The sequence below is a fragment of the Myodes glareolus genome, chromosome 8 (genome assembly GCF_982192425.1).
Source record: "Myodes glareolus chromosome 8, mMyoGla1.1, whole genome shotgun sequence".
Taxonomy (NCBI): Eukaryota; Metazoa; Chordata; class Mammalia; order Rodentia; family Cricetidae; genus Myodes; species Myodes glareolus.
Genome location: NC_142033.1, coordinates 15,349,485 through 15,421,573, shown reverse-complemented (window position 1 = coordinate 15,421,573; position 72,089 = coordinate 15,349,485). Strand labels below are relative to the sequence as shown.

Genomic DNA, 72,089 nt, shown 5'->3' with positions numbered 1-72,089 from the left:
GAAGGAAGGGTCTTATATTACAATAATGTTTGGCAGTAATTGAGAAAAAAATTACCTTAGCTTAAACAATGATGTGAGCTTATTTCTTTTTCATGTGGGTGTCACAGAGATTGAAACACAGTAAACCTAAGACTTGGTGCTCAAAGAATTTGCAATCAAGAAAAGCAAGCAGTGGCGGATCATGTGGAAAGGAACAAAGCTTTGCTGCTAGTGGAGAAGATAGTTATAATTGGTAGAAATCTAAGAACACTCTTGAAGAACTGGCACTGCCTTAAGCTTTGAAAGTAAAGAAAACTTCAGCAGATGGCAAAGGATTTAAGGAATTTGTGAGGTACAAAGAGAATAAAAGAACTTTCCCCTAAGTAAACACAAAAGAAAGCAAAGGGCCATGAGTGTTAGGCCAGTCTCCCCTATGAGGTGGGGGTGGGGTATGGACCTGGGAAGGCCTTCTCTTTGTTTGCCCAGTATCCATTCTGCCTTCCTTCCATGGTAGTGGGATTTCTAGCTAAGTTCACATCCACTCAAATCAAAACCTGTGTTTCCCAGCCTGCCTAAGAGCTAGGTGGGCTGCCAGGCCCAATTCTGAGTGATGCAGTATAAACAGATGGACCGCACGAAACTGCTCCTGTGAACTGTTAAGAAACCAGCTAACACTCCGAGCCTGGCCATTCCGTGTCTTTCTTTCCTCCATGCTGAAATGTGTGTGCATTGGTTATGTCTTAAGCAGACAGATTGGAACACGAGATGCCATTAGACATGATGGTTCCAAAATCTTGTCATTTCCATAGGACCATCCGATGGATCTTCCAATTGACTTTTCAGTTGGCAACGGCAGTGTGGGGAGACAATGCTATACCTATTTTTGGAGTCAGTGGTGAGAATGTGAACATGTGACCCAATAAAGTCACAACTCTTCAACAATGCTAACATTAGAAAGAGACGACACAAACCTCCAAGCGAACATTGACTCTAGATTAACTCACATTCTTGTCTATGTTTGTTAAATACGTAACGGAAGCAGATACTTGATCACAGTAGAATCCTGTTCCATTCCTTTCCCCTAACCTTAAGCTTCAAAAACCCATCAGTTTTCCTCTATAAAAGCCCCTCCCATTAATATTTTGGAGAATGGGAATGGATGTTTGGCCTGGATGTATGTCTGTGCACCACTTGTGTGTCTGGGGCCTGCAGAGGCCAGAAGAGGGCATCAAGTCTTCTAGAACTGTAGTTACAAATGGTTGTGAGCAACCACACAGACCCTCTGCAAGACCAGCCAGTGCCCTTAGCTGCTGAGCCCCCTCTTCAGTTCCACTCCCATAAACCTTTGCCCTCACACCATTTTTCCTTTAACTCCCTTGGAGGTCCCAGACACACACCAATATGTGATGTGGGATTCCCCTTTGTATGTTGTGAATACCATTGGCTAATGAATAAAGCTGCTTTGACCTATAGCAGGGCAGAATGGAGTAAGGCGGGAACTCCAAGCAGATAGAGGAGGAAAGAAGGCAGAGTCAGGGAGATGCCATGCAACCACCAGAGGGGAAAGACACCCGCCCGTGCACTGGTACCAGTAAACCACGAACCTCGTGGTAAAATATAAAATAATAAAAATGGGTTAATTTAAGATGTAAGTGCTATCTAGAAATATGCTTAAGCTACTGGCCAAACAATATTGCAATTAATACAGTTTTGTGTGATTATTTCAAGACTGGGTGGCCAGGAAATGAGCAAGCAGCCTCCGCCAACATTTTGGCAGGGTTACCCACTACTATTGAGCTCTGGACCGGAGGTTTTCTCTTCTATAAAGCATTCAAACATGCAATAGATCCAGTTTATTCCACAATACACCTCCTTATCTCTGTGAAGTATAACTAGATAAAGCTGGCTCTGGCTTTCTATTCTAGTCAGGTCCACCATGGATTGTGTGATGTCAGTCCGCCTCGAAGAGAGTGATCTTTATTTAGTCAAATGACTCAAATGCTAATCTCTTCTTGAAACACTTTCATAAGCATACCTAGAAATAATATTGTGTTAGCTATCTGAGCATCCCTTAGCATAGCAAACATATAAAGTTAGCAGACATCAAAGGCAATAGCGGAATTATTCAAGAAACGATAAAAATGCACGCATGAGATAATATCGCTTGCCTGTCCCCATCATTCGCCCTTTTCCTTCCTAGCAATGTTTCTTTTGTTTGGTATCGGGGAGGCAATGCACTCAAGGAACTTCACTTTCTACTCTAGCCTTAGGAGATGAAACATAATAACCAGAGCAAGCCAAGTGCAGTCCGCTTGCTCTCCCAGCCATGGCGGGGAGAGGAGCATAAGGGACCTTTGAGTTCAAAAAAGTGAAAGAGGAATTCAGTAGGGACCTGTGAGGGTGGGTTTCCTCCAGGATGGCAGTAATAATAATAAAGGTAGTACCCTCCTTTCTGTTCAAATTCAAGCATAAAAAGACATGAGGCTTAGGGCTCTGTTGCTGTTGTGTGACCATGAAATAAAAGACGAAAGAATCAGAGGAGTTAACCCAGAAGCCAGAGATTGACTAACTATACTGTTAAATGAGCCCACCTGGAAACCCGTTCCCAGCCACATCAAACCTTTCATTTCTCAGAGTGAAAGCATCTCACTGACCATCTTATGTGGTGTTCTCAGAACTTCATACAAATAATGCCATTAAATGTTATAAGCAAAATCTACACTTCTATTTCGGTATATAGTTATATAGTTATAAAATCAGATACAACGAAATTGGCAGTGGCGGTTTACATGATTCAAATTCTCAGAGCTCTGAAAGCTAATTCTTTGTCTGTTCCTTTGTTTTGTTTTCAACAAGGTTTTCCTGTGTAGGCAAACTCAGATTTCAGTTCTTCCTGCCTCTTTGTCCCTTTCGGGCTCGGGTTACAGTCACAACGTGCCGTGCCGTGCCATGCCCAGTGGCTGAAGCCAAGTTTTCACAAGACTTAGCAAATCCAAGTCACTTTACAGTAAATGTTGAGAGGAAGTCAAAGCCATCTCATTTACATTTTATTCTTAGATTGTCAGAGCCCATTGACTCTCCAGGCAGAGGTGACCCCCGTATGCTGTGCCCACACTCCTGAGGTATGGCTCATGGATGGGTCATTTTATACCTACCACAAAGTTGCTTGAGACAGACCGAAGAGCCAAGGAGTGGATCTGAAAATCCACACGGGGTGCAAGGATGTAGACAAATCTCAACTTCTGACTTGGGAAACCCGAGGATGAGAAATCAGTGCTAATGAATCCAAACTGCTTTTTCACAGCTAAAGGAGGGTTTAAGTGTCGTGGGTCACAGTATATGTCCATAGGCTGTCTTCCTCATGGCCACATCACACTGGCACGTCGCATACCCAGCTGTGAGATGCACTTGCCCTGATGGGCCACAGATGCGTTTTAAAATGCCATTTGTATATTACTTCTCTCAGGCCTGCAAAGGACGTAATGAGATAATGTGGTGGAAACTCTCTGCAAGCTGTGAAGTGCTGTTTTATGGCAACTTAAGTGATTTTTTTTATGCTAAAATGAACAAAGGTTTTAGAACAACACAGTCGTCATCTCAGAAAGGCGAGCGCTAAGATAATGGGAGTCCCACTTAAAGGTGCATCTGTGCTAATGACTTCCGCCATTTGTGGAGGGTGAATTCTGCCAAAAAAAAAAAATCAACCATTTGAATGAACCCCACCTTCCTCTTCTCCTGTTTCAAGAAGAACTAAATAGCATGCACTTCCAATCATGGATGACTAAAACCAGGTACCCGCAGGTCACCTGTGATCCCGTGACCTGAGGGCTGATCCCAGGGCTCCGGTTTCAGTATACCAAACACAATATCTGTCCCCAGAGGACAGTTCACAGATCTCCACAGTTGAACTGAGCAAGATTCTGTCTTTACTCAAAATCTAATCCACAGAGCAGCTACACCGGACATTGCTGAGAGCTGACTGAACATGCATACCTTCCGACCTAGGAAATGGTCAGAATCTGTGCCCTCCTGATCCAAATGCTGGGTGTTCACTCTGCAGGGGAAGTGCTGCCGTCTAGCAAAATGTTGTATCTGGGCTGGAAATGGTAGTGCGGGCCTTTCATCCCAGCACTGGGGAGGCAGGCAGAGGCAGGCAGAGCTCTCCGTTCCAGGCCTGCCAGGACTACGTAGTGAGACCCTGACTCAAAAATCAAACAAACGAGAAAGAATGTCCTATCTGCTGCGGCTGTGTCCTGTGTTCTCTTCCCATGCCTGCCTTGCTGTACACCATTACCCAACAGCATGTACACATGGTTGCTTGCTGGGCTGGCCAAAGGCTAAAGTGTTGAGATGTGCTCACTGAGAGGTTAGCTTGGCATCTGAATATCATAGTTCTCTTAAAGTAGGAAAATTCTGAAGCACATTGCACACAATCTTCTAGAGGATTCCCAGCGACTTGGCTCCAGCTACTCAAAGTTAAAACTTACATGGGCCTTCTGATCTGCTGCCTCGTTTCCCATGTCCTCAACACTGCTTCCTGAATCACGTCCCAAATGAACAACGGCTCGCTGACCTTGCCTCAAGATCTGGTCTTGGAAGAATGTCAACGCTCACCGTTCTCTGTCACTTTTGATAGACAAGGCTCTGTCCTCAGCCCTGGATAGACTGCACTGCCCTAGCAGAACAAAGCAGTCAGGCAGCTTGATCAAGAGAAGGATGTTGACTCATTTCTAGACACTGAAGTTTTAAGATCAACATGCCAACACGATCTCTCCTGGCTTGAGGTGGCTGTCTTCCCAGTGTGTGCTCACATGACAGGCAAAGCGCTGAACGCCTCACTCCTCCTCTTAATCAAGAAGGCCTGCGAAACTTGGGCCAGAGAACCCTTCATTTTAAAAGATAAATAAGCCAAAATACCAAGTAGCTAAGTAAATTTCCTTCAGGACAACCAACATGGTTGTGTGGATCAGAGCAAAGAGGAGATTCAGCCACCTGGCTTTCAACACTGGCTGTACCGCGAAGCTCCCTGGGACTGCCCTCAGCGGATACGGGCGTTAGGCAGGTGCTCCCTGGGGCTGCCTGACTATAATGCTCTGTCTGGATGGAAGAACAGAGCCTTGCACGCAAGCCTTCCGACTCCAACTCCATGGTCACTGTCTGCACACCAAACTGCAGCTCCTACCCACCCTTGAGAGCTTTCATGGCAACGGCTACTCCCCAAAACCGGAGTTCCTCGCTCTTTTGTTTCTCAAACCTAAATCGCTTTGATTACAACCAATTCATGGTAATTCACACTGATGAAAGAGCATCGCTATAAATAATTCAGAACCTCGCTAATAATCCTCACAGCTGTAAGACACTCCTGCCAGAGGACGCATCCCAGGAGGCCACCCAGGCTCGGTAGGTGGTGGGCCGGGCTCCAGTGTGCGCAGACGGATCCCCAGTACAGAAAACTGCCTGTCGCCAGCTCCAGACTTGGATCAGAAAGGATGACAATTTTAGATGCTCCTGTGATGTGGGGGAAAGGCCACTTTTAGTACATGTGGCCAGGAGGCCAGCATGGCAACTGCGGGTCTTCAAAAGCTGACGTGCACAGGAGGTGCTTGCTGTAGGGGTTCTGCTCGCTGGGCACCTAGCATTGCTTTGTCCCGGGACTTCTGCTGGCAGCTCCCCTGCCCTCACCGTTCTTTCCTGGCCTTCAATGCTGCTATGAGAACCTGGTGCAGGGGTTGGAGGCACTGAGGAGAGGGAAGTGGTTAAAAAATGCATTGTATGCATCTATAAAATTCCCAACGAATTAATTTAAAATATTATATACTTTTAAGGAAAGGTGCTAGCGGTCCCATGAAACTCCAGCCGGCTGTTGAATGTCACCACTTTGGTATTTTCCAGAGAAGATGGGTTGAGTATCCCCAAACATACTTTCTCCCTCTTTGCTCTCCTGTCCCCTCTTGTTAAAAGTACGGTCTAGTGTAAAGGTATCTCAGGACACCTAACTGGATTTCCCTCCAGGATCAGAGACATGCTTTTCCCGTTCCTTGCTCTGGATCCTAGTTCAGTCAAACCCATCTTTGGGCCTCCTTGACCCACATCACCACAACCAACCCCCAAAGTTTTAGACCAAAACCTTGTCCCCAGGGATGTAGTTAGGCATCGGGTTAATGAAGCCACTAGAGATTTGTGCAATAATGTGACCTGGAGCCTATCCCTAACACTTGGGAATAACCTAGGAACTAAAGAGGGACTAGAACATGAAAACCAGTGGCTCTCAACTTTCCTAATGTTGTGACCCTTTAATATAGTTCCTCATCTTGTGCTGATCCCAACCATAAAATTATTTCATAATGGTAATTTTGCCACTGTTTTAAAACATAATGTAAACATCTGATATGCAACTCCAAAGGGTTTGAGACCCACAGGCTGAGAACCACTGGTATAAACCAAGACTGGTTCATTAATGCCTCTGATGTGGTGACACCCGCTCTCACTAGCCCGGACTACAGAGTGTCTTGTGAGGGTTAATCCTGATTGTCAACTCGACAGAACTTAGAGTCACTTTGGAGACAAACCTCAGGGGGTTTCTTCAAGGGTTTCCAGAGAGGCTTAGCTGAGAAGGAAGACCCAACTGCCCTGGATGTGGGTGTCATCTTTCCAGGGACAGGGGTCCTGTGCTGAAAACCAGGTACAAGATTTAACCGAAAGAGGTGCAAAGAAAACTGAGTGTTCAGCCTAAACAGCTGTCCTCTGCCACAGCCAGAGCTCAGAGCCCAGTGTGGACAGGAAGCTCTAAGGCATAGAAGACTCAGTGCAAAAACACGACAGAGACCAGTACCAATGGGCTCTTATTCCTGAGGACCCATATTCCCTCAGAATATTAGAAATACCTTGGGAACACTGACTAAAGTCTAAAAGCCAGTGTTGATGGCCTTTATCATCATCATGATTTGTACTTAAATAAATGTATCATTATCTTCATTATATCTAGAAAAAGTACCCTTAGACTTCATTATATGCTTATGAAATCTGCACAATTAAATTTTAAGACATTTAAATTTTAAAACATAAGAAGCGGAAGAGAAGGGTGACTTGGGCTATGGAAAAGGTCAAGAGCCACCATCTGCTGCAAAAGTGAAGCTTCCTTGCTTGGGCCAAGAGTGAAACTTAACTGTGGGTATAAAAATAAATTTTTTTAAGATTATTTGGCACATATGAATGCTTTTCCTGCTCATATGTCTGTGTACTACATGCATGCCTGGGGCCCACAGAGATAAAAAAGGGGTTGGATCCCCTGCGACTAGAGTTACGGTGGTTGTAGCCACCAAGTAGGTGCCGGAACTCACCTTAGTGCTCTGCAAGAGCGGCAGTGCTCTGAACCTCTGAGCCAAGGCTCCAGCCCAAGTCTAAATATTTAGAATGCAGAGAGTAAGTGATCATGGTGCACCGTCCCATCTGTTAACATCCACGGTGAAGCTTCTGTGCCTAGGGCTCCGGGACCGTCGCAGAAGAGGGCACGGCAGGATTACTGTGCAAGATGACCAGGATATCTGCGGTGAAAGTGTCTTTCATATAGGACAGGGAAGCTTCCCCAGGAAATCTCAGTGACACAGCTGCCTGAACAAGGTCTGCATGATGACAACCTCAGCTCTCATGACAGCACAGGTGGGGAAAGTCACAAGGTCCTTTCCTATGTGAAGAACTATGGACAACTAAGAGGCTGAGAAAAGAGAATCAATCTTTTCTAGGGACAAGCCCCCTGATAGGTTACACGTTATCCAATCCCAAGTGTTTAGTCCCAAACACATGGACATAAAAAAACACTACATGGGCTCAGTAGGGTGTCTGTCTGTCTGTCTGTCTGTGACTGTGTGTGTGTGTGTGTATGTGTGTCTGCGTCTATGTCTATGTGCGTCTGTGTATGTCTGTCTGTCTGTATCCATGTGTGTGTGTCTATGTCTGTATCTGCATATGTGTGAGTGTGTGTCTGTCTCTATCTGTGCGTGTGTATGTCTGTGGGTGTCTGTGTATGTCTGTCTGTGTGTGTATCTGTGTCTGTCTATCTGTATCCGTGTGTATATGTGTGTGTGCATGTGTGTGTACCTTTGTGCAAGTTGCTGACATGTTACAGAGCATAGAATATATAAGATGTGTAGCAAACAGGAAATATGCAATTCCCTGGACCTATTAGTACTTTCCTTAAACAAATAATTAAGCCATATCTCCCAACATAAAATAAGATGAAACTTTATAATTGTGAATATAAACATTTAGTATAAATCAAAAAGATGAGCCTATTTACTTTTCTATTCTCCATTTTTTTTCCTTCATTGATAAAATGATCTGATTTGTCTTAAAATAAGAACCCAGAAATTCCAACTTGGTCTGTGTATGTGTAATGTGTGAACCCGCTAAGCTCTCTACAAATAACGTAGCAGGAGAAATTATGTGAGACTCCTCTGAAGGCGTGGCTTCGTTTCCACAACATTAAACTGCTGAAGAACTGGGCCTGCTCGCAGCTTGGAGCAGCTACTGTCAGTGTCGCAAAGCTCCTGCGTAATGCTGACAATAGTGTAATTTTCTGTTGAGGTTTAGTTCTCATAATGTAGTGCGGAGCAGAGATCGGGCTACGTTAAGAAATCTGAAGCTATGGACGTCTAAATAGGCAAAAAAAAAAAAAATCCACTTTTATCACTGAGCCCGAAAGCAAATTCCTCTGAATTGGCATTTTATGCTGAATTTTCCTGACCAATAATCTTATGGAAGAACATAGTTTAAACAAAAATATTTAAAAAAAAAGGAAAGAAGCCAGATATGATTAAAAAGAGAGAGAGAGAGAGAGAGAGAGAGAGAGAGAGAGAGAGAGAGAGAGAGAGAACTGCATAATTCTGCTAAGAAACTTTATCACATGATAACATCTGCAGGGTAGAGTCAGCCACCTGGTGTCTGGAGGTTACCTCCAGAGAAACCAGTTTTTGAGCCCCTCTATAGGGCTGAACTCTGCCAAGAAGACCCCTTTCTAAAGAAAAGACACTTGTCCATCTGTCAAGTCTCATGACTTCCATGAGTGAGTTCTGAGTATAAAAACCATGCTAAATGACTATCTTCCCATTAAAAAACAACCCAAAGCACATGCTACTTAAGGAGAAATGATTAGCATGTGAAGAAATAGCGTAGTGGGCATGAGCCATGCTCCGCTCTTGCAGAGACCTGGGTTCAGTTCCCGGCATCCACATGGTGGCTCAGAACCATCTGTAGCTCCTGTTCCAAATGATCCAGCATTCTCTTCTGATCTCCTTCAGCACCAGGCACATATGTGGGGTGTGTGTGTGTGTGTGTGTGTGTGTGTGTGCCTATGCAAACAAAGCACTATACACATAAAATAAAATAAGCAATTTCTTTAATGGGAAAAGGCAATGCTGATGATCTGGGGAGGAAATGACAGGATGATTGTAAAATTCAAGACCATTCCTTTTGGCATGGACATCAAAGTGCTGGTCATTTCCTGTTCTTTCTTTAAACACATACATGGCAAGTGGGTCATACATGAACCTTAGGGATAAAAAGGAAGAGGGTCCTTGCCCTCCAGGACCTCAGTATCTATTGCTATCTAAATACGAACAAAAAATAAAAACAAAAAACAAAAAAAAACCCTACAAAACTATCTGCAAATGAGATCAGAATTCAAGAATACTGCAGAAAGAACAAAACTGTCAAGCAACCTTAAGTGACTGTTAGACCCAAAAATGTACATTCCTAGTGTACAACATTATGCTTTGACATGTTGTACACTAAATGTTGTACATCTAAAGCAGGCTAACTAGCATGTGCATTACTTCATATATGTGTGGTGAGCCATTTCCAAGTAAACAATGTGCTATTATTAACTATGGTCACCATGAAGTATGGTAATCTGTTGACTGTATACCTCCTGCCTAGCTGAAACTCACATCCGTGGACCACCATCTCCCCATCTCCTTGCCACAGGAAAATCGTGTTCTATTGTTTCTGCAGTTCGGCTTTTGAAACTTCCACACCTAAGTGAGACCACACAGCATTTGTCTTTCTGTATCTGGCATGTTTCGCCTCACACAATGTCCTAACTCATTTGACACATACAATGCTGAAATGAGAGGCACATATAGCGGGGGAGACAGGCACAGGCCTACAGTCCCGGCTACAGGGAAGGCTGGGGCGAAAGGCTCACAAGCTGGATGTTAGCCTGGGCAACCTATCTCAAAATGAAAAGACAAAAATTCAATGATAAGGTGCTTGTCCACCACGCAGTAGGCTCTAGTGACCCAAGCCCCAGTTCTAGGGAGGCAGAGACGGGTGCTTACATAAGCAAAACCCAAGATGGCTTTCTTGGAACAACAGAATCTGGGACAATGCTAAATTAAACCATCAATGTATTGCTTTACAGACTGTGGTGTGACGGTAGAGTCAGAATTTCTCTAATTACTAGAGAGGAAAAAAGCTGAGCAAAGTATTCGATTATTTCTATTGCAGTCTGCTTACTCAATTTACATAAACCAACTTCTTAGTTGGGTCCAAGGAGAATATTTAAGCAGAACCCTGCTAATCATGTTTTATCTCCACAGAACTCTGAATGGGAACCGGCTGCTACAGTGGCCAAGGGTCTGTTCTGTGGAGTCGTTTTCCTTGATGCTCTTGGAGAAACACTTTGGGTAACAAGTCTGAAAAAAGAAACTGGGTTTTTAGACTAGGAAGACCCAGGAAAGTAGAAAGAGTGTCCTCCAGGTTCCGAAGCCCTGGTGACACTCCCACCTGACTCCACTGTACCCTCTCCCTGACTAGAGACAGCCTCGCACCATTCATCCCCTTCCAGGGTGGATAGCTTATAGTTAATCATTCCTGACTATACCACATCCACCTGGCAAGACTGACCTGCTACTCACCCCTCAAATGCCACTGGCATTTCTAAGAAGCTCCAGAATGTTTTCAGAGCCCCAACCTACACAGGCCACACCAACCCCGATCCATCCTCCTTGCTCACAGCATCGTCTTTTTAAATTTTCTGTAGTCAACATCATTTGACAATATTAAAATGGAGATGGAGGGTGGAAACGGGATTTTAGAGTTACACTCCAGAACATCTCCCAGTGCACAGCACATGAAAACCCGGTGTGCATTTTTATTCCTGCAGTCCATTGTAAATCAAACTGCTCATACTTCAAGTGCATGGTTACAACATTTGGCTAGAAGTGATTGAATTGGCCAGTCTAGCTCTGCTGCTGCATCCTTCCTATGTGACACTGGATAGATTAACCTCCCTTTGCTTCAGAAAGTTGCTCTGAGTAGTATATGATACGTGATCTGCAAATCCTTTAACGTAGTACCTAGCACCTACAAACGCATCCGTAAACACCAACCACAGACTGTATCTCAAAACACAGGGGTTTTGAGCACCAGGGAATGCTTGCGAAATGGTGGCCCTCAATCAAATACTTGCAAGAAAGCAACAAATGAATAAAAATCTCACTACGGCTGCTTAGGATTTCCAGGTTGTGTAGTCACTAAGCGCTGGTATGGGACTCACCCTCAGTTCTGCTGTGTACCAGCTGTACAATACTAGAACATTTATTTCATCACCGAAGCATCGGTGCCATCACCTGGAAAGTGAGAATGTAGTGGTATTGATCTTACGTGACGAGGAAGAGGATCTAATAATTTCTAGACGACAAACACTTAGAAGAGGAACCAGGAGTGGGGATAAGTGGCGGTCACCATCTTATGACATCATTGCTGCTGGAACTGTGGTCGTCACTGTTTCCCTGCCAGCTGTGTAGTTCACACTGCTCTCACCATCTCACTGAATACCTGCTGGGTTTTAGTGGACCCAGATCCATCTGCGGGCCATCCAATTATAAACATCTCTATTTGAATTATAAAGCAGGGGCAAAAACAATTACAACACACTGGTTAAAAACATCCAGTTGGCACACATCACAATCCGGGTCACAAGTCTAACTACTGAGAAGCCACACCAGGTGACTGGGGACTGAACAATAAATAAGTGAATAACCAGATATTATCCGTCAGTCCTCCGCTCCCGCTACCCTCTTCTTTGTTCTCCTTGATGACTCACAAGTTAGAAGGCAGGAATTAAAAGCCATGGACACATTGCTGACATGCTACCGGGTCTGGTTTGTAACCATGAGATACGATCACTGCTGTCAAACCATTCATTTGGGTTTCAAATGTGGAGAACATTGATAAAAAGCTTCCAGCTTCCCTTGAAATCTGCCCTCTGAAAGCCTCAAAAGAGTTAGGGGGCCCACAGTGGTGGCTTCTTACCCCGGAGTGGCATCAGCAGCTCTCTGGCTCCCTGGAAGCCCACAGGTGTGATTGTCCCCTTGGTATTTGCTGTCGGCCTCCTCAGCGACTAAGGGGACACCTAGAATGATTTCTGTCTTCCTAACTTATCCTCTGTTTTCCTCTGAAATTTGATCTTGACTCCTTGAGCTCGCTGATGCTTCCAAGAGCTGTGGGGAGGTAAATGCTGGGAAGACTTTGAAATTCTGTTTCATTTCAACATAGTAACAACCATGAAAGCTGTAAGTCATTGCCCAGTCTCAGTGACAAACCAGGGAACCTTTTTATACGACAACTTGTTTTCATGAGTCCTGTCTCAAGGATTCAACCTAAAATACCTTAGAACAAAAGCCCAACCCCTTTTTAATAATAAAATTGCCTCTACCTAGTGTACCATAATTGAGAAACTGTGGGGGCTACTGGAGGGTGGGAAGGCTAGGACCACATCCACACTCAGTTCAACATCAGTGCCATCACCAGCAAGAACTGTCACATCTTAGCATGATCATTGTCCTTCACGGGAGCACAGACCGGCTCTGAAAAAGTCTACAGGGTCAAGATAAGATCACGTCTAAGGCGGGTCCGTTTGATTTCAGAGTGAAACAAACATGTGACAGAGAAATTCCCAGCAGTGGTTTTGAAAATCCTGCGTCACAGGAAAAGCGTTTGTTTCTACCTAATTTAGCAAACCTCATTGACAAATTGCCCGGGATTCCCTTTCCCCCTGGAAAAAGCCTGGGAATTGGGGCCCTTCTCTAGGGAGCTGGGTCGAAGGCTGATACAATGGACGTCTCCTCTCACACTGGGCCGCTTTTGCTAATGAGATATAAACAGGTAGATAAAGTAGCTGAGATCAGAAATGGGTGTTCGTCGAGGCTTTGGGCTCTGTGTTTCCACAGCAACGTCATACCTGGAGAAAAGCAGCATTGTGATAAAGCCCAGCACGTCTGTCTCCATAACAACAGGATCATGGCAAGCTGGCTGAGATTCCTCCTCAATCTTCCTCAGCAGCAGTGACCATGGTAACAATGCCACACACCTTCACTTTCCAAATAGATAAATGTCCACCTTCGGGCTCCTATGATAAATGTCTTAGGGCAGGCTCCCAAAGGAAACCAGATAGGAGAGGGTAATAGCACACGAAATGAGAAAGTCAGGTGGTGGGGCCATCCTACACAGTCCTGCAAGGACAGCGTCAGCTTAGTGTAGTGGAAGAAATCACATGTCTAAGCTGCTGCTACCCAGAGTTGTCCATCACGTCACAGAAGAACAAAGTTCCACATACTTTTATTGGGTTTTTTTTTTTTTTTTTTTTTTTTTACCTTTGGTGGTGTTAAAATTCCAGGAGCTGGAAAAATTAGAGAAAGGCTGCAAGGACTGGCTTGCAAAGTGAAAATTAAAACCAGAGAGTGCGCAGACACAGTGCGAGGGTGTTCAAGGCAGGGATGGTAGTAAAGGGTGGCACCACCATCCGCTGTGTCAGAAGCCAGAGGGCTATGCAGAGGCGGATGCTGCGGCTTTAAATGCCAGGATCAGCTGACGGCTGCTGATCACCCACGTCTGTTCAGCACACGAATGGGAGTCACAGAGGCGTAAGGCAGCACAGCACGTTAACTATGTACAGTGGGCTAAGACTTGGGTGACCCAGCAAGGAATGCATATCTGTGCAATAAAAAAGGAACTCGGAGCTATATGACTCCCGAAAACAAACTCGGTGAGGATCATGTGATGTGACATTGTCTCGACTACTTTTCTATTGCACAACATGTCTAAGGGGATTTTCTTCCAAATATACAAGATAAATTTGACCCTTCAAAGTTAATGTAATCTACATATTAATGAACTAAAACAAAGGAAAAAATACATGATTATATCAATTAATGTATTTGTTAGCTACTTTTGTCATTGCCATAACAAACTAGTCAGCAAAAGCAGTTTAAGGGAGGAAGGGCTTTTCTTGGCCCCTGGTTTGAGGTTACCATCTATGGTGGAGAAGGGAAGAAAGCAAAATCATGGTCATATTGTGTGCACAGTCAGGAAGCAGAGACACGAATGCTGGTTCCCGGCTAACATTCTCTTTGTTATCCATCACAAGACTATAACCCACTGAATGGTGCCACCCACATTCAGGATAGGTTGTCCCACCTCAATCTAGAAACTATCTCACAGACATGCCAAAGTGTGTCTCCTAGGTGATTCCAAACCCTGCCAAGGTAGCAATCAATATTAACCATCACAGTGCATAGAAATCATTTGACAAAATTCAACATGCACTCATTATTTTAAAAAAAGAGAGAGAGAAACCCCTCTCTATTTAACAAAGATCGTTTGTAAATGTTCCTACGGCTTACCTTGTACTTGATGGTGACAGGTGTAGCATGGGTAATAAAAACAGAGACAGATATTGGGGTTCAAGCTGAAAATCAGAAAAGCTACTGGTTCTTACCACTACCTCAGACCGAAATGGATGATACTGCCTCCACAAATCACAAACTCAGACTGAGACTGAGCTGAGACCTGTCTATCTCCTCCCATCTTACAATCCTTTCTAGTGCTGGGATTAAAGGTATGTATCACCACCACCCAGCCTTTATGGCTAACTCATGTGGCTGCTGGGATTAAAGGTGTTTGCCAACACTGCCTGATCTGTATGGCTGACTTGTGTGGTGGCTTTGCATTCTGATCTTCAGAGAAGCTTTATTTATTGAAACACAAATACTATTGATGTGGGATTCCCCTCTGTATGTTGTGAATATGTTTTATTACCATTGGTTAATAAAGAAGCTGTTTCTCCCTACAGTGAGGAAGAATAGAACAAGGTGGGAATTCCAAGCAGAGATGGAGGAGAAAGGCAGACAGGCAGAGTCAAGGAGATGCCATGTAGCCATGAAGGAGACAGATGCCAAAGCATTGACAGGGATTTCTGTCCCACCTCCATTTAGTACCAAATAAACACACAGAGGCCTACATTAATTATAAACTGATTGGCCTATTAGCTCAAGCTTATTAACTCTTGTAACTTATATTAGCCCATAATTCTTGTCTGTATTAGCCACGAGGCTTGGTACCTTTTTCGGCAAGGCAGTCACATCTAGGTTCCTCTCTGTCTGGATGACTGCAGACTGACTCTTTCCTCTTCCCAGAATTCTCCTCTTCTCATTTCCACACCTTTACGTTCTACCTGATCTCCCCGCCTATACTTCCTGCCTGGCTACTGACCAATCAGCATTTTATTAAACCAGTACAAGAAACAAACTTTACAGGGTAAAGCCATTGTCCCACAGCAGTCGGGAACCTTACTGGTAAACCATGAGCCTCATGGTAAAATATAAAATAATAGAAATAGGTTCTTCCTCGGCACTACCTGCGAGGTGGCTGCCATCTCCTTTGTGGCATCATGGCTGCCCTCCGATCTCTGGTGAAGCCCAAGATCGTGAAAAAGAGGATCAAAAAGTTCATCTTGCACCAGTCAGATCGATATGTCAAGATTAAGCGAAACTGGCGGAAACCCAGAGGTATTGACAATAGGGTGCAGAGAAGATCCAAGGGCCAGATTCTGATGCCCAACATTGGTTACAGGAGCAACAAGAAAACCAAGCACATGCTGCCTAGCGGCTTCCAGAATTTTCTGGTCCACAACGTCAAGGAGCTGGAGGTGCTGCTGATGTGCAGCAAGTCTTACTGTGCTGAGATGGCTCACAATGTTTCCTCCAAGAACCGAAAAGCCATCGAAGAAAGAGCAGCACAGCTGGCCTTCAGAGTCACCAATCCCAACGCCAGGCTACGCAGTGAAGAGAATGAGTAGATGGCTTGCAAGCGTGTTTTATTTGTGTTTAAATAAAACCACAAAAACTGCCACAAAAAAAGAAATAGGTTAATTTAATATATAAGAGTTAGTTAATAAGAAGTCTGAGCTAATAGACCAAGCAGTGTTTTAATTAATATAGTTTCTGTGTGATTATTTTGGTGGGCAGGAATGAACAAGCAGCCTCTGCCTACATACTATAGATGGTCTAAATGCATTCCTGAAAAGTCAAGAATAAGATTGGTATGTCCATTCATCATTTCATTTAACATGCTATTTACTTATGCAGAAAGGTCAAGGAATCCAAAACAAACAAAAAGCAGAATGCAATTGCATTAGTAGTTTGTCAAGGTCATAGAATACAAGATAAGTACACAAAAGAAATTGTATTTCTACAGATGATCAATGAACAATCACTCAAAAAATATTTAGGTATAACTCAAACAAAAATGTTTATATCCTTAAATTTACGTATTAAATTCCTAACCCACATGCAATTAGGTTTATATGAGATCATTATGGAGCATTCAAAATGCAATTAGTGTACTCATAAGGACTGAAGAAGATACTAGAGTTCTGTCCCTCCTGTGTAAGGATGTAAAAAGATTCAGCAAATCAGGAACCAAATTGGCAAGTACTTTCATCTTGGACATCACAGTCTCCAAACTATAGGATTCACTGTTTGTCACTTACACCACACGATCTGTGTTATTTTGTTGTTATATGACAAAGATAGACTTAAATGCTAAAAACAGTGCCACAAAGAAAGATAATAAGTGTAGAGTTATATCATGTTATGGAGTTGGAAGAGCTAAAGACAAAAATGTGAACTCTTCCCAAATTAATACCTAATTCCTGTCGAAATCCTTGCAAGATTTTTATAGGTGTAAACAAGATGACTGTTAATTTTATATGTGTACAGGAGAAGTGGGTGCAGTAATACAGCTTTGAAAAATAAGAAAGTGGGAAGAACCACCCTACAGGATTTTTAGACTTAGTAGGTTATTACTACCATCAAGACTATGTTGTCCCATCAAGGGGCAGAGTTAGTAGGTCATTACCATCATCAACAGTATGTCGTCCTGTCAAGGGGCAGACACACAAATGGACAGATGAGAGCGCAGAGCCAGTAGACATTTCTAGACAGTCTTATAAAGGTCCAAAGCAGTTTTACAGAGGAAAGGCAGCCTTGCCACAAATGATACTGGAAGAATTGAACACTTTCAGCCCAAGTCTTGTGTTTTCTATAAGCTGTGGCCTTAAAACCTAAAAACTTTTTAGGAAAAATGCAAGAGAAAAGCCTTGGAAATCAAGGGGGAAAAAGTTAATGCTTTCAGTCAAAAACACAACTCATAAAAATAAGTCTTAATGAATTGTAGTACACCAAAATTACAACCTTCGCCTTTAGATTTATTAATAATAAGAGCATAAAATGGGAGATAGAGAGATGACTCCTTGGTTAAGAGCACTGTTTGCTCTTCCAGAAGACCCAGGTTTAATTCCCAATACCCACATGGTGGCTCACAACTGCCAGTAAGTACAGTCCCAAGGGATCTTACACCTTCTTTTATCCACCATGGGCACTGCACACGCATGGTGCACAGACATACATTCAGGCAAAATCATACATATAAAATATTTTTCTTTTTTTCTTTTTAGTTTTTTGAGACAGAATTTCTCTGTATAATAGCCTTACTTGTCCTGGAACTAACTCTGTAGACCAGGCTGGCCTCAGACTTACAGAGATCTGCCTCCCTTGTTCCCAAGTGCTGAAATTAAAGGGGTGCACCACCACTACATGGCTAAAATACATTTTCTTAAGAATTTTAAAGAAAATGACAAACTGAGAGAAATTATTTACAAACAACATACCTGAAAAAGGACTATACACTTAGCACTCATAACTTATGAATAAATAGCTCAATTATGACATGGACAAAAGATGCAACCACATTTCAACAAATAATGTTTACAGACATAAATAAATAAATGTAATGAAGTCTGAGATCTAGCCATAAGGAAAATACAAAGGCCTATCAGAATGGCTAAAATAAAAAACAGCAGAGCCAACTATGATGGTACACACCTTCAACTCCAGCACTTAGGAGACGGCTTGCTCTGCATAGCCAGCTCCAGCATAGCCAGGACTATAGAAGAAGACCTTGTCAAAAAAAAAAGTGAAAACATGAAATAAACTGTCAAAAATAAGCCCGAAATAACAGTAATTACAACAAACTTTATTTAAACTCTTAGTTTGGATATTACTAAGCTATGTTTAAAAAGAAGACTTCTAACATGAAATTTGTGAGCTTTCCCTCAAACCAACCAGTCCTCTCACCCTCTTTGTATGTCAGCTGGGAAATCCCACAAGCTATTTCCATTTTAACAGTCATTGCCAGGTGTTAGCAGTGAACCCACAGTTCTAAATGTTCACCCATTATTTCCTTCACATACTAGGAGCAAGTACTGGGTCTCAGGCTAGTCACGCTTAGTTCAGCTTAGATTCAAGCATGGGAGCCCATGTGGAAGATAATGCCAGCACCTGGGAGGCTGAAGCAGGAAGGTCACAGGCCAGACTGGAAATCAGGAAGATCCTGTTTCAAAAGAAGGGAGGGAAGGACACAGGGAGGGCAGGGAGAGAGAGGCAGAGGGACAGAGGAAAGAGAATCAGGAATTTCTACATTCCCCTCCCCGCCCTCTCATCCTCCACCACCACCACCCACAGCCTCCCCACAGTCCCGGCAGTATCAGAAATCTATAGACAGCTTACAGAGAGCGAGAACAGAGTTGACTTGCTACTTATTTGTTATAAAGGCCACAGAAAGAACAGCCAAAGGGAAGCCGCACTGCGCAAACTGTGGGGAAGAAGAGGGAGCAGAGAATCTGTGCGGTCCCCAGTCCCTCCCAACCCTCCCGACACCTTGACATTCAACCAGCATGCCCTCCTAGCTTTGCCATTTAGAAGTTTTCATGGAAATTTCATTACTTAACTACGCTTGATTAAATCCGCAGCATTGGTTATTAATTCAATATCCAGCGCATTTTCCTTCACGATTGTTTATAATCTTTTGTAAGAAGCAAAGATAAGTAGAAGATAGAGAGATGAGAGATAGATAGATAGATAGATAGATAGGTAGATGATAGAAAGTAGATGATAGTAGATATATAGATGATAGATAGATAGATGAATAGACACACAGACAGAGAATAAATGTTCAGCGTTTACGCAGAACGCACCTCAACAATCCCACTCCTAAGCACACACACTGACAGCAGGCTGGCTCTGCTCTGGGTTATCCAGCTTTGCGTAGCACAGCAGCTTTCAAGCTGTGCCTAGCCTTAAGTTATTTCATTTTACAAAGCAACAGTTTTGACTTGCGTTACTCCATTTTGACTCTAAGTGACAAGAAAGAACGGCTCCTTAACTGCCCCATCAGCACACCAGGAGACACAAACTCATGGTTTATTCATAAGCATAATTAATGACACCTGCGAATGCATCAAATCATAAAAAAAACACCAGACACAGGACTTATCAATCACACGGATACAACCCCTCGCCTGGGAGATGTGACAAGCACGGCTACCTGATACTCGCTCGCTCATCACACGCCTTGGATGGGAACACTGCCAGTGAGGGACCGCTGCCTCTGTCCCCAAGCTTCAGATCAACCACGGATCCTCCTGCCCTGACAATCAGCTTCAAACTGACACCCGAAATGCCTGTCCCCCTGCCCTGCAGTGGACAACTTCATTTTCGGACAGTGCTGCTGTGTCTCTGTGTCATACTTCTTAGCTGTCCTCCAGACTTTCCCTTGTGCCACGATTCCACAGCATGCATACGTGGGTATGACATGTGATCTGAGAGCTACCATTAGCAGTTAGAATAAAACATCCAAAGGTCAAGTGTATCAGCAGACATGGCAGCAGTTGATAAATGACTACTAACTAAACTGATGTATGGATCTATTATGTTGGTCAATAGATTCTGACATTATGGAAAGACAATAACCTGCCATTTGTTCCTGACATTGCATCCACACATGTATGACAGAAACCCTTGCTGGGACCACTAGCTTGGCATGCTAATATATGTCACATATTCGTGACAGCACTGTTTGGAAGAGCAAAAAATCCTAACAGTTGGGATAGAATAATGTCTTCAGACTGAATAACAGTTTGTCTCAGGGAAAAGAAATAGTTACCATGGCATGGATGAATCTGTCAAATGTTAGTAAGAAAAACAAGTCCTAGAATTTTATTCTTTGTAAAGTTAAAAAACAGATAATACTGTATTTTTCTGTCATATATGTATACAAATATGTATGTATATGAATATGCAGCATCCATATTTACCAAATATTCTTACTGTGTGTTTATATGGATATATTGTATGGATACATACACTATCTATTTGATATATACATATATCATATATACTTAGTACAAAATATAAAGGTATATTTGGCAAAATTATTTTTAAAGAAAACAATGAAAAACACAAAAACTAGGCAAAATTTTTCCCAAGCAGGGAAGCAGGTGATGGCAGAGACACAGCTGCCGCCATCTTTGTTCTCACGTTGAGCCAGGAGTTAAATGCAAAAGAAAATCTGTGGTGGATGAAAAAGAGATAAACTTGCTAAAAATGAGCCAGAAACACCCAAATATGTCTAATTTGATACTCATGTTTCTAAAAGATTGCAGAAGTTGCTAAAACATAGCGGTTCTACATGCTGAGTGATGGACAGCAGGCCAAGAGGACTCATGATCATGAACAATATGCATTTAATAACAGACTTTAAAATACAGAGAATAGCTGACAGACAACAGAAGGAAATTAATCCGGCTCCTTGGAAATTGTTAAACTCATATTTTTATCTCTGTCCTTCCATGAGGCGCCATATACCAGGCATGAGTCCTGTTAGCAACAATTTATCTCTCACACGTGTGGAACCCAGAACCCAAGACCAAGGTGGTGGTACATTTGGTGTCTGGTGAGACTCCACAACTCCTCATAAACTGCATTGGCTCATGATGACCTCATTTCATAGGAAAGCCTCTTTTATAAGAACACGAATGACATTGATGGAGGCCCCACACCATGACGTAATCACCCTGAAAAAGCCTCACATATTACTACAGTCATATTGAGAATTAGATTTCAATATATGAGTTGGGGAGAAGGAGACACAAACACTCATACCAACTGATAGCCTAAGTAAGAGGGGAAAGAAACAGAATATTTAATCTCCAATCAAGAGGTACATAAATTCAAGCCAATAATACACCCACAAGAATAGCCATCCTCTAAGGGGAAAGAGACAGGGAAGGAGAGTGAAGGGGAAGGAGAAGAAGAGATAGAGAAAGAGAGAAGATCACTAATACTACATGATATCCTTGATTCTACAAGGGTAGTAGCCAACATGCTGCAAAGCCAGAAGAAACTAAGACTCACGCTATTAAACACAGAGGCACAAACTACATAACACATCCCTAACTGTGAGTTCGGGCTTTCTCAGGAATGATTTCTTTTTCTCAAGTGTTTTATCTTCCAACTTTGTGAAACAAGAGGTATTGGCGGTTCTGGGAATAGACTCGGCAGTGTGAGAAGCAAATTCCCACTTCCTCTGAAGCTTCCAGAAAAGCACAGCTTTTCTGTGGGATCAAACTGGCCTGACAGCATTAATCTGGCAAAGATTTGTAAGACACCTAGACTTCAGAGACATCCTAGGGCAATAGTTCCTCACCTCTAAGAAGCTATAATGCTGATTGGTCTTCATTAATGTGCTACCCTGGAGATGTTTATCTGCTTCTTACAGACACAAACATTGGTTGCCTTTCTTTGTTACGCCAGAAAAAAAAAACTTGTTGGCACTTAACATGACTGGCAAAATCAAGTATAATTGTGTTGGCGAGAAAGCTTTGTCTTATTTAAATAAATGAATAACACCTGGGCTAAGTAGACAATCACGACAAAACAACAGTCTCCTGGGCACTCAACAGTGGAAGCCCTATATGTTAAAATTTGTGGACTCCATTTAAATAGCACGTAGAGGGAAAGCTCTGTATCTGAATATATTGAAGCATGACCAAGAAATAAATTATTTCTCCTCTTCATCATCCTTCCGTTCTTTGTCCCTCCTCCTTCCTTCCCCAAACAAAACTCAGTCCTAACTGTATTGGATGAACTCAAGCAAACCAGGCATCCTCGCCCCAGGAGAGACTGAGCCCCGATGGTCCACAGGATACGTGGAGTCCGTGAAAGCTAAGGAGGCAGCCATGCAGGAGAGGAGCCCAGCTCAGCCAAGCAGAATGACGGGAAGTCTGCCACCACCATCAAGCCGAAGGGAGTCGGGTGGGAGCAAGGGAGGAAGGCCCCTCATGGACCAGCAGCCTGGCAGGAGGTCAGAGCTGAAGTACCGGGAGGATAACCGCCCCCTGCGAGGGCGTGGAGGCCAGGAATTAGAAATCAGCTGCACATAGGATGAAACAAAGAGTGCCCGGGAAGTCTTAAAATTTCTACCAACTCATAAAAAGAGCTAAAATGTTTAAGGACTCGCTTATTTGTGTGCTCACTCATTTATTTATTTTGTGGTGCAGGGAAGCACACTCGGAGCCTTGCACATGAACAAACTTCTCGCTTACAAATATTGCCTTTCTTGCTCTTTGTTCTGATCATCTTTTATGTCCCTTATAAAATTTTATTATTTTCTTCAAATAATTCTTGTGCTTTCCTTTCAAAACATATTTCTAAGTATTGTGTGCATGCTCCCATTGATATAAATGCTATGTTTTTTACTCATTACTTATTACTTATGTTTAAAAGTTACTTTTAGATAGGGACTCACACTGTAGCCCAGACTGGCCTTAAATTTACAGCAGTTCCCCTGCCTCAGCATCCCAAATCCTAGAACTTAAACATGTTACCAGTTATCTAAACAAATCTTCTCATTAATTTTTATGTTTTATTTACAAATGCCTTGTACTTCCTGAATATGATGTCATTTCATCAGTTTTCCTACCAGTGATACCAATTATCACTGTTTTAATATTTATTTTACTTTAATTATGTGTGGGGGTTTTTGCACATGAGTGCAGTTCATTCAGAGGACAGAGGTGTCAGATTCTCCTGCACCTGGAGTTATGGGTGGTTGGGAGCCCCAAGACATGAGCGCTAAGAACTTAATTCAGGTCCTCTAGTGGAGCGGGAAGCACTTAACCACTAAGCCATCTCTTCAGCCCCCAGTTATTATTTTTATGGTCTCTGTACCAGGAATTTTCAATAATTGATAAAATGATAACACAGCTTTGAATAGTTCTCTATTTTAATAGGAAAATATTTCCCAACTTGATTTTAGGGTAATGTTTACTGTCAGGTGCCAGCGAATGGCTGCGGTATGCTTTAATTTGGTAATGGAATGCGAAGCAGCAAGCCGTACAAGCTAACAACGACGTAGGGTTGTCGGGAAACGTCAGTCCTCAGGCACTGAGTTAATGAACTTGCCCTTCGGTTTGAACATCACATAGTGTTCTGCTAGCTAAGCAACTAGAACCATAAATCTTCCTATCGCAAGATCTAGGGGTATCCTTGGAATACTTTGTACTGCAGAAGAATTCACTTGTTTTAAAAAACTTGGGCTAAGCCTGGAGCAATGGCTCAGCTGCTAAAGGTTAGGCTCACAACCAAAAATAAAAAAATTTGGGCTAGGTAGGCAGTTTGCTCTTCAAGCTGTTTAGAACATTGAGAGTATTCACCATACAGATGGAGAGTCATAGGCCGTTCCAATTGGGGGTACCGTGAAATGAGTCACTTACAAACAATAGGAATATACTCTATACAACTTTAGATGGCTAAAAGGTCACATTAGGGTGCTGACCTTTGACCGAGAAAGGACCCACTTCCTGGTTCTCAGACAACTTAAAACCTTACTGTGTCTTCTCATGCAGAAGGAATATGGGAGCTCTTTAGGGTCTTTTTTATAAGGGCACTGGTACTGTTCATGAGCACTGCTCCCATGATTATCAAAGTCACCACAAAAGCTCTCCTGCTACCTACTACCTTGGACATTAGGAGTCTAACATACGAACTCAGTAGAATATAAATACTCAATCTGTAACAATAAAAAAAAAGATTTAATGTAACAGAAAAAATAATAGTTGTAAACAATGAACAATAAAGAACTCTGTCCTATTCCTAGCTTATTTATGGTTGAATTGGGCACCAATACTGACTTTCATCAAATATTCTTCTATACCTATTAAAATGATATGATTTGCTAATCCAATAAAGTATTTATGGATTTCTTGCCACTAGTTCATTTTCATGTGTCTAAAATAAAAATATATTTGATAAAGCATTACTATTGATTTAGTGCAAATTTATTTTTTACTAATATTTTTTAAGTTTTTTCTCCTATATTGACAAATAAGGCTTGCTTAAAATCCTTCTCTTCCTCAAATCTAGGTAACAATAGAGGTGGCATTGCAGGCATGGACAAATCATCCAGGACATCCCTGAAACGAGAGGATATTCTATAGATCCCCCAAAACCAGACCTCAAGGAGTCCTCCTGCTTGGTGACCTCTCTCTCCTCTGTGCATTTTCTCTCCTCCCTCCTGGAGGAAGGGAGCTGCTGCCTTCACTGACCCAGCACTACTATAAATGTCCTCACGTCTGTACCATGTTGTTGGAAGCATTTCTGTAAGTCGCCAGCCCAGAAGTGGAACCGCGGCACAGAGGTGTGTCTCTCTGGAGGTGCCGCTCATGCACCCGGCCCTTCCTCCCCAATTCCTGTCATTGTGACACGTTTTGTCTGTTTTGCTTCATTTATGACAGGGGTTAAGTTGTTAGCCCAGGCTAGCCTAGAACTTCTGATTATCCTGCCTCAGCCTCCTGAGTGCTGACTATAAGTCTGTGCCACTAACATTGTGAAACCTTTTCTTAAAGAGTTTTACTTTATGTGTGTGAGGTTTTTGACTATAAGTATATATGTGCACCACATGTTTACAGTGCTCACGGAGGTCAGAAGAGGACATTGGATCACTTAGAACTAGAGTTACAGATGGCTGTGAACTGTTGTATGGGTCCTCTGCAAAGGCAGCCAGTATGTTTAACTTCTGAGCCATCTCGCCAGCCACAGAGACATAAATAAGACTCAAAACCCATTCATTATATGTTTCAACTTTATTTTTCTAGGGCTTCAATTGTTTTTTTTTTTCTAAAATGAGCTCTGAGTTCTTCAAGTAACCTGCCTTTTACAGTGCTAATAAAAATACTTAAGATTATTGTCTTAGGGTTTCTATTGCTATGAAGAGACACCGTGGCCATGGCAACTCTTATAAAGAAAAATATTTATTTGAGGTGGCAGCTTACAGTTTCAGAGGTTTAGCCCATTATCATCATGGCAGGGAGCACGGTGGCTGGGAGTGTGACAGCATGCGGGCAGACATGGGTTTGGAAAAGGAGCTGAGAATTCAGCGTCTTGATCCAAAGGCAACAGGAAGTGGTCTGATATACTGGTCCTGGCTTGAGCATATATGAGCCCTCAAAGCCCACCTCCACAGTGACACACTTCCTCCAACATGGCCATACCTACTCCGAGAAAGCCATACCCCCCAAGAGTGCCATTCCCTATGAGTTTATGGGGGCAATTACATTCACACTGCCACAGTTATACATTTTTATTTGGGCATGAATAACTTTTGCAAAATACATTGATTTTTGGCATAAATCATTCTCTTATTGCTTCCTAGAGATTACCCAGGCATATAACATGTATTATAAAGTGATAAAGAAATTTCAGGTCACTGTCCTATCTTTCTATTCTTATTAAATTTTAATCCTAGAATATGACCTGCAGTATCTCTAGCATTTAAATCTTAAGATTTTCTTTGAGATCAAGAACATCAGGTTTTATAAATTATCCAACTATAAATGAAAAAGAATACTTCCAATTCAAAATGTGTATGTTTCTGTAAATGCCAATTACATTGACAGCATTTAAAGTAGCATTTGGCTCTCCTGGTGCTCACTTAATTTGCTCACTACATCTGTTTAGTTAAACAAGACAGTGAAGTCTCCCACTGCTATATATCTTGATCAAGTTTCCCTTGGCTGGAAGAGGAATTACAGTTTTCAGTAGTGGCTGGAGATGACTAACCAAGGCCTGAAGGGAGGTCAATTATGCAGTTATTTTGGAAAAGAACAGGCATGTTGAGGAACTATAGACTATCCAGAATATTCCAGAAACCAGGAGGAGGCCAAGGTAGATGGGGGGTCTAAGAGAGAAATGGGCCGTTCGAGCAATGCAATCAAAGCGTAGAGGACCTAGTGGTGAGCCAGTGAGAAACCAGCTTAACTCCAGATGTGCTCCCTCTGATAGCCAGCATCCCAGAGCCACATCAGCCTCTCCGGGAGGTCTCTGCAAGCTCATCAGACCTTTTGACTTGAGAAAAAGATACAAATGCCCCTGCCACTCCTCTTTGAGTGACATTGGAATTCAAAATACAGCTTTCTCCTCAAAAGTTCTCCACTCTGGACCCTTCAGATACTAATCATAAATGAGTTTGCAAAGCACTGAACCTGTAAGTCCTGATCTACACCTCGCAGAGTTTAGTACCTATCTTGTTTCATCCCAAACTTCCATTATAAAACCTGTAATGATCAACTTTGATTGCCAGCTTAGACTTAGAAATGCCTACAGGATTCATCACCCACCCTGTGTGCCTACAGGGGCCCACTTCAAATGACAACTAGCTCACAGAGATAGCACCTGAGGGGAAAGACCCACTGTAAATACAGACAGTATTGTTCCCCAGCCTAGGGACCCAGAAGGAACAAAAACAGCAGGGGAAACTTGCCTGCGGTCTCTACCTGCCCCTCTCTGCTTCCTGGATGGCATGAGCTGGGCAGTGTTCCTGTGCCGCCATGTTTCTTCCTAGTCATAGGCTCAAAAGCAGCAGAGCCCTCTGTCTGGGGCAGAAATCATTCAAACAATGAACAAAAATAAATTTCCCCCCAATTGTTTCTTTAGGGTACGGGTTACAGCAATGGAGATGCACCATAATAGCCTATGAAAATACAAGTCGAGGACTTGAAAAATGGCATCAAACACAAGCTCCCTTGCCTTGCATCAATCCATGCTTGTGTAATGATATTTTCAAATTAATGAGTGCTTGCTATGAAGTCGGTAAATAATTAGTATTAATTATCATGTTTGATAATTGGTATTAATTTGGGGAGGAAGAGAGAGCAGCAGAACAGGCTATTATAATCACCCCACTTTATCCATGAGGAAGATACATCTTTCCAGTCAACTCTCAGCTAGCGTCAAAGCCGTATCTTGGAACCCAAGTCCATAAATCCTCCAAATTAGGTTTCCCTACCACTATTATTTGAATAAGAACATATTACAGCTAGCTGAGGTGGTAAGTCAGCATGGCTCTGTTTATGCATGGCCAGGTTTGTTATAAATGTAATGACCTTCCCAAGTTCTCAGAAGCTGAAGAATTGCCAGACAATTCTTTGGTAGACCCTGGGTCTACCAAAAGTTTTTACAAATTTTACCAGGATGTAGGTGAAGGAAGAAAAGGAAGGAAGAAGGGACAGAGGAAGAGAGGGAGAGGTGGAAGGGAGAGAGGGAGGGAAGGAAGGAGGTAGGAAGGGAGTGAGGGAGGGAGGGACAGAGGGAGGGAGGGAGAGAGAGAGGCTGGCTAATGTAAGGAGGTAAACCAAAGGTTCCTGGTGAGAGGTTTATTGTTAGACCAGCTTCTCAGCAGTTTTCTCTTCTGTCCATGTATCTAAAGACCCCCTGAGAGTCTGATGGTTTCCCATGACTTCTCAGGAAAGCAAAATCTATTACTCCAGCTCCGTGTCTTCTGTTACATGGAGTGTTTAACAGTGAAGTGAGACACGGAGCCCTCCCAGATGGAGTCAGCAACTCCATCCCAGATGTAAACACAACTCTTCTGGATCAGCCTACATCCTGTGCATCACGACTGTGCACTGCTCAGGCAGATGGGGAAACAAAGCGACCTTTTCTCTACTACCCACTGGCAGTCACTCTCAGTCAGGGTCACAGCGCCCCTTAGTTGGTGCCTATGTCTCACTTCTCTGCAGTCTGCCTTCTGTAGTGAGGGGCTGCAGGGCAGGCCTGCTTTTCGCCTCACCCGGCTCCTGCATGGCTAGCTTAGCCCCAGAAATAATTACACATAAGTTGTATTCATTTAAGCACTGCCTGGCCCATTATCTCTAGAGAGTTAGTTACTGACTAACTCTCATATCTTGATATTAACCCATTTCTAATAATCTGTAGCACCACGAGGTGGTGGCTTACCTGAAAAGATTCAGTATGTCTGACCTGGTTGCTGGCTCCATGGTGTCTGCCTTCTAGCCCTCTTCCCAGCATTCTGTTCTGTTTACTCCGCCTACCTAATTTTCTGTCCTATCAAGGGGCCAAGGCAGTCTCTTTATTGACCAATGAAAATAACACAATAGACAGATAACCCTCCTCCATCATTTCCCCTTTTTCTGTTTAAACAAAAAAGAAAGGCTTTCATTTTAACATAGTAAAATTACACATAACAAAACAGTTATCAAGCAAGAATTACAGTCATAATATTTATAACTAAATCTTTATCATAATAATGGAAAACTATAACTACGACTATCCATTCTTTAACTCCATCAAAGACTCCAGAAGGATATATTACCTAAGTAAACAAGAAGTAAGCAACTTCCAAAACTCTAGAAATGACAGAGACATCTCGCTGCCTGGACAGTCATCCAAAGTTCCTCTGTATCGTTGGGGCATCCATTTTTGGCCTTCAGGCCCATAATATCCAGCAGACATTTCCATGAAGCTGGAACTTTTAAAGGCAGTTCAGTCACTATCTGCTGTGTCCTGCAGAATGTCTCACAGACTCTTTCAGGAATCAGGAACCCCGAAAGATCATCTCATCTTTAGGCAAGTTCAGCAGTCCTCTCTCTGCAGGTTCTCTGTGTCCAGTTTATATAACAGCCCAGGCAAGAGCAGTTTCTTGCCCAAATGGCTAACCAACTCCATAAGGAGCCTCTTCGATGCCCATCTTCCTCTTGAAGTAGATTGGTACTGCCAGGAGCAGACGTGTCTCATTGTCATGAAAATTCCTAAGTTATTAAAACATTAAATGCCATGTTCTGTAGTCTTTGAAAGATATGAATGTCTATCTGAAATATATCTACGCACTTCTAGAAAATCAGACTAACATTACTACAAGCTTTACTATTATCGATGATTATCCATTAACAACCTATATTTTCTAATTATACATTACATTTTTAAAATGAACTACACAATCACAATACATCAGTCAAGATCAGAAATATATATACATATAACAAAATTGACCTTAAAATCCATACCAATGAAATTACTCATATCTATATCATATCCCCCTTTAAATGTAAAAGAACATTTATAAACAATATTTGGGAATATGGACGTAGTTATTTCTCTCCAAACTTCTTCCTGCTGTATAGGGGCGCAGTTAATCAGGTCTTTCATGGTATAACCTGTCTGCCAGGTTCATCTCAGTCGGCAGTTGAGTGAAGAAATTTTTTGAGGGTGTTTACAGAAACCTTTCAGGAGGGCGTGGTCTATCATACCATATTGGGATAGAAGCAATCAACAGGGTCTCATCCTCTGTGAAAACAAAAGAAGAACCTCCTTTCCAAAGCATCATATTCTTAGACCCAAATTCTGAAGTCAAGGTATTTTCAAAATATCTATCTTGGATTAGTTCAGCAGCATTTATAAACAAAAGTCTTTTAGCAGCTGTTGCTCCCTCCTCAGCATTTAAACAATTTAAAGAGAGCATAATAACATACAGTATCAAGATTCTCTGTATATTTTCCATCTTTATGTGGCTTTACTTTAACCTCTATTTCTTTTATTTTTACTTTTAACTTTTCGCTTTTTGAGACAGGTTCTCTGTATATCTTTGTCCTGGAATAACTCTGTAGACCAGGCTGTCCTTGAACTCACAGAGATCTGTCTGTCTCTGCCTCCCCAGTGCTGGGATTAAAGGCGTGTGCTACCACACCTTGAACTCAGAGATCCTTTTGTCTCTGCCTCCCAGGCATTGGGATTAAAGGTGTGTGCAACCACACCTTGAAGTCACAGAGGTCAATCTACCTCTACCGCCCAAGTGTTGGGATTAAAGGTGTGTACCACCACACCCAACTACTTTCTTTCTTCCTTTTTTACCCTAAGAACTTTAACCTTTAGCATGCATATATTTTTAACACATAGTAAAGCATTTAGAGGTTTCCTTTGTCTTTGAATCTCTCTTTACTGTATATCTTTCTGACTACATGAGTCTTTTTGGAGAGGATTAAAGCCGCAGCTTTGACGGCCCATTCCTTAGCTTTCCAGCCTTGGTGGAGGTACTGGCTGTAGCCATTTTTGTTGCCACAACTCTATGGCATTTCAAGGTCCCTGACAGCAATCAAACTGCAACATTCTGCTCACAAACCACACTCAGTTGGACTGCCTGCCTGAAACAGTCAGAGTTTTCCCTGGCAGGACAGCCCAGAAAGCCGGCATTTTAAAATGGCAGGTTTTTTTGTTTTTTTTTTTTTTTTTTGCTACAACTGACAACCGAAAAGCATGTGTTCAGCTTTTCATCAACACTATTTAAGTGTTTTGTGGCAGGACCTCTTAATGAGCTACAAAGTTTTGTAGCTAAAGCTGAGTCAGGAAGCCTCTCTTAAATGAGAACATTGCTTGCCTCTAGCAAGCAGAGCAGACCTGAGAAATTGCTGCCACCAAGAAAACATGCTTCACTCTATTCTTTCCCAAACTTTTCAAGTTTTCTGTGGATTCAGTTATCCACGTTGGCGCCATCTGTAGTGAGGGGCTGCAGGGCAGGCCTGCTTTTCGCCTCACCTGGCTCCCGCATGGCTAGCTTAACCCCAGAAATAATTACACATAAGTTGTATTCATTTAAGCACTGCCTGGCCCATTATCTCTAGAGAGTTAGTTACTGACTAACTCTCATATCTTGATATTAACCCATTTCTAATAATCTGTAGCACCACGAGGTGGTGGCTTACCTGAAAAGATTCAGTATGTCTGACCTGGTGGCTGGCTCCATGGCGTCTGCCTCATAGCCCTCTTCCCAGCATTCTGTTCTGTTTACTCCGCCTACCTAATTTTCTGTCCTATCAAGGGGCCAAGGCAGTCTCTTTATTGACCAATGAAAATAACACAATAGACAGATAACCCTCCTCCATCATTGCAGGAGCCGGGAGCAGCAGCCGAGACCGAGCACCGGAACCAAGAGCCGGAACCAAGAGAGACCCTTATCCGGAACTGCTTCTCTTTTTAAAAGAGAAATATACCACGCCCCAGTGGGCTGGTATTTCAGCAGCTATTGGCTGACGGAGCGGAAGTCGCTCCCTGCTGCACTGTGGGCTCCTGCTTCAGTGATTATTGGTTGAGGCAGCGGAAGTTACTCCCACAGCCTTCCAGACATCAGATGACCTAGCTTGCTTGAAATCTTCCCAGGTTTCCCACTTGAACCAGGAAAACATCCTTCACTTATCAGCACAACATTCAAAGACTGCACGAACCGATCACCCTTTACACTGCAACACGTCTTACCTACAGGTACCCAGGCCAGGGTTCCCACGTTCTGCCTCTCCTTTGTCCCAACGTGAACCCCGACTGAGGCCCCGCATCTGCTGCTAAGTGTGGCTGGATTCTCTGCCTCATCCAGCCTGCCCCACCCCATATCTGCATACTTCTCTCCCACTTCCCAGCCCTCACTCCAGTGCAGTCTCTGTGCAATCAACCCAGCTAAAGCAGCTGCCCACCCCAGACACTTCCTCTCCATACTTTAACGGCCCTCGTAGTATTTTTTCCGTTACCCCATTTCTGTTTTGACTGTCTTTCTTCGCCCCTAGAATATAAGGCTCCATCTATCAGTGTCTCTATATCCTGCTGTATCGTGAGCACTGCTGCCCAGTGGAAACACTCAATAAGTACGCAACTGCCATTACCTTCTGGATGAGAGCCAGACTTCCCATTCCATCTGGTGTTGGCAATGTCTTCCAGCTCCTGCATCTTAACCTCTCCCAGTATGCAACTGGGAAGATGTGAGAGGTGATGCTGACCAGATACGTCTCAGAGTCAAAACCTCAACAACAACGAAAAAAGAGGCTTATGCTAAACACAATCCAAGTACCAAGAAGGAAGGTAAGAGAAAAGGGAACAAGGAAGAGGGAAGGGAGGGAAGGAGATGCTCTCAGAGGTGCCGGGCATATGCCGGTGGGTAAAGAGCCTCAAAACCAAGAGTGTATTTCTCATGGTGGGGAATTCTACTTAGAGGAAAAATGAGACTTAAAATCGGGGGCGGGGGACTTTTTACTGTGCATGTGAAACTACAGTACAAGGTAAACATTGCGTTATAAGAAAAGCATCATAAGAAACTAAAATTCTTGAATAGTCATTTTAATCCTTCAACTGGTTTCCCCAAAGACAATAGCTAGCCTTCCCACCTGGCTTTCTTCTTTCCTTTATTATATTTTTTTGTTTCCCCCAAACCTTAAGTATAATATTCTTTAAGTAACAGGAAATGATTACTGAGCCCATGCATGGATGATCTCAGGGTTTATTCGGGAGGAAGAAAGTGAGAGATGGGTACAGCAAGGCAAGGTAAAAATCTGGTATCTCCTTGTATGAAGTTAAGAATATCTCACTGGAAGGAGTCAGAGGACCCACCTGTGCCAGGGCCAGAATCAGCATCAACAACCCAGCCCTCACGACAGGTTAAAGGAAGTGGGCAATCTTTCCTGCTGGTAGACATTGGCTCACATGTGCATCTGTGTATAGACAAAGGGAGTTCATTGCCAGGCTAACGGAAGCTGCATCCTGACCTCAGGGCAGAGATCATTCTCAAGCACAGAGCAGAAAACACTTAATGTGCTGACCAGAGGAAGAGCGCAATTATCTCTTCTGACCTCTGTCTCCTCCATTCGCAGAGGCCTGGCTACTGGGGTCAGCTGTGAGGATGAGACGAAACTGAAGAGGAGCCAGAGGGAATGCCGATTCAGATGATGCTAAGGGCATGGATACCGCATGCTCGCCAGGGCGGCCCACCTGTCAGTTCCTGCCCTGCTGTGGTATCTAAGCAACACCTTCCTCTGAGCACATCTACAGTACTTACCTCCCTGTGGATGAGCACCAAGTACTGAGCAATAGCAAATTCTCAGTTTAAAGGGAAGGAGATAGGGTGCGAATCCTCTAAGATACGGCGAGTCTCTGGAACAACCCTGTAACTGAATACTCTAAGCTCTGTATTTTATGAATGATGAAACCAAGGCATAAAGAAATTAAATGGCATGCTAGGGCCACACAGCAAAGCCAAGATTCAAAATACAGAGACCTGTCACTAAACTCTCAGCTATCACCCAGTACCATCTCAGTTCAAGTGATGAACTATTGCTGGTTACTGTCTCAGAGTCAATCTCCAAATAAATGTTTCAATACATTCTTAATGTATTGAATGTATTGGAAAATGTCAGACACATAGAAAACTAGATAAGGCTGTATAATAGACCATCTTATGCCCAGATCCAGTTTTACAATTATCAAATCTCGGTCTTATTTTGTCCAGAACCCAGCTCCCAACAATTATCTTCACACAAGCCCTGAGCACCATGTAATTCTAGAATCATTTAAGATTTATTTTTATTATACAGCATTTGCCTGGATATATTTATATGCACCACATGCATGCCTAGTTCCCCCAGAGGCTAGAAGAGGGTATCAAATTCCCTTGGAACTGGAGTTACAAATAACTGTGAACTGTCATGTGGGTATGGGAACAAAACCCAGGTCCTCTGCAAGAACAGCCAGAGAACTTAACCTCTGTGCCATCTCTTCAGGCCTTGGAATCATTTCTTAACTGGAGGAGAGCAAACACTGTTTTATAAATAGATAGATAGGTAGATAGATAGATAGATAGATAGATAGATAGATAGATAGATAGATAGATGGATGGATGGATGATAGACAGACAGAAAGATAATAGCTTTATTGAGCTGTGTATGACATAAAATACACCCATTTGAGTTTATAAATTCAATAGGATGTTTGTGTATTTAGTCACATAACCATTATTACACTGGATTTTAGAATAGTAACTATTGTCATCCTCACCCTCCATAACCAGCCCCCAACCCTTGGCACTATTTTACTTTTGTTTCTATGGGTTTGCTCATTCTGAACACCTCATCTAAATGAAATCATGCAACGGTGTGTGTCCCTTTGTAACCGGAGTCTTTCATTTGTCATGTTTTCAATATGCACTCATTTGTAGCATACATCAATCAGTACCTCATTTATTTTTGTTGTTGAATTTTTATTTGTGTATGGGTATTTTGTCTGCATCTATGTCTGTGCACCACATACAGACTTGGTTCCCTCAGAGGGGATTGAGTCTCCTGAGACTTAAGTTACCAATGGTTGTGAGCTGTCATGCAGGTCCTGGGAATTGAACCCACGTTCTCTGGAAGAGCAACCAGTTCTCTTAAGCAGTGTCATCTCCTCAGCCCGTCAGTACCTCATTTCTTTTATCTGTTTGTTTGTTGGTTTGTTTTTTTGGTTTTTCGAGACAGAGTTTCCCTGTGTAGCTTTTGGAACCTGTCCTGAAACTCACTCTGTAGACCAGGCTGGCCTCGAACTCAGAGATCTGCCTGCCTCTGTCTCCAGAATACTGGGATTAAAAGCATGCGCCACCACCGCCTGGACAGCATTTGATTCCTATAGTTGAGTAGTATTCCACCTTGTTCATTATGTTTTCCACGCATAGTCTTAAATATAAGCTCCATGGGAGGGGAAACCCCACACACTGGCTCCCCACTGTATGCTGGGTGCCAGAAGAGTCATTTGAGAGTTGAATGATTAGTTCTCATATTGTGGAGTTCTCACTCAACCTTGTTAACGTGCTAATGTTTTACCTCTTTACAACAAGACCCATTTACTAAGGACAGCACTGGAAACAGGTATGTCACTCCTCACCCTGCACCTTAGAAATGAAGGTATGGGTAATCCGGTAAATGTCCAACTTCTACAAACTTTGTACAAGGCACTTACCAATGCTTACAGGGAGACTATTCCTGGGATATTCTTGCTCTACCATACGGAATGAGGAAAACACAAACATGTATTACAATTACAAATCTGTTGTTTTTTAATACATGTGTAACTCGGTTTTTTTTAAAAAAAGCCCTATTTTCAGTAAGCATCGCCAGTGTTCCAATGAAGATAAGCCTGTCACGTTTTGCCTCCTCGTTGTTAGGCACATTTGATTACCTGGCTCTGACTAGTTTACAGTTATTGGTAAGTCGAGCCATCTTTGCTTGCTCGGACCATGCTCTGCTTGGTCCTTCAGTTTAGCTTCCCCAGGGCACTGAACTCCCAGCAAACCAGCACTCACACTGCAATCCACATCAGTTCGGTACTGTTCTCCCTCCATCCTCCTTTGACCACTCCAAAAAGGATTTGGTGAAACCGTAGCCATTTTGTCATTTTCCCGCTTGACTGGGCTGTGTTTTAGTTGTCTGCTCATCTGGTCAGTGTTTAGAGAAAGGATCTCACGGTGAGGCCTTGGGACAGCCTTGGGCTGTCCTTGATGGCTGGAATTCTAAGGACTGTAGTGGTTTGAATGAGAACGCCCCCCATAGGTTCATATATTTGAGTGTTTGGTTCCCAGTGGCCCACAACAGGAAGTGTGACATCGGTGGTGGTGAAGGCTTCCAAAGCCTATGCCAAGCTCAGCGTCCTTTTCTGGCTGCAAGTTTCAGGCCAGATGTCAGCCACCACCCCAGCACCATGACTGCTTACCTGCCTCCCACTTCCCACCCTGTGCTGGCCACCGTAGTTTCTGGACCAACCCTGCAAGACTGTATGCAAGCCTCTACTTGGAAGCTTCCTTTTAGAAGTTGTCTTGCTCATGGTGCTTCATCACAGTAATAGGACAGTGAATAAGACAGTCATGTGGCTTCCTACTTGGCTCAGTCACAGCCTCCTGGAAATATTCTATCTACAAACCTGACCCAAGAAACAGAGAAATACAAAATACAGTGGTAACAGCCTAATTAAAATTTAAAGTCACTCAGTAACTGTGCATTCTTGGTGCCAGTTTATGTCACTATTACATAATGGACAATAAAAGTCCTCAATGTTAGTCTCCAGCCAGGAGACTCTTAAAGTGCCAGGTAGAGAAAAGGAAAGTAATCCTGTCTACATTTCTATCATGAGCAACATTATGGCACCCTCTGCTGTCAGTAAGCAAAATCTGAGGTCCCCTTTTTCCTTCAAGTTCCTCCAGCATCCTGGTTCTTACCAGATCTAAAGGCGTAATGTAGAGGGAGAAAAGACTTGGAGCAGGCTGCTGTAGCAAGATACAACAGCAAAAGAATGAAGATCCAGTTGGTGTGGGCAGTAGAGTGAGAAAGGAAGGGGAGGGGGCTGTGCTGAGACTCTCTAGTCAGGGACCACAGGGCAGCCAGGCTGTCCGAGCACTTACACGAGGAACACTCGACAAACAGCCCATGACACAGGGAAAGATCAAGTATGATGTCCTAGGTCACAAAACAGAGCCAAGATACAAACTTGTAGTTTTAGCCATTTTTTGCTCTACTTCCCAACAGTTAGCTGGGATTACTAGTTTGCAGGGGGCAAACTTCCTCAAGTACATTTATGTTTATTGCTAGTTATTTTTACTCTCATCTAAAAAAAAAAAAAAACAATTTTCAGGAAAATTCCTCTCTTCATCCTAAGAAAAGAAATAAAATAATTTCAGTCTCCTGCCCACAAAGTTAAATCTGTCCAAAGTTGAAAAAGATTCTTTTCTAAACTTGGGGAAAAATTTATTCTTAGGGATAAATTTTATTGTAAAATCAAAATTACAGTAACCAAAACAATGCCCTTCACCACAGCCTCACTGAAATTGGCACTTGTTTTACAGAGCTGAACAGACTCTCAGAATGTTCCACACTCAAAGACTAGTCACTTGGTAAGTAACACCAGTAACAGAAGGGTGGTACGGGGGTGCATGGAGTGGTGGCGCTTTCTTCATAAGAGACACAACAGGCAGTTCCCCTCCTCCTCAGTGGAAAGGTCTGGGTCAGAACAGGAGGGAGCTGGAAGATGCCAGGCTGCAGGCGATACCTAGCAGGGTGAAAGGCCTCAGATGGCGCTGCAACAGCTACGCTGAGCCTGCCTGACAGCCAGGAGCAAGGGCCAATCATTTAAAGCTGTTTTCCCTGCCTGAGCTCTCCTGGCGCAGACTCCAAGTGATAACAGCAGTGCCTAGGCCCCGCTGTGATTGGAGACTTGTATGGTTCATTACAAGCACAGGCAGGAGACACCCCTGTGTTATGACAGCTAAAGGTATAAGACTTAATACTTATGAGGAGCTAGGATGCTTCAGACAGCTCCTAGTGCCTCACACTTTAGCCTGTTCAGACTTCACCAGACAAATCCTGATGTCAGGTCCGTTTTGGTTTATCCTAAGGGGAGGCTAGTCTTTTCATCCTAAATTACCTTCAGCCCACAGGGTCTGACCCTAAATGCCAAGTCAATAGGTCTTTGGAATACATTATTGTCTTCTGTTTTTGCTTTAGCTAACCAAACAGAAAATTCTGTCCCCATTTAATAGTACTGAGAATAAATTTTTCATTCTCCTTGGGTCTTCCATTCAGCCCACTCTATAAAAGGAAGAAGTCATTTGACTGGTGAGATTTAGGAAAAGATCATAGCATGTACATGGTCTGGGACCTTCTGAGGACCAGTGCTTTCTGTAGGCAACTGCAATGCTTAGGACTCCAGGCTTCCCTTCCCGGGAGGTGGGCCCTGTGACAGAGGCCTGCTCAGTGATGCCTGGGGAAATTCAATGTAAATAAGTACATATGACCAGATATGTCAGTACTGGCATGCATGGTCCAAAATACATTTTGTGAAATTGAATAAATAAAGGTCTCTTGGGCAGGTTCCAGCAGGATTTACTTAATCCTTGTATTTCTACCTTAAGAATATTATGGTAACATCAGATTTCACTCAGTTCCAAAAATAAACATATTTAGGGGATGGTTTTCGAACAGATTTTTGTCCACATATGTACATGCACAAACGTGCATGTGCACACACACACACACACACACTTCACATACTTCTTTTCTCCTTTTTATATATTGTGTCTTTCACACCACGCATCTCCATTCCATTCATTTCCCTGTCCCTTCATATCCATCCTCTGCCCTTACAACCTCCTCCTCCCCAAAAAATAAAATTTCAGAGAAAAAAGGAAAAAAAAAAGAAGGAAAAACTCAGTCTCATCATGGAAGCTGTAGTGTGACAGTGAGTCGTGTGGCAAACCCTTTGATCCAAATCTTTACCCGTAATTCACTCTTCTAACCACATCCTCCATACAGTGAAAACCCAAGAACAAATTATTCTTAGTTCTCACTGCAAATTCTATCTATAAAGCAAGTAGGAAAGCTAAGAAAGAAAACTCAAATAAATAAAGCCGTAAATGAAAGAAAAATCCACTAATACAAAATATAGTAAGAGACTATTATGGACAACTACATACCTACACTTTGAATAACCTCGAATAGATAGATTCTTAAGAACCTACAACCTATCAAGATTGAATCAGAAAGAAACAGAAACCTGAACAGACCAAAAACAAGGAGACTGAACCAATAATGTAAAAACTCCCATCAGAGACTTAGGAAACTGAGCCGGCTCAGCAGGAAAGAGATCCTACAGCACTTGCAGAAGGCTCCCATCAGAGAGCTCACAACTGTCTGTAACTCCACCTCCAGGGGTGGGGCCAATGCCTCTGGCCTCAGCAGGCACCTGCATTCACCTGTGCATATCCACACACAGATAAACACATAATTAAAAATAAAAATAAAAAAAAACCTCCCACCCAAAGGAAAAAGGAATAAGCCTTCCCAGTAGAATTCTAGCAAAGATTTAAGAACTAACACCGATACTCTTCAAAGTCTTCTGAAGTGGGGAGAGAAGATGATGATGCTGGTACTCACTGACCCATTCTATAACCCATTACAGTGTTACTACCAATGCCAGGCAAGCCCAAAAGAAAAATTACAGGTCAATGTCACTGATGAGCACAGATAACAAAAACTCTCAACAAAATACTAGCAAAACAAATTTTGGGGACTTACTTTAAATACTAGATTCAAGATGTAAAAGTGACATACAATGTTAAGAAAAACCAGTTAGCTCAATAAATTCAGAAAATATATTTGACAAAATGTAAGATACTTCCACAACTTTAAAAAACTATCAATAAATTAGGTATAGAAAAATGAACTAAACAAAAAGTCCCCAGCTGGAAAGCTGGCTGGCTGACCAACTGTGGCTTCCTATAAAATCAAAACACAAACTAAATACTTTCTTACTTCAAGAGTGAAGAACCAGGGCATAGGCACCATTTGAACAAAGCAAAACCAAGTTCCAGCAGGTCCTGGTATCCTGTTCATCACGGCTGATTCTTCAGCCCCTGCTAACCAGAACCACAAATTCTTTTTAATATTTTATTTATTTATTATGTATACAATATTCTGTCTGTGTGTATGCCTGCAGGCCAGAAGAGGGCACCAGACCCCATTACAGATGGTTGTGAGCCACCATGTGGTTGCTGGGAATTGAACTCAGGACCTTTAGAAGAGCAGGCAGTGCTCTTAACCTCTGAGCCATCTCTCCAAGCCCAGAACCACAAATTCTTAACTCAAAACAGCAAATGACTCTGAGGGTCATTAACATCACAAGTCAGGCCCCATCATGGGCACTGCTCTCAACATTCTCATCTTCCAAAGCTCCCACAGAACAGTTCACCAAGGCTTTCTCAATGACTTTTCTCACCCTAATTCCTACGTCCTTCTACAACCCTCTCAAAAACAACAGGGTCAGGTCTGTCACAGCAACACCCACTATTCTGACACCAACTTCTGTCCTAGTTAGGGTTATGATTTCTGTGATAAATCACCATAACCAAAGCAACTTGGGGAGGAAAGGGTTTATTGGCTTACCCTTCCACATCACTGTTCATCATCAAAGAAATTTGGAGCAGGAACTCAAACAGGACAGGACCTGAAGGCAGGAGACCATGGATGGGTGCTGCTTATTGATAAGCTCCTTATTCTTGCTCTGCCTGCTCTTACAGAACTCAGGACCACGAGCCAGGGGTGGTCCTCCTCCATCAGTCACTGATTAAGAAAATGCTCTACAGGCTTGCCTGAAGCCCAGTCTTATGAAGGCATTTTCTCAACTGAGGCTCCCGCTCTTGATGATTCTAGTTTGTGTCAAGGTGACATAAAAGTAGCTGGCACAGTATCCAAGCATTAGATCAAAAGAGAGATTATCTGTCTTCAGAAGGCCTCTTAGATATAAAAAAGCCCTGTACACACTGTACTTGGGTCACATCCATTCCCACTACTTCCCACCAAGATCCCCTAGCAAATCACATCCCAACTTTTATTTATTTTTTTTATTTTTGAGACACGGTCTTTCTGTGTAGCCCAGGATGGCCTTGATCTCAGAGATCTTCCTGCCTCTACCTCCTAAGTGATAGGATTAAAAGCAGGCAACAACATACCTGACTCCTGTCCTTTTTTAAAATTTATTTGTATATAAAAATATAAATTTTTGATTTAATTTATATGAATTTGTGTTGGAAACCCTGAAATTCTGGGGGAACTGGGAGTCAAACTCAGGTCCTTTGGAAGAGAAGCAAGTGCTCTTAACAACTGACCATCTCTCCATCTTACCCTACCTTTTCTTAATTAATAATACACTGGGTCCAATTAGTGCTGTCCATATACACAAAGGTGACACCATCCACTGGAGCATATATCACCACCAGAAACCCACACACTCTAATAATAGGTAGTTTTTCCTCCATCGGGAGCCATTCCTAGGGACAGGGTTTTAGGAATCACTCCTCCACCTCTTGCAGGATTTTAACTGGCTTAATCTCATACAGTTCTTGAGTGGGAAAACAGCATTTCCCAACTCTCCTCCTCATCCTCTTACGTTCTTTCCATCCACCTCCACTATGTTGTTCCTTGAACCTAGAGACCAGGGGGTTGACACAGATGACCCATTCATGGCTGGCACATTATTAATTTTGGTCCTAATTTAAGAGGTATATTTAATTCTATTATTTAAATACAAAAAAAGTATTATAAAATGCAAGTACTTGCCAGGAATAGCTCATCCCACTCATTCATCTTACTTCTGAGAATTATAAAACAATCCATTTGTTTACATTGAATACATATACTCCTTACATTAATTAAACAGAATATGTTGATCAGATACAAGGAATGGCAGAATGTACCACTACAAGAGCAGGAACTTTTGTATACACTATTCATTGTCATCTATAAAGCTTTGAGAATCATAACTGGATTACATCTGCTTGATAAATATCTGATGAACGAATTACAATGTGGAGAAGTTGTACAGAATTCATTGGCAGAATGAAAGAAATTACAACAATAATAGTTGCCTTAAAATCTCGGAAGAAATTCATTACTTCACAAGCCACTTTTTCCCAATCAATCATTTTTACAGAAAAACACCTCAAAAAAAAAAAAAAAGAAGAAGAAGAAGAGAACTTCTTTTACAATATAAAATGACCTTATTGTCACAATAAAAACAAAAATAAACAGCCTTGGGGGGAAAAAATCCTGTAAAACAAAGCCTCAGTATAATTTTATTGGTAGTTTTTTACATAGAATCTCACTTGTAGGACCCAAAGGACTGTCTTAGAAAATTTAAAACCATTAGATTTTAACAATAAGAACTTTAAAATTATATTACAGTCCTTAAAAATCAAAGACTAAAATTAAATGCAGTTCTATCAAGAACTATAAATGAACTCTGCGTGCATAGTGTCACTTAAAGTTCCATGAAAATATAAAATATTTCTATGTGTGTGACTATATCTGGGGCAAACATCATTGCTGGGGCAAACATTCAAAACTTGACTAAAAGAATTTCCAATCAACACATCAGCAGCGGCTTCATCCAGTACGAGTTACGGTAATTCCATCCAGAGAGCTTGAATCCGTAGGTGCATATAATATTACCTGCTGTTTTACGACATCACAGTTAGGACAGCATAGTTAGGACACATTCTGACAACAGGATCTTTTACACAGAGATTTATCTACATCACAGAACTGTTCTCCAGCTAAGGACAGGCTGCTCACTGCTGGTCCACTGCAGCTCTGCGGCCCCCAGCCTGAGCAGTATTATAGGAGTCACAGATCTTACATTTCATGCCTAAGATATGGAATTGGACTGTGGATCGCCCATTACAGTCATTGCAGAGAATCTGAAAAATGAAGAATAAGGACTTAAGCCTTGTAACTACAAGTGGCACTGTCTCTATAAAACAATCATTTGAGGGTCATATAAAAGGTTTGAGATACAGGCATATATCTATATACATTTCTGCAGTGAAAATGTCTTTTCTCCAATGAATATTTTAAAGATTATTAAGGTAGCTTTGAATTCTGAAAATACGAATCTGAGCATAGAAGACTCATTTTAAAATACTTTCTAAAAGTATACATAATACAAGCAAGAAAATTAGCACAGACATATTCAAATCTAACACTTATCATTAGGTAAACAATACTTAAAATATAAAATAACACGTGTAACGACTTCATTATTTTCACTGATACTCAGAATTAATCTTAACTAATAAGATTGAAATTTCTACAAATTGGAATATTTTTGCTTAATTTTTAGGTTTACTGTGCCTTAGGAATGAATCAAGAACAAGAGCATTTTCTAAGAGTTAAGCCAGAAAGCCTCTTGCTGGTCCCTAACATAATAAGGACTCAATGTCTTCTGGTGTTAAGACACTGAAAACTCAAAATGTTCATCTGAAAATACATCAACATACAACTACATAGCAGTTTTAGCATATACACATCATAAACAAATTCCATTTGTTCTTCACATAATTTGGAAAACTACTTTTAAGAATCCTACTTAAAAGCTGTGCCAAGGTGGCTCAGTGGGTTAGTGACCCCTTCTTAAAAAAAAAAAAAAAAAAAAAGAACCCTACTTAAAGGCAGAGATCAGAGGTTGTCTGAGACGTGACTACGGCGAGATGCAGCTGGTGGGGTGCAGCTGTTGAGGTGCTTGTTGTTTGGTTATGTTTTGTGGTGTGGTGTGGTGTGTGTGTGTGTGTGAGTGCGTGTGTGGTATGTGCGTGTGTGGGTATACCTGAGGTCCATGCTGGGTGTCTTCCCTTCAATGCTCTCCACCTTCACACCTGAGACAGTCCTCATGGGACATAAAGCTCAAGGACTCAGGTAGGCAGGCTGGTCAAGGGCTCTCAAGGGACTGACTCTACTTCCCCCTCAAGGACAAAGCTATAGCATGCAGTAACCATGCCTAGCTCTTTCCATGTTCTAGACATCCAAACTCAGGTCACTGTGCTTGGGTGGCAGACACTTTACCAAATGAGCCACCTCATCAGTCCTGGCCATAGGGTTTCTTCATAAGTGACAAAAATACTTTAAAATATTAAAATAAAAATTGTGGTACTGCTTGCAAAATTACATAAAAGTACTAGTAATCACTGAATTATATACATTTAAGGAATGGGCTCCAATGTATGTGACATGTACCTTCATAAAGCTATTATTTTTTTTAAAAAAGCATCTATATGAACACAGTAAACTTCAGCTACTAATAACCATCTCAATTACCAGATAGTATCTAAAGGATCTTCCATTGTCCAATTCAGTTACCAACACTAATTTTGGAACTTTATGGTGTAAATAAACCAGAAGGGGTTTTTGTTTTTGTTTACAGTGCTAGGATCAAACCCATGACCTTGCACATGCTAACTACTACTGAGTTATGTGTCCAATACTAAAAGTAATTATTTGGTTTTGTTTCCTCCTTGTGTTTGAAAGTATTTATAGACAATGAGAATATTTGTATGTTCAAAAGTTATGAAAGCATCAGAAAGCTATTTAATTTTTCAACCTGATTTAACTCAGTACCATGCTGAGAATAAACTACAGTGCAGCAACTCTCAGTTCTCCGTAGGGCCAAAGGGAATAAGCTAACTGAGACCAAATAAAGTCTACGGCAAAATAAAATGGGCATTAATCATTAAAGTCCAAAAGCTAGCTTTCAAACACCAGCAAATATATTCTCTTAAACCAAAATTTTGAATAATTTAAGTGAAACAGGTAAAATATCAGTGATTCACCTCTGACTCTGGCAAGCGATTTGTCAAAAATTCACAACAAAGTTTTTGCCTGCCATCTAGTGTTGAGGAAAAACTATACAAAGGTATTCTTAGGATTTTTTTCTCACCCTAGTCTGACACCAACATAAAAAAATTTTTTTTAAATAATTTATTTCCTTTGCTTTAATTAGTTACAGTGCCAAATAGTAATTTTGGGATAAATTCAAGCAAAGAAGTAAAAATAAGAAAGACTGTATCAGCAAGAAATCTAAAAAGTCCTAAGCATGGACTCACATCCACAGTCATATTCTGGTACTCAGATGGCATAGGGGTTTGTGCGACCTCATTATCCAGCTGTCTCCAGTACCGCGTCATATCTAAGGCAGAGTGCATACACAGTGGGCATCTGTAGCCTCTGCAAGAGAGAATAAATAGGATCTATATACAAGACACAAGCTCACTGGCACATAACCCGAATAGGGTAGTATTCTACATTTCAAGCTAACTTCTCAGGAACCTGAAAAATCTATGCAACAAAAAAGATAAATATTCAATTCTGTATTTTATGGTGTGTTTAAATACTAAGTCTTTATCCTCAACTCTCTAAAACAGAGAATTAGTCAACACTTTTTGTAGAACTATGTCTTTATTTAGTAATACCAATTAAACTATTCATTAGCAAAACAACTTCAATTCTGATTGAAAGAATTTCTATTCCTTAAAAAGTATTCCAATCATATTACTACTTCCTGTCTAAAATTTTCAATAGTTGCACCATTTCTACTCTTTCCTATTTTTCATTTTAGTTCCAGTTTTAAAGAACATTTTCTTTGTAGTTCATTGCTGGACCAATATAGAGAGCTAATAAAATGTGAACACTGTTCTTCAATGCTTTTACAATACCATGATTAATCCCAGTGGCAACTATGTGCCCCAGAACATATGGTTAGAAAACAAGAGGTTTTGCCCACCTCAAGCTACGTAAAGAAATAGGCATGATAAGGACATGGGAACAGAGATACAGTCCTGTTCCCCAAGATGCCATGGCCAGCTAAACACCAGTTATCTACTCTACCCACCTCCACATACGTCTGCCATACCCAAACAGTGTACCTAGCCACCATGGTTTGCCCACCTCCTCACCACCCTCCTCACAAAATCAAACATCTTAAAACTGTATGTTTTAAAATCCAAAAAAACTCACTCTTTTAGCATTTCTTCGTAACACGTTCTGAAAGAGAACAGAACAGTATTTCAGTAAAGAAAAACTACCTCCATTTGTTTCCAAACACTTCCAAGCAGGAAGAAAGTTATCTTACCTATGTAAGAGATGCCCACACGGCAAGACATGAGCAACAACGCGGGACGTGTGAATGTCCTAAAAGGAAAGGAAGCTATTAGTGCTGTATAAAGACACTAGCAACACTTGAGCACTTTAAACCGAAGAGATTTCCAAAGTGAAAAATTTTTCACACTCACCTCCAAACATATTGGACAATTCTGCCGAGAAACATTTTCAATACACTGTTTAAAGAAGAACCATACATTAACAAAAGCATGAAAAAATAAAAATGTCAGCTATAACAGCATTAATAAAAAAATAAAAATAAACTGATTAAAAGAGCCAATGAGATAACTCACTGGCCACCAAGCCAGAGGACCTGAGTTCAATCCCTGGAACCTACATGTTGGAAGGAGAGAACCCACTCCTGCAAGTTGTACTCTGGCCTCCATATGTACACTACTGAGGTGGAGTTAAGTTGGAATCTCAGCAGTGTGAGGTTTTTGCATAGCAATACATGTCTAATTATATAGAAGGAGACATCATTTTGGTTCTCAAGTACACTTTATATATATACAAACCCACATACCTTAACATTTACGTAATTAGGATGCTTCTGACAGTTAATGTCATCGCTGAGTGAACTAAATTCAAATGAAGTGAATATGCAATGGGCTGGTTGTGTGTATGCACACGTGTGCATGTGTGTATACAAATATATTCTATATATGCCATGGAAATCAGAACAAAGCCAAAGAAATACAATTCATAAGGCTATTGTATAGTCGAAAGTCATTCTCTATCCTGCCCAGTCCCACTGGACCAGTTTCTCTGGCGCCCACAAGTCTCCGCAGCCATTTAGAAAATAATCATTCAGATGCTTAATATTAATTACAATTGCTTGGCCAATGGTTCAGGCTTATGATTAGCCTGCTCCTACATATAAATTAACCCATTTCTAATTATCTGTGCATCACCACGTGGCTTTGTGGCATTACCTGTTCTCTAGCACATCTTGCTGTTCTGACTGCTCGCTAGTATCTCACCAGATCGAGCTCCCACATTACTGACTCCAAGCTATCTTCATTAGCCTGTCCTTTTAATTTTTTTAATTTAATGACTTTTGTTTATCTTGAGACAAGGCCCTTCTATGTAACTCAAGTGAGCCATGAACTTTCATGTACCACAACATCAGCCAGTTTATCTGACTATCGCCCCCCAATTTTTTATTTGTCTGTTGTTGTTGTTTGTTTGTTTGTTTGAGACAGGGTTTCTCCATAGCTTTGGAGTCTGTCGTGGAACCAGATCTTGTAGACCAGGCTGTCCTCGAACTCACAGAGATCCGCCTGCCTCTGCCTCCTGAGTGCTGGGATCAAAGGTGTGCATCACTATCGCCCAGCCACCCCAAAATTTTTAAGGTCAGACTCAATCTTTAACAAATTCATATCCTGCTCATCAAATTCCTTTAAGTTAAGACTGAGTATCTTGGGAGTTATCTTTACTCAGCCTCACTCTATTCTCAGTTATCATTTCTTAATGTCTGTTATTCATCCTAATTTTCCTCACTACTATATATTCCTTCTCTGTGACTCTCTTTGTGTGTGTGTGTGTCTGTCTACCTGTCTATCTGTCTCATCTTCAGACAGAAAGCTATTATTAGCCTCTTACTGAACTGCCCTCTATTTAATACTTTGCTTTGCTGATCCTCCATTCTTTATGTCCTTACAGTAGATAGAATCAGTACTATAAATACAGTATTTCATTAGATTGTTTTTAAATAAGAGAGAGGGTCTGAGATTACAATAAAATTCCTATATTCATATTTATAAGCCTTAATTATGAAAGAAATACAAAGAATACTTTCTAATTATTCTTACAACACTGTAAATAGTTATATCACTTAGTATTTTTCCTTTTACAATTAATTTTAGAAGCACTATCTATGATAAGAATCTGTACTCGCTATAAGTGGCCTTTAGACATAAAGCAAAGAAAAATCAGCCTACAGTCCACAACCCCAGAGAACCTAGACAACAAAGAGGACTCTAAGAGAGACATACATGGATCTATATAAAAAGATGAAGACAAGATTTCTTGAGTAAATTGAAGCGTGAAGGTCACAGGAGAAGAGTAGAAAGGGAGAGGGGAGGAAGGAAAGGGAGCAGAGAAAAATGTATAGTTCAATAAAGAAAAAATTCATGAACCGATCGAGAAGCTGCCAGCATTATGCTAATAACTTCTATAGGCATTCTTACATTACGAAAAGCAAACTGTAGATCAAATATTCTGAGGCATAGATTTTAGATTATCTTAATTCTACTTTTTAGAAAACAAAAGAACATAGTTGTAGTTGGTAATATATGAAAATTAGCATGTTTCCAAACATACTAGAATTTAAGCTTGTTTTCAAAAACACTAATAAGTTTGAAATTATGCAGCTGAATTAGATACCTTATGTTTTCCTCGAAGATTCATGGCTAGGCATAAGTTACATTTCAAGCAGTGGAAAAAATCTTCTTTTGGACCAATCCTAACAAAACACAATATGAAAGTCAAAAGAATATTTTTATCACATGATAATTTGTTCACTACATAATACCCAAACTCAGTCGCACTGTAGAAATATTCAAACACACTGAAGAACGCGGAGAAACGCCATCTTCCCAGTGTCCGTGGTAACAAGCACAGCAGCGACACTTGTATAAAATTGGATGTGGTGCACAGAACAGATGCACACAAGTTGAGCTTAATTTCTTACACAATTCTGCAGATGCCGTCCTGCAACTTATTTACACTTAGTAATATATCCTGATGATTGTGTCTGTCCATAGAAAACTACTTCATTCTTAATAGCCACACAGTAGTCATATGGCATAAATGTATCATAATTTTCAAAAATATTTCTTTATTGATAAAATTTTCAGTCTTTGTTTGTTTTGTTTTGTTTCAGTATTTTGAAGCTGAAAAAATTTACAATCTTTACTTGCTACCAATGACATAATTTAAAAACTTTCCAGCTAGCATTTAATCTGTATTTAGCCTATTTTTTTTACTATCCCTAAAAGTGACACTATTGAGTCAGAGAGTACTGGATCATCAACTGTGATATTGACAACCTGACCCCTCCAAAGACTGCTAGTTTACATGTCCACATGCATGTTCCTCACAACCTGGACTACATGGGCACAAAAATGATAGATAATATATGCTATTCTTTCATTTCTCAAATTACAAAGGACTATTTTTTAATGCTAAAGAACTGTTCAGATTTCTGTGAATTTTCTGTTAATGTGTTCTGTTCATTTCTCTACCTCAGTATTTGCCCTTTATCAATTAATTTAAAAGAAGCCTTATACAGCCTGGATATTCACTTTTCACTATGTATGTTATAATTACTGGTCTGTTGTCTAGCTCTTCATAAAGATCCACCATTACTTTATATTTATTAAAATGAGTCAGTAGTTAAAAGCAATACTGCCCTTGCAGATGACCCACATTCAGCTCCCAACACCCATGGCAAACAGCTCACAATCACCCACACTTCCAGCTCCAGGGGATCTGACCTCTAGCCACCACAGTCACCTACGCTCACAAGTACACACACACAATTTAAAATAAAAACAAAAAGTAAAACTTAAAGGCCATCAATATTTTCCTTTATAGTTTATGCTTTTTGCCCACTATTTATGAAAAACTTATGTAAACTATATATCGAAAACATTCTCCTTTGTATACACTAACAGTTAAAATAACTCATTTTATATTTTCTTCAGGTTAAAGCTCATTATAAAATTTATAATATAATATAATATAAAATATAAATAATATAATGATAAAAATAAGACTGCTAGCTGGGAGCCGGGTGGTGGTAGCACACACCTTTAATCCCAGCACTCAGGAAGCAGAGGTAGGTAGGTGGATCTCTGTGAGTTTGAGGCCAGCCTGATCCACAGAGCTAGACAGGTTCCAAAGCTACAGAGAAACCCTGTATCAAGAAACTTAGAAAAAAAAAATTGCTAGCTGATCCCTACATTTCTATTCTTTCTTTCACAATAAAACATTTATTTAAAAGGCAGTTATTCAGACCTATCCTGAAAACAGACAATTTCCCATCTTCTTTGGAGACTGTGAAAAGACCCAATTTTCTTGTGTGAGAAGCGCTCTACGAGATGACCCAGGGAGCACAGGCCAGCGGTCGGCCAGCCTGACTGCATTCCCTGAAACTCACATCGTGGAAGGAGGGAACAGACTCCTTCCAACAATCCCAACTTCCACATGCACACATGGCACACAAATTAAAGGAAGAAATGAAGAATGAATGACAATTATTTTCTAATAAAGGGAAAGAGAATGCCTCCCTCACAAATCTAGTCATTTTTCCCTGCCCAGAATATGAGCCTGCAGAATCAAAGAAGAAAATACCTGGGGTCAGAATGTGGAGGGTGCTACGTTATTTAAGTACCTGAATTAGATTTTTCCATGAGAAATAAAATTCAGACTTTCATGAACTACTATTGAGTTTCTGTCACAAAATGCTAAAACCATTTTATAATGAATATGCACATTTCAGAATCAAGTTTTTTCCAAATAGATATCAATTATCTTTGCTTGTTTTGTTGGCTTTTGTTTGCTTTGCTTTTTGAGACAGGGTTTGTTTCTATAGCCTTGGTTTTCCTGGAACTAGCTCTGTAGATCAGGCTGGCTTTGAACTCAAAGAGATCAACCTGCCTCTGCCTCCCGAATGCTGGGATTAAAGGCATGATATCAGTTATCTTAATACCCTTTTTTCAATTTAGAATATCATTTTTGCTCCTGACTCATATTAATAAAAATCTAATCTTTACATGACAACAGAACACTACATTTAAAAGTAACATGACTTTTTAAAAAGTTATAGTGAGAGGATAATTTCAACTCTGCTGCAAATGCACACAGATTTTAGATTCCCTTTTGATATTTCAATCACTTCAAAACAACAGTGGCTGAAATGGCAGCACGCACCTATAATCACAGCCTTTGGATGCTGGAATAGAAGAGTATTAAGTCTGAGGTCAGACTATGCTGTACCAGGACTGTCTCAAACAAATGAAAAGGAATCCTTGATGTCACACATTATTTCTGAATAGAGGTAGCAGTTATCAATCTATGTAACAGGTTTTATTTCTCTTATCTTTGAAAAAAATCTTTGAAAACTCAAGTTCTGTAAATCCTCCAGGTGAAAGCTCAGTGTGCCAAGGCAGTCATTAAAGCACTAGTGAGGGGCTAGGGCAACAGCTGCTCTTCCAGAGGACCTGGGCTCCATTTGCAAAATCTACATGGCAGCTCACAACCCAGCGATCTGAAGCCCTACATGAGCTGCCAGCAAAGCACACATACACATCAAATAAAATTTTAAGTAAAAAAATCAACTACTGAGCCAGGCACAAAGGTGCACCCCTTTAACTCCAGTACTCAGGAGGCAGAAGCAGGCAGATCTCTCTGACTTACAGGCTGGCCTGGTCTACATAGTAAGTTCTAGGCCAGAGTAAGACCTTGCCTTAAAAAAAAAAACCACACCCCACAATTACTAAATAGACACTTCAAAGACTTTTTAAAAACAAAGTGTTAATATCTGCTAAATGCTTGAAGTAATCACAATCATTCACCTCAAACATGAGTTACATCATTTGATGCTCAGTAAGATAAAAATGAAACGCTTTTCATTTCAGAATTTTTTTAAATATTTACTTCAGATTTTTCATAACTTAATTCTCATATGATAAGGATTGTAAGCAAACTTAAAGCACAACATTCTTAGAGGTCTCTAAGTATGGCAGAAACACAGAAAAGTCCCCACTATTTGCAAGACCCTCAGGTTTCTTTCTGTGCTGCTCACAGCACCACACCGTCTATTACAAAGGCATTAAGGATGCAGACTTCTTGGTAGGCTTTGTCAGCTCTTCTTCATCACATTGAAAAGGCTGAAATTTTTCTTTTTCATTCAAAATGGCAAAAAGTAAAACAAAAAGATAAATGAAGAGGCACACAGCATGCTACATTCCAGACTGTGTTTTTTTTCCTACCTAGCTTCTAACATCTGGACCAAACTGTTCTAATGACAGGGAACTGTTAGCACATTGTAGGAATTCTAATAGCATTCTTGGCTTGTACCCAGTAAATGTTATGACAACACAAAATGGCTTCACAACCAAACTATTCTCTCAAGGCAAAATCATCCTTACTAAATTAAATAAATAAATAGATAATAAGAATCCATAAAATCTCACCAGTATCACCACCCAAACATGAACTCAACAAGGACTCAAAAAACATGCCAAACTTTGCAGGGGAAAAGCCAACGAAGCCTCAACTCTACACAAAGAACTACAGGCAACTGAAGCTGGGAGAAGAGGTGGCCCTCCCCAGGGAAGAACACACCAATAGCTGTCCAGTGCGAAACAGCCCTGAAAACATGCATACAAGTCACATTATATCAACTCAGCAGGTTATATTTAAGAATGCTTATATACACAGAAATACACACATATACACATACCTATGTACGCTTATAATAATTGGTGACAAAATGGACCACAAATTTGAAAGAGCGTGGGGGAGTATATAGGAGGGCTTGAAAGAAGGAAAAAGAAAAGAGAAATGTTGTGATTTAAATACAATCTCAAAAATAAGCAAATACAAGAAGAACCACAGCGCTTAACTCTAACAATGAGCCCAACAGGCAATAAATCAGATCACTACTTTCAGATAACCATACCTTAGATGATGGTGTCACTTTTTAAAAAGTTAAGTCAGACAGTGGTGGCGTAAGTTTTTAACACCAGCACTCAGGAGGCAGAGGGAGGCAGATCTTTGAGTTTGAGGCCAGCATGAAATATACAGAAAGCAGTGAGAGCCTATCTCAAAACAAAACTAGCTAATTTTTTAAACTGGTTTACTGGTTTAAATGAGAATGTCATCCACAAGCTCCAGTATTTACCTTCTTGGTCCCCTGTTGGTGGTGACATCTGGGAAAGTTTAAGAGGTGTGCGCTTGCTAGAGGAAGTGTGTCCCTGAAGGGGAGCTTTGAGACCCAGGTGAGCTAGTTCTTTCTCTGCTTCCTGCTTGCAAGATGTGAGCTCTAGGCTGTCGAATCTGCCACCTGCTGCCAAACTGCCCCCCATGCAGTGTGTGTGTGAGTGTGTGTGTGTGTGTGTGTGTGTGTGTGCACACCAACTCTAACCACCACCAACTCTAACCCTCCGGAACCACAGCTCAAACTCTCCTCTCCTCCACATTTCAGCACAGCAACAGAAAAGTGACTAAGACACCATAATTGGCCAAATGCACAGGAAATATTGGGACATTGATATACAGTACCTACAAATTCCACAGTTCTCGCAATGATACTGTTTCTTATCTTTGTCAAACAGATGGCATATACTGCAGTAATATTCTCCAAACAGTGTGCTACAATGTTCACAAATCTGCTGGGCCTGAAAAAGACACCGTAGTTAAAAACTCAAGTAACTTTACCAAAACAATTTAAATATTCACAATTTATATGAAAGCATGTTTAGCTTATTTTTATGTTTTTAAACATCCAACTCAACAACGTTATTTACTCAGAGAGTTAGAGTTAAGTCTCATTTCCAACTTTTGATTAAAGTTTTTAATCCATCTTAAAACTTTAAAAAGTAAGGCAGGTGCCATAAAATCTTACATGCTGGAGTTTTTCACAGTTGATGCACTGCACTTCCTTTACTTTGAAACGATCCAGTTGGTGATCTTCATTGTTGTCATGACACAGCCGGCAAGTATAGAGTTTGTCACAACAAGGTGCCTAACACCCAGGGGAACAAAGGGAGCATAAAAAGACAAGTTAATTATAAAGAAAGAAAATTCCTACCTCCTTCTCTGGATCAAGATCAAAGATTACAACCGATGGATCCATGGCTAGATTTCATTTCTTGGCATATCTGCCTGAAAGACTCTAAATACAACTTTAAAACACAAACGTTATAAAGGCAGATATCTCTAGACAGAAAAATCAATCCCACAACTGAATCTCATTCTCAACCTAAATAGTAGATAACACCTTCTTAGATATTGCCAGAAAAAAAATCAACATCTAAACACAAACTGTTTTAACTTCACTAATATTTACTAATCATGATGCATATACCTAATATTGCACGGGATGCAATAAATTTGTTTGTTTTTAGAGAGGGTCTCTCAATGTAGTCCTGGCTGTCCTAAAACTAACTACGCCAGCTATGATCAGATTACCCTGCCTCCTAAGTGCAAGGGTTAAAAACATACACCTCCACACCCAGACTCACTGATTTTGAGAGTGTTAAAAACTGCCAATTGTCCACTGAAATCTGTTCCCTCCTTAGAGCAGATTATTCAACTATTCTCCAGCTGGATCTCACATAAAGATGATCAAATGCCTTACAATATGTTAAAATAATACAACAGAAAAAATTTGACTCTAAAATGACCAAGTGGAACAGTGGTCTTTACCCATCTGGATCACACTTGGAATTGTTACATGGAAAGAAATGTACAGAAATGTATTCTTGATTATTTAAACCTCATTATTGTTAGGTCATTTCATAAGTGTTTAACTTTTACCCCGTTATATCAAGAAATGCCAGGTTTGGGATGTAGATTATTGGTATAGTACTTTCCTGGCATTATGCAAGGTATTTGTTTCAATACCTAATCAAAAAAGAACATCTCTTTTATTTTTTTGGGGGGGGGAGGGGGAGCTGAAATGACCAAAATGTATGACATTGTCAGGGGGAAAAAATGTAGCTATAAGAAAGGAAGGAAGGGAGGGAGGGAGGGAGGGAAGGAGGGAGAAAAAAGAAATTCCCAGGCCAAATGTTTTTCCAGTATACTATTACTGTGCAGATCTGCACATTCTGACCATAAAAGGCTGTTACGGAATACACTCCATCTTTTAAGTGCTGTAACATATTATTGACTTCTTTTTCTCCAACATTATTCTTGACTAAATTTTAGTGACAAATATATCCACAATAATCCCTTCAATAACCTAAATTTTCTCATTTTAGATGGCCTTGTATCCCAATCCTCCTCTGCCACGCAGTCCCATCCCTAAGTGTGAACACAACGATACCCACAGCATTTCAGTCTCAGGCCCCTGTTAAGCTCTGAGACTCTTAAGGGTATCAAAGAACTTCTGCTTACCTGGACTACAGCTATCAATATCTCACATAAGAATTACTTATGTTTTTAAAGTATTGTAAATTGTTTCTCTTTCATGAGTTCTGACTCCTTCCACACTTTTGAGAAAATGTCTGCCATATACTCAAGCTTGAATAACCAATTAATTTAGAGCATAAAAAAAGTTCCATGAACAAAGCAACTAATTTACTTCACAAGCCAACTGCCTAAGAATCTTTACTCAGGAAAACCAAATGCTTGTTGAAAGTCTTCTATTTGTCAAATAAGCTACTAAAAGATATGGATGAGAATGAGCTAAGATTTGATAATTATTAATTTTAGCACTTCATCAATGACATTTTTAAGTGACACTGGCTCTAAATGTAGGTATACTACAGTGTACCTGATCGCAATACAAAATCCCTGCTTGATTCACACGGAGACTAATTTTAATCATTGCTTTCCACCATCAGTATAAATGACAACACACTGGATACAGAACATCTACTATCCTACAAAGTAGTTTTTAGAGATTCCTGTGGACCCAGTCATCACACTCTGGAACTGCTGCTCCTGAGAAAGAACTGTACTAGCCCTGTATTTCAACTCCAACAAAGAAATTCTCTAGCCAATAACTCTCTACTCTTCTCAACTAACTCCGTGTGTTCCCTTGCACATAGCCTAGCTGCCTCCTCCTTTCTCCAAATACCAGACAGTTAAACCCTAACAATAGTTGAACCCTACTCCTACCCACTGACATGCATCAGAAGCAGCTAACCACAGCTGAAGTAAAACACCACCACACTGTCTGGTCTCCGTCTTTGTTTTTATTGTGTGACAGAGAAGAACACACTTTTGCATGCCTGCCCCCAAGCTTTTAAATTCTATTACTAGCTTTTAAATTCTATTACTCTGAGATTCCTGACAATACCTTTCATGAGTTGTGTGTGAACTTTTGAAGACTATAATAAGGAAAACTTCAGTTTTCTTCCCTTAAACACGGACACCATTATTAACAGAATTCATTTTTACACTAGTAGTGAAAATTGTACTAGAATTTATCACTAAAATTTTTATTTATTTTTTTAAAATGTCTTCATATCTTCACTGTCAAGTGACTTCTGTTCTTAACTTCTTGGGGCAATGATCAATAAAGATAAACTTCTTTGAATTTTCTGCACCATTCTTGGCACCTCAAATTATTCTTGCTTCACTGGACACTCAGAAAAAAAAATATTTTATTACCATCATTTCATAGTTAATGCTCTCATTCTTCTAGAGTCTATGCCTCAAGGTCTAGCACAGTGCTTCTCAACCTTCCTAATGCTGCAACCCTTTAAAACAGTTCCTCAGGCTATGGTGATTGACCCTGTGGCTAACATAGATAAGAATAATGGGTTACTATAAGTTAAAAGAGCTAATACGAAGCCTGAGCTAATGGGCCAATCAGTTTATAACTTATGGAGACCTCTGTGTAATTTTCTTTGGGACTTGTCAGCTTGGGAACTGGGCAGGACAGAAACCCCTACAAGCAGGCCCTCATGTTACAGATGGTGTCAACGTGTGGACAACTGCATCCACATAAAGCCTGAAAGAGCTCTAAGGAAGTAATTCTAGACAGAAAAGAATAACGTAAAGCATGCTTTTTTGGTAGTAGCAATTTCTCAGGTTTGCTCTGCTTGCTAAAGGCAAGCAAGCGCTCTCATCTAAGAGAGGCTTCCTGACTCAGCTTTAGCTATAAAGCCTTGCAGCTCTTTTAAGAGGTCCTGCCAAAAAACACTTACATAGTGTTGATGAAAAGCTGACCACATGCTTTTCGGTTTTCAGCCGTAGCAGGAAAAAAGGCTGTGCCCTTTTAAAATGCCGGCTTTCTGGGCCGTATCAGGGCAAACTCTGACTCTTCCAGGCAGGTGGTCCGACTACAGGACATTTGTGTGTGGTTTGTGAGCACACTGCTGCAGCTCGCTTGCTGGTAGGGACCTTGAAACACTGTAGAGTTTTGGCAATAAACGTGGTACCTCTGCCATGAGGCTGAAATCTCAGAAAGCTAAGAAATGGGTTGGATCCAGTCATCAAAGCCACGGCTTTAATCCTACCCATATTGTTTAGTAAATTAAAGACTCATGTGGTCAGAAAAAGAGAGAGATATACAGTAAAGATAGATTCAAAGATTTAAAAAAATCTAAATGATTTACTGTGTGTTAAAAATATATTCTGGCTTGGGAGAGAAAAGAAAAAGGTTAAAGTTCTTAAGAAAGAAAGAAAGAAAGAAAGAAAGAAAGAAAGAAAGAAAGAAAGAAAGAAAGAAAGAAAGAAAGAAAGAGAATAGTTGGGTGTGGCAGTACACAACTTTAATCCCAATGCTTGGGAGGCAGAGGCAGAAAAACCTCTGCAAATTCAAGGTGTGGTGGCAGACACCTTTAATCCCAAAGACTGGGAGGCAGAGCAGACAGGTCTCTGTGAGTTCAAGGTGTGGTAGCACAGGCCTTTAACCCCAAATCTTGAGAGGCAGAGGCAGACAGACCTCTGTGAATTCAAGGTGTGGTGGTGGACACCTTTAATCCCAGCACTTGGGAGGCAGAGGCAAGTGGATCTCTGTGAGTTCAAGGACAGCCTGGTCTACAGAGGGAGTTCCAGGACAAAGATACACAGAGAACATGTCTCAAATAGTCAAAAGTTAAAAGTAAAAATAAAAGAAATAGAGGTTAAAATAAAGCCATGTAATGATGAAAAATACAAAGAGAATCTTGATACTGTATGTTATTATGCTCTCTTTGAATTGTTTGAATGCTGAGGAAGGAGCAACAGCTGCTAAAAGATATTTGCTTATAAATGTTGCTGAATTAATCCAAGATAGATATTTTGAAAATACCTTGACTTCAAAATTGAAGTCAAAAGGTATGTTATTTTGGAGAAGAGATTTTGCTTTTGTTTCCACAGGAAACAAGAGGCTGTGGATTCATTTGAGTTAGGAAAAATCAGGTCTGATCAAGGAAGATCACCTGAGAAATCTCCAGTAGGAACAGATGGCCCAAATGTCTGAGTTCTACATCCAGAACAGATTCAAGACTGTTGTCTGAGATGATCAAGACTCACAGGATATTCCAGTCAGGACTTGATCATAATTCTAAATTTTCTTTAGGTCCCCATAAGATTATCAGTGCCCCCAACCAGCAGGAAGTAGCCTGAAATACTCCACCCACATTTCAAAAAAATGGACTATGGATATTTTCCTTTGCTTAAAAAAAGGGGGGGGGAGTGGTGTAGGACAATTCTAAATTCTGTCAATTACGTTTTAAATAAACTCTGATTGGCCAGTAGCCAAGCAGGAAGTAGGGGCAGGACAATCAGACAGGAAATAGAGACGGGGCAATGAGAACAGAAGTATTCTGGGAAGGAAGCTCTTTCCACAGTCTTCTCCAGACCAAGGAAGAAGCAAGATGTGAGCTGCCCCACTGAAAAAGGTACCAAGCTGTGGCTAACATAGATAAAAATAATGGGTTAATATAAGTTATAAGAGCTAATACGAAGCCTGAGCTAATGAGCCAATCCATTTATATAACTTATAGAGACCTCTGTGTGATTTTCTTTGAGACTTGCCGGCTGTGGTAACTGGGCAGGACAGAAACCCCCACAAGCAGGCCCTCATGTTACATAACCCCAACCACAAAATTATTTTATTGCCACTTCCTGTGATTTTTATAACCAATTGTTATGAATCATAATGTAAATATCTGCTATGTAGGATATCAGATATACAACCCTTGTGAGAGGGTCATTCCACTCCCTACGTCTAACCCCCACATTGAGAACCAGTGATCTAGATGCTCCTTTTACAGTTTCCCCTTTAAAATTCTGAATACCTCCTTCTTCCTGGCAACAGTCTGTCTGTTAATGATCTTGTTACTAATTTTACTATCAAAATAGTAGTAATCAAAATAAACTCACCCACAAGATCTATCAACCTTCTTGAGAATAAATATGCTTTATCTTCTAGGTAGAAACTAGACAGAAACTAGAATCACTTGGGAAGTGGGAACCTCAACTGAGGATTTGCCTCCATCAGATTACCCAGTTCTAACACCTGTGGGCATTTTTTGGATTCATGACTGATGTATGAAGGCCCAGACCACTGCCATCACTGCCATCCCTGGGCAGGTGATCCTGTATTATATAAGAAAGGATGCTGAGCGAGCCATGGAGTGCAAGCCAGTAGTAAGCAGCATTCCATAGCCTCAACTTCAGTTCCTACTTCCAGGTTCCTGCTCTTCATGAGATTCTGGCTTGGCTTCCCCTAATGAACTGTCATAAGAAGTGTAAGCAATAAACCCTTTGTTCCTCAAGTAGTTTTGGGTTATGGTGTTTATTACAGAACCAAACTACTGCACTCTGCCTTGTCTTCATCTACAAAGACTCTAGTTAGCCCAGGCTTGCAGCCAAGATCGGCTTCACATTGACTACTCAAGCAAGAACAGTAGCCCTAGAATGCTCCCTTTTCCTGCTGCATTACCAAGCGACCTCTTAGATCATTGCCCCAGTGTACAAAAACGTCTTCAGCAAAACAATGGCATTTGCTCTCCTTTGCAATAAAAATCCAAAAATTCTGTTATTTCCAGTATCCACTCCAATAAATCTTTATTTTGGATCATTTTATTGACATTTCTCTTGTCAAGATCAACCTTGACCTTCCCCTTGACAAACCAAAGGTCAACTGTCACTCCTTCTCTGATTGACGGCTGCACTTGAGCTTGCTCCTTCAAAGACCTCAGTCGGCCTCTCCTACTTAAGGAAGAGGGAGAGCGGAAAGAAGAGCAATGCTAGACACTTAGGGAAAAGCAGTTAAAGTGCTCTGAAACACAAATGTGTCTGTGAAATTGCTTTGCAGAGGCCAGGGAAGGGCAAGTTGGGAAATTCAGTTCCATATCTGACTTTGAGCCTATGAAAATATTGTAGTAGAAATGCAATCAGAAGAACAGTATTCAACTGTTTACACAACATTTGATAACTGATCAGTCTAAAAGAACTTCATCCAGTGCAATGAAACAATATTCACCAATCCTTGGCCTACAGGAAAGGGTTTAAATTGTCCCACAGATCTAAGTGTATCATTTAATCCTAGCTTTCAAGGTCAGTGACCAGCAGGGCTGACTGGTAAAGTGAAATGGGAGAAAAAAAGAAAGAAAGAAAGAAAGAAAGAAAGAAAGAAAGAAAGAAAGAAAGAAAGAGAGAGAAAGAAAGAGAAAAAAATGCTGATGACTGACAGTGGTGATTAATATCTACTACTCATTTCTGGGAATGCACCTCCTAAACAACTGTATTATTAATAAAAGAGGGACTTTCCCCACGGCAGTGGAGAGTGAACCTATAGACTCTCTGGTGAGGTTAGTACTACACACACACACACACACACACACACACGTGTCACCTCTCCCGACCCTTTTTCTCTTCCTTCCTGGCAGTAGCACCCCCAGGCTGGCATCTCTACTGCCTCCGCTTCACACATAGCTGGAAGTGCACCTCTGATAGAACTACAGGCCTTTACCTCTAACACCAGCCATGGAAAAAGGAACTTCTAGCCAGGCGGTGGTGGCACACGCCTTTAATCCCAGCACTCAGGAGGCAGAGGCTGGTGGATCTCTCCCAGTTCAGCCTGGTCTAAGGGACAGCTAGGGCTGTTACACAGAGAAACCCAGTATCATAAAACCAAAAAAGAAAAAAAAGCGGGGGAGGGGGGACTTCAGAAATTGACATTTTATATGCAAGCCATTTAAAAAGCAGCTTGCTCAAAATTACAGAGTAAATCTGGAATAGAACTAAGGTGGGGTTAAGCTATAGGATTCCAGCAATCAAGTTTCTTCTCAGTCGGAGGAGATTTCTGAAGCCCTAGCTGAACCGGGGCCTCCAGCATTTTAAGCACAAGGTCTACCGCTGAACTACTCCCCCAGATCAAATATCGGGCTTTCTCAACAAAATAGTCCCACTGCTTCCTTAAAAAAAAAAAAGTCAGTCCTAAAAGCAGTCAAGGTTCCCTGCCCCGTGGGAAGTCCAAGGTCCTCCCACTTCCATCCAGGTCTATGAAGGTGAGCATCCAAACCAGGCTCCCACAAAGCAGGATTGAATAGGGAGGGGGAGGGGGAGGGAAAGGGGAGGTGGGGAGGTGGAAATTTTTAATAAATAAATAAATTTAAAAAAAATAATAAAATAAAATGTATTAACTCTAAGTTAAAAAAAAGTCAGAAAACTCTTAACTGTGTGAAAGCCATTTTTAAAAACTCTAAATGACTAGGTTTCTTAAGCAGCAAAAATAATAGCATAAACGTCCTAGGCATTTCCCTGAAAGCCAATGTAATGGCAATCACACACTGTTTCTCATATCACACTTTCATAGTTTCTCCTTGACAGGTCTGGCCATCTCCTAGACAACAAAACGAAGCTGACAGGCCAGACCCTGAACTTGCTACACGAACAGAAGTTATATTCTGATTTTCTCTTTGCTTCGCCTCCTCACCGTCCTCCACATCTGACAGAGGTCCTGGAGCAATGCTCAGGACAGGCCTGCCACTACCTCCTTCTGCTGTCAACCGCAAATGACGACTCAAGCCATTGCGGAAGGGACTCCGTGCGAGGCCCCGCTCTCTACGAACAAGAACTCGGCTTGCAAAGTCCAAACGCTGAGATCGAGTCCAGGGCTCGTGCTCACCCTGCCCAAAAAGACTTCCCTGCAAGGGGAACCCATCCCAGATGCAGAAGGCATCTCAACAAGCCGATCAGTCTGAAACTTACGCCCAAGCCTAACCACCCGGCCCAAGCCGCCCCCGCCTAACCCGGCACCCCTTCAGGAAGCGCCCTTTAAAGTCGTCACCTTGAGGAGACAGCCCCGATCGTAGTGCTCGCAGCCCCGCCGCCCTCGCTCCAGGCTGCGGACGCCATCTTCCCGCGCCGTCGCCGCCATCTCCTCCACCTCCCCTCACGATCCACGGAACCTTCCCCCCAGCTTGGAAGCCACGCCTCGGAGCAGCGGAGCCTGCCTGACACGCCTCCTCCTCGAAGCGGCGACCACTGCGGGCAAGATGGCGGCTGTTCACGTGATCCGGGGCAGCCGGATTTCCGGTTCCTGCTCGAGGGGGCGGAAGCGAAGGGAAACGCTAGCTCCGTCGCTGTCTTCGCTGCTAACGGTAATAACGCATAGGTTGGCTCTCCTTTCGCCCCCGCATCGCTGCCTGCCCAGAGCTCCGGGCGAAGGGGGCCGCCGCGACGCCGGGTGGGGCCCCCGCTTGCAGGCGGCCCTCGGCCGTCCGGCGCCTGTGAGGAGAGGCCCCTCCCTCTGCCGGGCTCGCGGCCGCCTCCAGCAGGGGGCGGAGCTAGGTGGCGGCGCAACGGGCACCCCCTCGTGCTGGCGGCTGCCGACGTCCCCTTCCCGGTTCCCTGTGCTGGTCGCCAGCTAAGATGTGAGGAGAAAAAGTGGGGAAACGGAGGCACGCCGTGGCCTGCCCCAGTGGAACTCACAGATAGCTGGGGGAAGAACCACTGTGTTAAATGAGATCACAGTTTGGAGGGACCCTTGTGTGGTTTCCCTGGGGAAGGGGACTCTAGAGCCGAAAGGGGAAACGCAAACAGTGTCCCAGAAGTTAGGGTGCACAGAGCTGTGACAGGGAAATCGGGTCCGTAAGAGCATGGGACAAATAACTAAGTCTACAAAGTTGAAATCTTAGACCTCAAGGTGCATAACTAAATGACCATCCTTATAAAAAAAAAAAAAAAGGACCAACACTTTGGAAAGTTTTACCAGCGAAACTTCTTTTTGGGGGGGGTGGGGAGTTACCTTTGGCTTTAAACCTAAAGTCACTAACTCATTTTAATTCTCTTACAGTTTCGTTATGAGTTGCTAAAATCATGGTGAAATGTTGCTCGGCCATTGGATGTGCTTCTCGCTGTTTGCCAAATTCCAAGTTAAAAGGACTGACATTTCATGTGTAAGACTTCGCTGTTACTGAAATGAGAGATTCTACCTAAGTCTGCAGTCTCAAGCTCAGTTCCCCAGTCCTTTAAAGTAGCCTGGTTAAATCTGAAGTGGCGACGGCGCCTTCACGCCTTTATAATGTGCAGGGTATAAGGTGCCAAGGAATCAAAGATTAACACCACCATCAAGAATAAAATCCCACACACACAAATCGTTAGACTTGCCTTTGCTAATGTTTGCATTTTAACTGTTGGGCTCCCTATTGTTTACATGTCATTTACAGTCTAAAGGGGGATCTTCGTTAAAATACACCTCCCTTCTAGTTAGAAACAAATGAGGCTTAAATTGTTCACTATAAATTACAAGTTCAGATTAAAGATAGTTTAGCCTCATTGCAGATAAAGCATGGGGATTCTAATTTAGTATTCTGGCCATTCCTATTACACCCATGGAAATATCTAATATTATAAACGTGCTAAGGATTTTGCAGCTTTTGTGTGAAGCGCTTGACTTTATTAGGGAAAGATCTAGTTACTTTGCTAGCCATGGAAATAAAAAGTTAGTATGTCTACACTACCTTATCCAAAAAAATTGTACTGGTTTATAAATTTTGAAAATTTTGATTATTGACACCCATATCGCCCAAGACAATTCTGTCTTGAGAATTGTAGACCCCGCAGCTATTCTCCGCACACTTTCGTAAAGCATTTGTAGACCTGCTATGTATTAGCTGCTATTTCGAGTAATTTTTGAATAATGTCAGAAGTGAAAGTACAAGAGGCCCTCTCATTCAGGGTAAATTCTGGATGTCGCCTCAGAAAGGCAAAGGCCAGTGATATACTTTAACATCTGTAGATAAGGGAAAACCATGGATTGCAGATCTTGCTACAAGGTGCTAAAGGTCCATCGAAAAGTCCAGATGGTGTGATTAAAAGTTAACTAGAGGGCATATATCTGAAGAAGAGTTGGCAAAAACATCTGGATATTAAAACTGAGTTGTGAGACCAGCAGGGTATCTTAGTGGGCAAAGGCAGTTGTCACCAAGCCTAATGACCTAAGTTCAACACCCAGGACTAACATTATAGGAAGAGAGAAAGAACTCCCACAAATTGTACAAATTGCCCTCTAATCTATACTGTGCATACCATGGGATGCGTGTGCGCACACGTGCATGTAAATAAAATTGTAATTTTTAAAAATTAATTTGTTACATAAGCAAGAATCATGATTTCTTAAATGTTTCAGTCCAAATATATATCAGTAGTATTTAATTTTAATTTTTTCTAGATTCCCCACAGATGAAAACATCAAGCGAAAATGGGTGTTGGCAATGAAAAGACTAGATGTGAATGCTGCAGGCATCTGGGAGCCAAAGAAAGGAGACGTGCTGTGCTCGAGGCACTTCAAGAAGACAGACTTTGACAGAAGCACTCCGAACACTAAGCTGAAGCCAGGAGTTGTCCCTTCTGTCTTTGAGTCCCCAGATCACTTGCAGGTTTGTTTAGGAACTACTGCTCGCTCTGAGTGCTCACTCCCTGTGACGGTTCTGAAGACACTTAAGCACTCATGGGTCTGTCAGCGCAACTTTCTTCAACTGAAGTGCATTCTGGGAGTTCCATGGACTGTAGCTTCAGCTTTTCATGATGCCTGGCAGATGATATAGCCAGCAGCCACCCGTAAACACTGGTACATGGGTAGGGTTCAGATAAGTGAACTGATGGAAAGAATTGTCTTAACTCAGAACCAGCTTCTTAAAAACGGAGGTTGAACTGAGGTTTCAGATTGGTTGTACTTAAGAACTCAAGAGCATGTGGGGCATGTGCTTTACTCCCAGCCCTCATGAGACAGAGGCAGAAGCATCTCTGTGAGTCTGAGGCCCTCCTGGGCCACAGAGCAAATTCCAGAACAGCCAGGGCTACAGAGAAACCTTGCCTCAAAAATCCAAAACAAAAAAAGAAAGAAAAAGAAAACTCAAGAGCAAACTGCAAATTGGACCAAAGTGGTTCCAAGTGAAGTCACAGATATAAAATTTAAAACTTAGATATGAACAAAAGTCAAAAAAGCAGAAAAAAGAATAAGTGAAAAAGACAGAGATGAGGTTACGAAAGAAAAACAAAAGGGTTGCGGAGTAAACCTAGTTGAATTCTATTCTTTTCCAGTAGCAGTGCTGAGAGTTGGTCACTTTGCCCTTGATGGCTGTCTTTTCTTCAAGAAGAGTCAGGAACTGTGATTATCTCTGTAGCTCACTTCCTCTGGTCCTGTCTTCTTTTTCTCAACTGGTGGGGAGTATCCTCTTTCATTTTTAGGGAAATTTTATGTTAATAGATGAACCCTAGAGGTGCTTTAGGGATGCTCTTTGAAAGTAAACAGAATGAAACACACTGACTTCCTTCCAGAATAGTATCTGCCAGCAGTACAGTGTTTCACTACATACTTCTCTTCACTTTGAAAGTCAGGAAGGAATCAAACTGTAAGAACAGATACAGTATCACAATGGTTTTCATTAACTGTTCCTAACAGGAGAAGAAAGAAAAACTTCACTGTAGGAAAAACTTCATTCTCAAAACCCTTCCCGTCACTAACCGCGGTCACCAGCTTGTGGGTGCCTCATGCATTGAAGAATTCCAATCCCAGTTCATTTTTGTAAGTAAAATTTTTTGCTGAGCTAATTGCTGAGTTAATTGTTTTAAGGTGAATGTGGTCTCCACTAGGATCAAATATGTCAGAGTTATAGCAAAACAGAATCTAGACTTGTTGGGGAGGGGTCTTTAATATGTTATGTTTCCAAACACACTTGTTCTCAGGATCGTTGTGATCGGAATGTATGCAGGAGCAGTACGGAAACAGTTACTCTTCTGGTTACTGAGTTTGAAGCATGCCTTTACAAGGATGAGTCTGCCGATAAAATAACTCCTCCCATTAAGTAGTATATTTTCTTCGTGGAAATATGTAACTAGAAATAGCTGTATCTTTCGGTTCGTTGAAAAAGTCACAGAACACAGAGTGCTCAGGCTTGTGTGTACTTATTCACAGATTGCTTGTTCATGTAAATGCTGGGTATTAAATACAAATTGTCTTACACAGCTTTACCGTTTAAGATCAGGCACTGTTAGTCTGCTTTCCTTTTTATTTATCAAAGTTGTTTTGGCCATTATCGATTCTTTGCATTTTTATATGAATTTAAAATCAACTTGGTAAAATTTTACCAAAACCCATGATGGAATTTTCACTGGTCTGCTGATGCCTCTGTAGATCCTACGGAGAGAAGCGAGAGCTGGGGATCTTAAGGAGTCTTTCGGCACTGGAACTTGAGTGCCCCCTTGATTCGCCCTTTACCTTCTCAGCACTGCTCGAGAGCACTCAGCACACAGGTGTTCTGCTTTGGCAGATCTGACCCTTAGTATTTCCTGTTTGCTTGCTGCTCTAAATGCTACCGTTGTGTTTGCTCCTAGAAGATGGAAATATAATTTATGTTGATCTTATATCTGACAAACGTGCTGAACTCAGATATTAAGTACAGTAGAGTTTTTCTTAAGGCCATCAGATTTTCTGCATAGATCATCATGTTCTCTAGAATTAAGGACAGTTTTAATTCTTCCTTCGTCCTATAAATGTGTTTGTTGCTTTTTTTTTTTTTTTTTTTTTTTTTTTTTTTTTTTTTTTGCTTTGCTGAACTGCTTGAGACTCCAGGACTGAGATGAGAAATGTTGAGAGCCAGTGTTCAGGCAATTCCATCTCCTAACATGATTTTTCTTTTTTAAGTTAATTTGGTAAGTTATGTCAGCTGACTTCTCAAGGGCTTAACTAACCTTTTACTCCGGGATGACCCTTGCTCCATAATGTATCATTGTTTTTATGTATGTTGTGTACACTTGGGGGTTTTTTAGTTTAATCTTTCCTTGAGTGTTTAAGAGGGATATTTAATGCATAGGGCTCCCCTCCTTCTCTTCTCTAATGTTTTATTTGTCTGAATTCAAGATCAGATTAGTATTAACCTTTCAAAACAGTGAGAAAATCTTGGCAACTTTTCAAGTTTTTAGAAAAAGATTTTGTAGAATGATAATTTTTTTATAAATGTTTGATAGATTTGTCTAGTGAAGCACTGTGGAGTTAGGGGTTGTTGTTGTTTGCTTGTTGAAAGAAACACTAGCTTCTGTCTTCCAGAGTTTTGTCATTTCATCACAGCTACAACATTTATTAGGGTAAGGTATTTAATATACCTCCTTATTGGTCCTTTTGTTGACTCTGGTAGACTCTAGTGTCCTCTCAGTCCTGATATTTCTGATTAACCTGCCTGAAGGTTTAACTATTTCTTCGTCTTGTCATAGAACTCAACTTTTGTTCATTTTTTTATACTTCCCTAATTTCTGTTCATCTGTTATTATATTTTTCTACTTATTTCAAAATGTAAAATGTGTTGCCTTTTTCTAGTAAGGTGAAAGCTGCTGTCATTGTTAAGATTTGTGTCTTTTTAGTCTAGGCAGTCAGTGTTACTGATGTTTTCATTGTCTTTCATATTTTCAGTTTCCGTTTCAGCTTACTCTTTAGACCATGGGTTATTTAGAAGTATATTATTTGGGGCAGGGGAAATAGCCCAGTGATTATAAATGTGGTAATTCCAACTTCACAAGACAGACACAGGATTCCCAAAGCCAGCTGGCTAGCAAGATCAGTTTGCTCAGGATTTAATTAAGATTCCTTACCTCAGTGAAATAGAGACTAGCAAAGAGGGTAAGTCTGGACATCAACCTCAGGCTTCCACATGCACACACACAAAAATAGAAGGAAAAAAAATAGCCTCCTTGGTTTCCCTGATGTTTGCTTAATCTTCTCACTCCTATATACCAAGCTCTGTATGGGTTTCTCATCTTTGCACTGGGGCATACAGATTCTTCCAAGGCTAAGCTGGAGCGATTGCAGACCTCACCTCTGTTTTCCATCTTAGTGGAGTACCTGTTATCCTCAAATATTTTTTATGTCTTTGTACCACACATTGGTTCATGTGGTATCAGTCTAGTCTTTTGCTTTGTCTTGGCTAGACGCAAAAGTCCTCTTGAGTAATTTTAATATTGAATAACTTTACAAAATTAGTTTATAGTATCTCTCTATATCAGTGTTATTTTCCTTGTTTACAAATGAACATATAAAAGTGTATTGCCATATATTTAACCATAGCCAAAATAAATATTGATGGAATTATCTTTTTTTAAATTCCCATACTGGAGTCCTATCCAATCCCCAGCACTCAGCCTAAGCACCCACTCTAATGCTTCTTTCCTGTACCTTTTATAAAGTAAAATATTCATCAAAATGGAGGAAACATTTACTCTATCACGCACCATCACTAAATCTTGGAGCTGGGGATGGAACTCAGTTCCTAGGGTCCTTTCCTAACATTTCAAAGCCCAAGGTTTGATCCCCAGCACTGCAAAAAATAGGCATTGGGGGATGATGCATGCAATCCTTAGGTGGAGGTAAGAGAATCAGAAGTTCAAAGTAATCCTCCACTATATGGCAAGTTCAAGGCCAGCCTTGGATACATGAGACCCTGTATAAAAAGATAAATAAAAATTACTCATTCATTTGATAAATACATCGCCGTGCTTAAGGAATGAAAATGGTATAGATTTTGCAAGTGCTATGGTAGCCAGTGCAGTTTCATCCAGTGCTCATCTTAGCAGGCAGGAAGCCCCAAATGAGGAGTGATTCCCATCGTCAGTGATCCATGTTCCTCATATATGCTGAGCCTCAGAAGGAAGAGAGTCTAGGCACCCTAACACTGCTTCCACTTCCCGTCCTCTTCCTGTCTTCTTTAAACCTAATAGTCTCCTCTAAGTTTCATAAATGAAGAACTAGCTAAAACTTAGTGCTAAACTTTTGTCTAACCTTGTCTTTCCTATTTAAAAACCTGGTGTTTATATTTTAGGAACATAGCTACAGTGTAATGGATAGTCCAAAGAAGCTTAAGCATAAATTAGATCACGTGATCATCGAGCTAGAGAATACCAAGGAAAGTCTGCAGAATGTTTTGAACCGAGAAAAACACTTTCAAAAATCACTGAGAAAGACAATCAGAGAACTTAAGGACGAATGTCTGATCAGCCAAGAAACAGCCAATCGACTGGATGCTTTCTGTTGTGAGTGTTGTGAGAGCACAGAATGAGACTGGATTTGTGAAGTCATTTTTTATATGTTCCATCTAGAGTTGACATCGATGATGCTTCTTAGAAGACCTCACACACCATTTCTAAATCCTATAGTCACTGACAGCACTTTGGATCCAGGCAGCATTATGCATTTTCCCTGCTAACCAAAAACTTATCGAAGTTGTGCAGAAACGTGTTGTAGTTATGCTGTGTGTGACTTGTGACAATTACATTTTTACAGACATAAACTAGTGCTGGGTCACTATTGTAAAATGGCTGAATCCCAAAAAAGTAAGAAAATACATCAGGTTGGCCACATTAGTTATAGCAGTTGGAACAGAATTTTAACTTTGACTACATTATGTGTATATCCTTTATAGTAAATTGTGATTTTAATTTTAAATATTTTACTATAAAGCAGACATTGTTTACAGCACACATTTATCTTGCATCCAACCAAAGGTGCTTTAGTAATTAATTATAGATTATTTTTTAATAAGGCACTCCATAGCACTGACCCTGAGAATAGCCTATGGAAAAGATTTATTGGCTTTTAAGTTAAGAGCCAATTAGATAAGACTCCTGACAAGATGTCAGTTTTTTTGGTATAGTGCATCATTCCTCCTCACAAGGACTAGTCAGAATAGCTTCAGACACCAAAGAATAAAAGCACACACATTTGACTTCAGGTGAGCAGGTGTTGCTTCACAAGAACATGACTCCCGGCTCTTCAGTCACCTCTTCCATACACAGTGCTGCCACCAGCTGAAGATTTGCAAGGCTGTCTTGTGGTTTTAAGAAGTAATAGTGCTGACACTTTTAAAACTGTAATTCATAAGGAAAGCTGTTGCAAACATGCAGATCTTGCAGTAGAAATAGAAACGGAACTGATGACTGTTCAGTGGCAGTAATTACTCAGAAATGACATGCAGAAGCGCTGTTTGGAGACTACTTACCAAGTATATAGAAGAAGAGTCCTGGCTGTTTACTGATTGAGCCCAATGTTAGGAATATTGCTTCTCCCCTGATTTCTTACTAAAAAAAAAACTAAAATTAAGAATCTTACATACTATACATTAAAATAAAAAGTATTAGCCAAAGTCCCACCCTGTATTAAGCACAAGTCTGAATGAATCTTATCCAGAGATCTGTGCATAGTCAGAGTGTGCAACAGTTGTGTCATTGTGTTAGCAAATAATGTCCAGTTTTTGTATATTTGTTCCCTGTAACTTTGTTTCATAGTAGTACCATAAGGATATGGTCAGATAAAGATTTTTTTATTTAAGATATTGTATTTTCATTGTAGGACTTTAGCTCTTCCCTCTAAAAGAAATTTTTCCCCACACTTGAAAGATAATTGTTGTGCTAAGATTGAAATTACTGAGGTTCTTTTGTTACCCTCAATTTTTTTTTTATTGTCTGCCTGTTATTTATTTTCCCTGTTTAATTTTTTAAGTCACATCAGGTACTCTAACGAGAAATATGGGTAGAATCTAAATCCTCAGCCTGTTTGTGAGCCTGTACGCTTGAGTTGGTGACTGGGAGATGGTGAAAGGAAAAGCGCGGGTGTTTGCAGACTTCCCCTCCCCGGCTGCCTGATGGCCATATAGCAAGCCCAGAAAACTGAAGAGGAAGGCTCCAGGCTCCGCCCTATTTCATTGCACAGTCACTTTGCCTGCTTGTGTCGTGGTGAAGTCAGTTTCTGTCCTCTCTTTCACTGGTCCTAGGTCACTGTGACTGGTGAGTGGGGGAAATATCAGTAAGGACCCAGAGCTTCCCATTTGCTCTTTACTCTTGGACAAATAGTTACCAGTGGAAACCAGACTTGAAATAAAGGATCCCTACCAGCTGTTGCTTAAATGCCTAAACACCGCCCCTACCTCAGTCCTCCGCCCAGAGATTGCAGCCTAGGTCTTCCAGGGAAGAACTGTGGTGTATAAAGAAAAGGTGGATCACAACCTACCCGGAAGTTTCCAGGCAGCCAAAGCTGACCTAAGGACTCTAGTTTCTAAACATGGACTGGCCTCTAGACCCTGCAATACACTTGGTTTCCAAAGAAGGTATGAAGGATTGATGTGGCATTTTCTCCATATCAAGTTTGGATTTCTGAAAATAGACTGTGTTGCTAAAGGTACCTGTATATATCTTTAATTTGAGAAAGGGTGAAAATGTATTAATTATATACTTAGTTTTTAAAATAAAATTCTGACAAATAATTGAGGAATGAAAGCTATTTATTTGAAAAATAAAAATTTTGTCTAGTAATGTGTTGTGTGTTTCATACCTTGATTCAATAAATTGGTCAGGGAAAGATAAGCATGTACATACGCAGAGGGCTTGCTTTCATCCATGTCTTCCATCAGCCCACCTTCTAACATAGTATGAACTGGCAGCTCTTCATGTTCCCAGTATGTGGGAAAAGTGGTGTTGCAGGGTGTGAAATATGCTGCCTCTGAACACAAAAGACTAGCAAGCATTGTGCTTCCCAAGTCATAACAAAACATGCAAGATACAATGGTTTGTCTTTTACTTCAGGGAGATGTACTGGCATGCCCCAAATCACAGTGTCTCCTGACTGCTAAAGATTCTTGCCCCACTGTGGTGCGCCCCTTGACCAGCAAGGAAGAAATGACCACGAGTCGAGGATTCTTCTCAAATCACACTTTATTGGAGCCTCTTGGTTGAAGGGAGAGCGGGAAGAGAGAGAGAGAGAGAAAGCGAGAGAGAAAGAAAGCCAAGCGGCATCTGCTTTTAAAGGTTGAAGGGACTCGAGTACTGTCCTGCTTGGTGAATACCAGTCTGCTGATGTCCGAAGCCTCGGGATTGGCTAGGGACAAGGCTCAATTGCGCATGTACAAGCAAAGGGCGCTCAGCCCCACGCAGCAATACCAAAGAAGGACTTTGTTTACCTCCAAGCTGCAGGACCGTCAGCGCCATTTTGTAATGGCGATATCCGGACGGCTCCTTACACCCCACCCCTTACAGCACATATAATTCATGGATGCCCTGATGAGAGTTTACTGGACAGTTATAAAAAATACATTTTTAATTATGTGTTTATGAAAAAGGGTGTGCACATGAGTACAGGTATCTATAGAATCCAGAGGAGGAT

At 41.3% G+C, this 72,089-nt stretch overlaps 2 protein-coding genes and 1 pseudogene across 4 annotated transcripts; 2 read left to right on the top strand and 1 right to left on the bottom strand.

Annotated features, from left to right (window-relative positions):
- Positions 1–15,691: 15,691 nt before the first annotated feature.
- Positions 15,692–16,179, top strand: LOC125396201 (large ribosomal subunit protein eL32 pseudogene; annotated as a pseudogene).
- A 24,015-nt stretch (positions 16,180–40,194) lies between these two features.
- Positions 40,195–61,873, bottom strand: Rchy1 (ring finger and CHY zinc finger domain containing 1). 2 transcript variants are annotated; one of them, XM_048425463.3, is made up of 9 exons: positions 61,734–61,873; positions 53,400–53,519; positions 53,057–53,172; positions 48,152–48,230; positions 45,898–45,942; positions 45,738–45,796; positions 45,623–45,649; positions 44,713–44,833; positions 40,195–42,534 (listed from the first exon to the last, which is right to left on the bottom strand). In XM_048425463.3, the coding sequence occupies exons 1-9, from the start codon at positions 61,821–61,823 to the stop codon at positions 42,406–42,408; spliced, it is 786 nt and encodes a 261-aa protein (XP_048281420.3). In that variant the 5' UTR covers positions 61,824–61,873; the 3' UTR covers positions 40,195–42,405. The 2 variants fall into 2 exon arrangements, with proteins under 2 accessions (XP_048281420.3, XP_048281430.1); XM_048425473.3 differs by lacking the exons at positions 53,057–53,172; positions 53,400–53,519; positions 61,734–61,873 and adding an exon at positions 52,236–52,262.
- Positions 61,874–61,930: 57 nt separating this feature from the next.
- On the top strand, positions 61,931–71,242 carry Thap6 (THAP domain containing 6). Of its 2 annotated transcripts, none has more exons than XM_048425486.3 (5): positions 61,931–62,046; positions 62,742–62,844; positions 64,119–64,326; positions 65,352–65,474; positions 68,758–71,242. In XM_048425486.3, the coding sequence occupies exons 2-5, from the start codon at positions 62,765–62,767 to the stop codon at positions 68,992–68,994; spliced, it is 648 nt and encodes a 215-aa protein (XP_048281443.1). In that variant the 5' UTR covers positions 61,931–62,046; positions 62,742–62,764; the 3' UTR covers positions 68,995–71,242. The 2 variants fall into 2 exon arrangements, with proteins under 2 accessions (XP_048281443.1, XP_085547778.1); XM_085691652.2 differs by lacking the exon at positions 68,758–71,242 and adding an exon at positions 65,636–65,914.
- Positions 71,243–72,089: the final 847 nt, after the last annotated feature.

Bases quoted from the DNA above. Each gene is read 5' to 3' on its own strand.
- Rchy1 (XM_048425463.3), bottom strand. From the start codon at position 61,823: ATGGCGGCGACGGCGCGGGAAGATGGCGTCCGCAGCCTGGAGCGAGGG. The intron at 48,231-53,056 runs GTACTGTATATC...GTGTTTTGTTAG, and splicing joins GAGAACTGTGGAATTTGTAG to GATTGGTCCAAAAGAAGATT. The intron at 42,535-44,712 runs GTGAGTCCATGC...TTCATTTTTCAG, and splicing joins ACCAGAATATGACTGTGGAT to ATTCTCTGCAATGACTGTAA.
- Thap6 (XM_048425486.3), top strand. From the start codon at position 62,765: ATGGTGAAATGTTGCTCGGCCATTGGATGTGCTTCTCGCTGTTTGCCA. The intron at 64,327-65,351 runs GTTTGTTTAGGA...TGTTCCTAACAG, and splicing joins AGTCCCCAGATCACTTGCAG to GAGAAGAAAGAAAAACTTCA. The intron at 65,475-68,757 runs GTAAGTAAAATT...TTTATATTTTAG, and splicing joins TCCAATCCCAGTTCATTTTT to GAACATAGCTACAGTGTAAT.